The following is a 71,686-nucleotide window of genomic DNA, read 5'->3' as shown; positions in this document are numbered from 1 at the left end:
CAATTTTAGTGTCACCTATAAACTTACTGATAAAATGTACAATATTCATGTCCTAATCATTAATGAATCTATGATTCACAGATGTCCATGACAAACTGCGATGGACCCAGCACCAAATGCTATGGTAAGACACTGGACACAGGTTTTCAGTCACATTAAAAGCCTTTTACCATAATTTTCCGCTTTCTGTCACTAAACCAACTGTGGATTCAATTTGCCAAATTGTGCCAGATTCCCTTGATGGCCAGTCTCCCATGTAGACTACATCCAGTGCGTACCTTGATTCAGCTAGACGCCTCCTCAAAAAATTCAATTAAATTTGACAGATAAGATTTCCATCAGACAAAGCTACGCTATCCTTGATTAATTCTTTCCAAGTGGAGATACAGTCTATCCCTCATAAATTTCTCCAACTATTTGTGGGCGGCACGGTGGCACAGTGGTTAGCACTGCTGCCTCACAGCGCCAGAGACCCGGGTGAATTGGCCATACTAAATTGCCCATAGTGTTAGGTAAGGGGTAAATGTAGGGGTATGGGAGGGTTTCGCTTCGGCGGGTCGGTGTGGACTTGTTGAGCCGAAGGGCCTGTTTCCACACTGTAATCTAATCTAATCTATTTCCCAACTGATGTCAGACTCACTGGCCTCTAGTTTGCTGGTTTATCACTACCGTGTTTGTTATTTTCCCCTGACACCTCTCCTGTATCTAAAGAGTTTTAAAATTAATGTCAAGACTTCTATAATTTCTTCCTTTGCCTCCCACACAGTGATTGCGCTTGACATCAAGAAGCCCTAAGCAAAAGTGGAATCAGTAGGACCTGGGGTAATTATTTCCACTGGTTGGAGTCATGGCTGGCACATGGGAGGATTGTGGCTGTCAGAAGTCAGTCATCTCCAGGGCATCTCTGCAGGAGTTCTTCAGGGTAGTGTCCCAAGCCCAACCATCTTCAGCTGCTTTATTAATGACCTTACCTCCACCAGAAGTGGAGACGTTTCCTCAATGACCAGCAGCAGTCACAACTCTTCAGTCTACAGGTAAACAACACATACGGACCAAATATTGCTTCTGTAGTTCAATCATCCCAACATCCACAAACAAAGCTGCATCAGAACATTATTTCAATGAGCCACCACACACTGCAGCACAGAGGAACTACACAGAGCAGAGGAAAATCACCTGTACAGTGTATTCAAAAAGAACAGGTACCCAATGAACAGTCCGCCAATTTCTCAGCAACAAACTCAAACAAGCAGATAAAACACGTCCAGAAACCCGAGCCACTCTCCCCTACATCAAAGGCATCTCAGAAATGACTGCCAGAATACTCAGACCCCTTGGCATCATGGTAGCCCACAAACCCACCAAAACAGCAGCTAATGAACTTGGAAGACCCTACACAGACAACAAGCAAAACTAATGTCATTTACAAAATACCATGCAAGAACTGTAACAAACACTATATTGGACAAACAGGCAGAAACCTGGCCACCAGGATCCATCAATATCAACTAGCCACAAAACGTCATGAGCCTCTCTCACTAGTATCCTTACATACACATAAGAAAGGACACCACTTTGACTGGGACAACACATCCATCCTAGGACAAGCCAGAAAGAGAAACACACGAGAATTCCTAGAAGCATGACATAACAGGAATTCGAGGAGAAAGTGAGGACTGCAGATGCTGGAGATCAGAGCTGAAAATGTGTTGCTGGAAAAGCGCAGCAGGTCAGGCAGCATCCAAGGAGCAGGAGAATCGACGTTTCGGGCATGAGCCCTTCTTCTGGAATCCTGAAGAAGGGCTCATGCCCGAAACGTCGATTCTCCTGCTCCTTGGATGCTGCCTGACCTCCATAACAGGAATTCTATCAACAAACACATTGACTTGGACCCCATTTACCACCCCCTGAGAAAAAGAATAGGAAATGCCATCATTATAAGAAATGACATCACCAACCCAAAGAAACCCAAACATATAAATAGAAAGCAGGAAACATCAGCAGTGCTTCATCCAGAGGCTCACTGAAAATGTTACCTAGCATAGTAATGGAATGTCTGAAAATGAACCTTCCAGCTCAGTGAGCAAACCTACATCCAGAATTCTTCAACATTGAAGCAGAAAGTCCAAATGTAAGATCTGGACAATATCTTGGTTTAGTGCCAGGGAAAGATCATCTCCAATAAGAGAATCTAACAATCACCCCTTCCACACAATCGTCACCTCTTAGAAGAACAGCAGCAGCAGGTAAATGGGAACATGGGAAATTCTCTTCCAAGCCACTCACTTGGAAATATATCCCCATTCCTCCAGTGTCTCCAGGTCAAAATCTTGGAACTCCCTCCCTAAAAGCCTTCTGCATATCTTTGATTCAAGGAGGAAGCTCACCACAAGCTTTTCCAGGGCAATTGTAAATGGGCAACAAAGATGGCCTCTTTCAAGCATTTCCCACAGACCCCCAAAAACCTATCCCATTGAGTCAATGTTGGAAGTGGGTAAATATCAACTACTGGGTTTGTGCCCTCACGCTAGGCATAACTGGATCGGAATTGTACAGCACTGGTAAATAAGCAACTCATTTGGTGCTTTCCTCTTGCTGCCTGGAAGCCTGCGAGTTCTTTCTTTTGAACTGACTCGCTCTTGAATCCACCTCCATTGAATGAAGGTGATTTGAGTCACGTGGGTGGTATTGACTGGTGCCTGGTCCTCGAAAGATTTAAATTGCTACCAAGTATAGGCACTGCCAATTTTGCCCTGCCATCATCTCCCCAAGTACACACAAAACACATTGCTTTTGTTGTTTTATTTGGGGGGAGGGGGGGTTGGTGGTGGTGGAAGGGGACCCATTCTACAATCCAGAGAGAATGGTGGAATCAAAACAGGTATCTGCTGGTAATTAATTCCAGTCCAACCCCAAGCTTTTTAAAGCACAAGAGCTGTAGTCTGTGGATCAGTGCCCTGCTGTGGTGGCTTTGCTCAGGTTTCTGATTCACTATTTATGGATTGTAGTCTGCAATCAATCAGTGCTGAGTCAATCTATGAGTGGAGGACCGGAAGAGGTTGGGTAAAAGCTAATCCAGGCTTCAGAGACAGCCAAATAAAACTAGACTTCAGACGTTAAGCTTTGCATAAACAAGCCTCGTTTGGATACAGCAATTGTTCCAGTCACCCTGAGGCTTCCACTACAGCAGCTGTTTCAGCAGGAGCCCAGTATGGGGGGGGGGGGGGGGAGAGAGAAGGGGGGAGGACACAGATTACACCCAAAACTGAGGGCAAGTCAGAAACAGCTTCACAGTGACACAAACACAGACAGGCTCCTGAAAAGTCCTTTATTCAATTTCGAAACAAAGAAATAACGACTAAAAATCAAAATACTGCTAACTCCCGGCTGCAGCAAACATGGACAAAAGCCACTGTTCACGGGGGCTCTTTGATAAATATCCCTCCTGTTTCAGATTGAGGTTAGCTTCGAGCTGCCTGCCATCAGGAAGAACAGCAGCTGCTTGAGGTCAAAAGGAGACTCGCACTCACCTGGTAGTCAGAGCAATCCCAGAGCAAAGCTCATTGTAGACCAAGGGTTTTGGGTATGAGGGAATCGCAATCTGAAACAAAACCTCCAAGCAAAGATTGCAAGTGGGACACTGGGACATGCAACCGTTCCCTGCAGACAGTGCAGCCAGAGTCAGATGCCCAGGGTCTACCTCGCTCCCTTTCTCTGCGGGGGGGGGGGGGGGGGGGGGAGAAGAGTGCAGGGGCTATGGTTTTGGACAGTCAGCAGCCAAAGGTGCAGAAACCTGATCCAGGCATCAGGAAAGGCTCCAAAGTTTGCTATTAGAGAGCCAATCACCACATAGCAAAAAGGGACCTTTCACAACGTGCTCTCAAGGAGCTCAATGTTACACATTGAGATCAATTATCCAAATCAGATTGGAGGAACATTGCTCACATTCCAGTTCAGGACACCACTGAATGACTGTCGGCCCAACCCCTCCAGCTCAGAGCCTGGTCAGACATCCCAGGCCAGAAAACCACAACTGCAGATTTCCCTCCCAGAGATGGTGAATCTCCATGGGGTACAGGCTCCCCCACCTCTCCTGAAGAGGCTGACTCACACTGCAATTTTAATCAGTGTGAAGACAAACAGAATGATCAGTCACTCAAGTGGAGAATCAGGATTTAGACTGATCCCGCAATGCAGTTTTAGAAATTCTTCTGAAAATTAATTATGATGGAAATAGTCAGGTCTTAATTCTTCAATTTCCAAGTCAGGAAGTTTGGTGTTTTGGCAACAAGGCCTGTTTTCCGGTTGCACAGGAATCCCTTTCTTCTGTGACGCTGAATTTGAACCTGGAGCCATCATTGTCAGAGGCAAAACAAACCCAAAACTGAATTACTGTGAATTAATTCATCCTCTGGCCTGGGCTGACTCAGGACTGGCACTCTCCCTGTTCCCCCTTGTCAGAGGAATTTATTGAGAGTTGTGGCTCAGAGTTGCTAATATCAGGACAGCGTCAATTAAAGGGCATTGGTTTAACCAAAAAAACCATCCTTTTAAAACTTTCATCTCACAATGTCCCATCATTAATACATCAACTGCAACCTTGTGACAAAATGGCAGCAAAGCTGTCAACACAGCAGCATTATGGGACAGATTGTGCGACAAGATCAGTGTGTGCAGTGTCAGTGGCATGTTGCTGAAGCAGCCCTTAGACTCAGGCCTCCAAAATCAACATGAACCAGCCCCGACAGATTAACAGGTGGGCAGTGGCAGGGAAGCTTCAAGCTGCAGACAGGGCTAGGGTAGGGGGTGCATAGGATCATCCTAGAGAGAAAGGATCTCTATCCTCTGCCACCTGTAATTCATACCCTCCCAAGGAAATGAAACCAGGGCTTGGCGAAAGGTCATTCAACTTCACTCAGGGGCAGAGTTACACGACTGCAGCCGGAGACAGTAACCAACTGAGAGAGAGTGGTACTCAACACAAATAGGATCAGACTGGAAAGCTTCTGGGACAGTGATTTGGCAGCAGCGGCTAGAGTGGACAGTCTCCACTCCAGGACAGACGTGAGGGGAAGAAAGGGCCAGACTATCAGGTAGAAAGTTAGTATCATCAGAGGCAAATCTTTATCAGCAAGTTACATGGAGCGATGCAGCACACCCCCCATAAACCTTTCACCATTGGCTTCAAAAACAGACAGCGCCGGAAACGAGAATACAAACCAGCCCCTCCCTCCCTCCCACCCACCCCTCAACCAAAAATAACCAATCCCCTCTTCTCCCCCTCCCAGCCAGGAAACAGTTTATTTTGGAACAGCAGTGCCGTGACAGACCCCAAATATATATATTGACCGAGGAGAAGGGGTGGGAGGGACAACAAATACTGCAATGCAGCCTGGTCTCAGGCTCAGAGCAAGGGCAGCCATTAAGCCCCTGGAGGGGAGGGGGAGGGGAGGGGGGAGTAGGGAGGAGGGGGTCAGCTGGTCACCTCCCTCCTGCCCGATGATGGTCATGATTCTTCATTTCCTGAGTCGTCATCGTCATCATAGTAATCAGCATCACCATCATCTTCATCATCCATATCATCGTCGTACAGGTCATCATACAGCAAGTCCGAACTATTGTCATGTGGAGGGGCTTTAGTCTTGACACAATATTCCGCCAAAGTGGTTGGTACCTTCACGCCATCTTTATCTGCTTCTGCCTTGGTGGCTAAAACCTGTTTTCTGAGAAAGATTAAAAAAAAGTTTTCCAGGTTCAGTGAAGATTCAGACGAGCGAAGCTTCAACAGAATTTACCAGGAAAGCCATACGCAGGCCTTCAGCCCATAGGCTTCCTCCCACCCCCTTTTCATGTCACCCCATCAGCAGATCCTTCCAATTGACTTTTCCTATGTCAATCCAGCCTCTCCTTAAATTTATTGGCAGCATTCACCTCAGCTAAACCCCATGTGAGTGAATCCCACAATAGCCCACTTGCCAAGTGAAGAGGTTTCTCCTGAATTACATTTCTGACCCTCTAGTTCTGCCTTCCTGCAAAAGTGGCTAATGTGACAGGGCCAATGCCAAAACCTCCACCTGTCACACACCATCCAGAACAAGCTACTTCCATCTGCTCAGTCTCCCCGAGCGGTCAGTCTGGTATCATTGTCAGAAATCCATGTTGATTGAGGAACAGGCACAGGACAGGTCTGAGTACAGTCAGTGGGGCACCATCAAGAAAGGACCATCATTTGAAACAGGCAATTCACAGTTGTCCCTCCTGCTCTCCTGGGTGAACAGAGTTCCGCCACTCAGATCTTTTCGAAAGAAAAACAGGGGCTGGCTCCCTGGTACCTGAACAATGTTTACTCCCCAGTTAATAATAATAATCCATTGGATGGCTCTGATTCATAAGTTTACGTGTCAGAGGTCAACAGCACAGAAAACTGCATTAGGCCCATAGAGCCTGCACTAGTCAAAAGCCACCTATCTATTCTGATCCCATTTTCCAGCACTTGGTCCATAGCCCTGTGCACTTGTACACCTTGGCATAACATCTAAATACTTAGTTCAAGGTTGGTGAGGTCTACATACATCTGTTGGGTGGTCCCTGTCACTCTCAGAAACACATCGGCTGACCGGGCCACTGATACATGATACTGGACAGAGGAGGGAAGTGATGCCAAAAAAGATGACAGAAAAGGTCAAAGGAAACCAAAAGAGAAAAAGTGATCCTCACTCCACCGCAGCTGGAGACAGGGATGGAATCGAGATGACTCAAAGGAAGAGGCAAGATTAAAGTGGTTCACTAGTCAAATAACAGACAAAAACTTCTCTAGAAGGCTTTGTCTCAAGTTAACAGCAGTGCAAACACTTCAAATTCAACCAGAATTCTAATGGTCACACCATCAGAATCAAAAGGAGTAGTTGTTTGAATGTTGCACTGAAACTCAAATGCTAAACAGGGACTACTTTATGGAATAAGATTGATCATTAGGAAATGGTTTTCACTGATGATGGATTCTGAAATTGAGTTGGCAAAATTCAAGGAAACTATTTATTTACTGAACTTGAGTACAAACCTGCCACTCCAACTCAAATTCTCACAGTTAGACTTCCAGTTCTATAAACAATTCACAATGCCAGCTTCCCAACAAAATTTGTAAAGATACACTTGGAAAGATCTCTCACTTTTCCCAGCAAGACAAATTCCTAAAACATTCAGTGAAAGAATAAATGAGTGATCCTGTATTTAAACCCCACCTGACATCAGAGCATTTACATGCTTCTAAAGGGATCACTTGCACACATCTTGCACACATCTTGCACACATCTTGCACACATCTTGCACACATCTTGCACACATCTTGCAAATATACAAAGGGGCAGTAGATGTTTGAAACCAAGGGAAACCAAACATATACTGGCAGGGAAGTTTGCTAGAACTGCTTGGGAGGATTTAAACTAGTAAGGTGCGGGTGGGACCCAGGGAAATAGTGAGGAAAGAGATCGGTCTGAGACAGGTACAGCTGAGAGAAGTGAGTCACAGTCAGGGCAGGCAGAGACAAGGTAGGACTAATAAATTAAACTGCATTTATTTCAATGCAAGGGGCCTAACAGGGAAGGCAGATGAACTCAGGGCATGGTTAGGAACATGGGACTGGGATATCATATAAATTACAGAAAAATGGCTCAGGGATGGGCAGGACTGGCAGCTTAATGTTCCAGGATACAAATGCTCCAGGAAGGACAGAAAGGGAGGCAAGAGAGGAGGGGGCATTTTTGATAAGGGATAGCATTACAGCTGTGCTGAGGGAGGATATTCCCGGAAATACATCCAGGGAAGTGAAGTGGGTGGAACTGAGAAAGGTGATCATCTTTTTGGGATTGTATAATAGACCCCCTCATAGTCAGAGGGAAATTGAGAAATACATTTGTGAGGAGGTTTCAGTTACCTGTAAGAATAATAGGGTGATTATAGTCAGGGATTTTAACTTTCCAAACACAGACTGGGACTGCCATAGTGTTAAGGGTTTAGATGGTCTGGGAGAGTGTGGCTCTGGGGAGAGTAGATGGCGGTGCATGGCTGACAGCGTGAAGCCTAGGATCCGGAAAGAGAATCGTTGCTGAAGGTTTTGGATTCGTAGTGTGTACTGGCTATCCTGTTCAGGTCTAAATGGGGTCCGGAGTCCATGTGGGATTGGTCGGTTCCATAGGCAGTAACTGAGGAAGGAGATGTGGCTGTGGTAGCGAGTCAGCTTGAGGACATGGCTGGAGAGCTTCAGGGCAGAGGTGAGGACCTGAGGGGTACAGTGAGAGAGAGACTCACTGAGGGAGGAGAGAGGAGGACAACTTCTTCAAGGTGGGCATCCTTGGAAGAGGCTTCGCAGTAAGGTTGACATCAACTAAGAGAAAGTGAGGACTGCAGACGCTGGAGGTCAGAGTCATGAATGTGGTGCTGGAAAAATATAGCAAGTCAGACAGCATCTGAGGGGCAGGACAATTGACTTTTCGGGCATGAGCCCTTCATCAGCAATCATCCAAACATTGTGCGATTAGACCATCTCAGTTGTGGGGTGCAGCTCAGTATAAATCACTCTGCTGGCTTGCTCATGGTGCAGACAGGGATTATTATTAATGGATCAGGATGGATTTCTATTGTGTGCACAGACACTGGATTTTCCAGTCTGGGAGAGTGAGGCTGGAGATTGGTAATGGACTAGACGAGAAGTCAGGGGAACCTTTATCCCAAATGTAGCGGTGAGAATGCCAGGTGCAGAAGTGGACTGAGTAATAAGTCGACCTTAGGGCACCAGTAGTATATCCAAATTTTAAAAAGAAAGATGAAAATATTAAGCACTCTCACAGACTCTCCAAGCCCTTCCATACCTACACACACTATATGATGTCTAGCTATGCCTCCATGCCCATGACCCCTTAGACCCTCTGTGCCAACCTTTGCCTTTGGACCACCCCACACACATTACAATCTCCAATTCCAAAATCTGCCTGTCTATAAACTACATAGCCCTTTATAGCTTCAGGGCCAATTAGTGCTAACTAATACCAACCCAAGCCCCAATCCATTCCCCTTTGTTCTTCTGAATTCACCATGTGCAGATCTCAAGATCCATGCAGTGACTTAAATAAAGAACAAAGAACTGTACATCACAGGAACAGATCTTTCAGCCCACCCAGCCTGTGATGACCCATAATGCCTTTCTAAATTAAAAACCCGTTGCCTCTACATGATTATTTCCCGCTATTCCCGACCTATTAAGGTATCTAGGAGAAGTGAGGACCGCAGATGCTGGAGATCAGAATTGAAAAGTGTGGTGATGGGAAAGCACAGCAGGTCAGGCAGCATCTGAGGAGCAGGAGAGTCGACATTTCGAGCATAAGCCCTTCCTGATGAAGAGCTTATGCTCGAAATGTCCACTCAATTGCTCCTCAGATGCTACCTGAGCTGCTGTGCTTTTCCAGCACCATACTTTTCAAATCTCAATGTATCCGTCAAGATGTCCCAGACATGATCTATATGGACTTCAGGAAGGCATTGACAAGGTTCCCCATGGGAGACTGATTAGCAAGGTTAGATCTCATGGAATACAGGGAGAACTAGCCATTTGGATACAGAACTGACTCAAAGGTAGAAGACAGAGGGTGGTGGTAGAGGGTTGTTTGTCAGACTGGAGGCCTGTGACCAGTGGAGTGCCACAAGGATCGGTGCTGGGTCCTCTACTTTTTGTCATTTACATAAATGATTTGGATGAGTGTAAGAGGTACAGTTAGTAAGTTTGCAGATGACACCAAAATTGGAGGTGTAGAGAAGAGGGTTACCTCAGATCACAACAGGATCTGGACCAGATGGACCAATGGGCTGAGAAGTGGCAGATGGAGTTTAATTCAGATAACCGCGAGGTGCTGCATTTTGGGAAAGCAAATCTTAGCAGGACTTATACACTTAATGGTAAGGTCCTAGGGAGTGTTGCTGAACAAAGAGACCTTGGAGTGCAGGTTCATAGCTCCTTGAAAGTGGAGTCGCAGGTAGATAGGATAGTGAAGAAGGTGTTTGGTATGCTTTCCTTTATTGGTCAGAGTATCGAGTACAGGTGTTGGGAGGTCATGCTGCGGCTGTACAGGACATTGGTTAGGCCACTGTTGGAATATTGCATGCAATTCTGGTCTCCTTCCTATCGGAAAGATGTTGTGAAACTTGAAAGGGTTCAGAAAAGATTTACAAGGATGTTGCCAGGGTTGGAGGCTCTGAGCCACAGGGAGAGGCTGTTTTCCCCTGAGCGTCGGAGGCTGAGGGGTGACCTTATAGAGGTTTACAAAATTATGAGGGGCATGGATAGGATAAATAGACAAAGTCTTTTCCCTGGGGTCGCGGAGTCCAGAACTAGAGGGCATAGGTTTAGGATGAGAGGGGAAAGATATAAAAGAGACCTAAGGGGCAACTTATTCGCACAGAGGGTGGTATATGTATGGAATGAGCTTCCAGATGATGTGGTGGAGGCTGGTACAATTGCAACATTTAAGAGGCATTTGGATGGGTATATGAATAGGAAGGGTTTGGAGGGGTATGGGCTGGGTGCTGGCAGGTGGGACTAGATTGGGTTGGGATATCTGGTCGGCATGGACGGGTTGGACCGAAGGATCTGTTTCCGTGCTGTACATCTCTATGACTCTGTATAAATAGAGAGCAGGCTACACCACCAGTGCTTCATTTGAAGGCTCACTGAAGATGTATGGTGACGAAACGTCTGACAACAAACCTTCCAGCTCAGCTAGCAAACCTACATCCAGAACCTCAACCTGAGCTACACATTTTCTCAAAATACGCTAACATTTGGACCAAGGCTGGAATGAGGTTAGCATCTCATGATCTTTAGGGATGGAAATCTGTCATCCTTACCCAAGACACCACACCTACAGCAATTTAATCGATTTGTCAATTGTGAGAGAAACGTCTGTGTCGGACATTTATTTACAAGGCTGTGGCTTGCCATCTTTGCAAGCAACTCCAACTCCATGCCCTGATCAAACAAAACAAAATCTTCCTGCTGCATCTGAATTATTTTATCATGGCATCTACCTTTGTGTCTTTAGCAAACTTGGCCATAAACTCTCCTCCTTCATTCAAGCCATTTATAAAACCACAAAAAGCTAATGCAGGTCCCTGGGAGACACCAATGGTCAGTCATATCCTGATATACCACAGTACACTCAATCACCTGGCTCTGGCTCCTGCCCTTGTCCCAATTTCTTACCGCCAGACTACAACTCATCGCAAGCTCCAGCACAACCTCCATTTCCTTCCAATCCTTCACTGTACCAGTTTGTAGCAGTGATGATAGCCATCTCAGCTGAAGTAGCCGAGACTCTGACTCTGATTTGGTCCAAGTGCAATAGTGAAGCATTTTGGCCAATCTCACCCTTTTTAGCAACTCCACATATCACCAGGCAGAGCTCCAGGTCATCACATTAACCACAACAGCCTGCTACAGCACCAAGTCTTAGCCATAGCACAGAAACTCACACGATCATATCCCATATCGATCAGATTTTAGACAGACTTAGACTCACCTAATAATCTCTGCATACTCTCGATCCTTTCCTTTACTGTCCCGCCACTTCCTGAACATCACTGAAGCATCCACATTAGCAGGAGAAAACGTGTTTGGTTCATTCAACAGTGAAATGACACTTAGGAGAATTGTCCTGTCGTGAATCAGGAAGAGAATGTTAAGTACAGGCAAAAACCAGAGATTAGAGGTAAGACAGGGGAGGGGAGACACAGCACATTCAAGCAGCAACACAAAACATAACTTATAGCAGACTCCTGTGAAAACAATTGCACTGATTTTTGGAGCTTGTACCTGACATTTTGGGTGGGATTCCATCTCTCAGAGGGGAGCTCTCCACTCTGCGGGTCATCAACTGGTGGATGCAGAATTGAAATACACACGTCCCCATTCTGCAGGGAGAGAGAAAGATTTCCTCAGCACCCATTCCCACAGGACAATCTCAAAGCTCCTGACTCTGACCGACTGCCCCCCACACCTCTCCCACCCAGTGGAGGGTCCAAACACTGCTCAGCCCCATGAACTTACTCTTTTGCACCCCACCCAAAAAAAAGAGGCTAAGCTTACCTCATAGATATTGGGATGCCACATCTTAGTGAGGAAGCGGAATGTGGGTGGAGAGTATGGATAATCCATAGGAAATGTCAATTGTGCCTGGGAGAGGAAACAAATAGCAGCATTTAGGCAAGCAAGGGACACCAAATTCCAATATCGATCCCACCCCCCACCAAAAGGGCTGCTCTTCTAATGAAACATTCAAAGACTCATCTGTCACTTTTGGCTGTAAACAATCCTATGTACATTTCTGCAAAACAAATAAGTTCTTTCTAGTGTCCTGGAACCAATATTCATTCTTAAACCAATTTAAAACAGAACACCACCCATATGTTAGCTTGCGAATTTCCTGAGAAAAACTTAGTTACCCCTTATGTGCCGACACCGATGAGTAAATTCACACATGATTGTGGGCTTGACACTGGAAACCAAGCAAAGCAACTTGTATTCTTGTAACATCTTTAACATATCCAAATTATGAAACAAAATTTGACATAAGCCATGATATTAAGGCAGGTGATCAGAAATTTGGTCAAAGAGGAGGGTGCAGGAGAGATAAGGTCAGCTTTAAAGGAGTCTTTCAAGGGGGACAGATGGGAACTCCAGAATTCCACCCAGAATAGTTGGTGATGTAGAGATGGAAATCTGTAATGAACAGGAACAGAAGCAGCACAAACCATATATCAGGAGATTCTGAAGAAAGAGCAATCACAGGCTGCAAAAAGCAGAATCTTGGAAACAAAGACAAAACAACTAGTTAATAGGGGAAATGCTGGAAAATCTCAGCAGGTCTGGCAGCATCTATAGGGAGAGAAAAGAGCTGAACGTTTCGAGTCTAACTGACCCTTTGTCAAAGCTTTGACTGGAACAGACACAATGGACTGAACGGCCTCTCCATGTTATAAAATTCCACCACAGTGTCTCACGAAGGAGATCTCAATCAGCTATAGAAGAGGAGGTGATAGATCCCATAGATCCAGGGATCTCCAGGCCATATGGCGGCTCACACTCGCGGCCCAGAGTTCCAAATGTCTGTACGAAATCAGCACCAAACCCAACCCCCTACATCCTGCACCAAACCGGGCTGGAGAGAGAACAAATACCCCCACCCAGCCCAACACCAGATAAATCTGGGGGAGAATTATCCCCTTAACCCCAGGGACCATTTCACCAACCCCCCCCCCCAAACTGTCACTAAAAACACAGGCCCCTCCCAACAGCCCCCAAACCTCCCTCCCTCCCGCCCGGCCCGGCCCAGCCCGAGGCCTCGGCCTCACCTTGAAGTAGCCGCCCTCGTAGTGAGTGTTGGGCGGCCCGAAGATCGCCACTTCCCAGTTGTAGAGGTCGGACTCGTCGACCAGGGTGATGCGGAAACCCTCCACCGGCTCCTCCTGGAGGCTCTTCAGCTCCAACATCAGCGCCTTCTGGGAGCTGCTGCTCTGCTGGTGAGCCATGGCCGCCGCGGGGCCGGGGCCGGGCCGGGCCGGAGCCGGGACCCCGGGCCGGGCTGCGGCGAGACGGACTGTGGGCTCGGTCCGGAGTTGTCTCCGCTCTGGCTCTTGGGCCTGTCCTGGGGGTGTCCGCTCTAGGTCCGGGGCCTATCCGGGAAGGGTATCCGCTGGGGGTGAGGGGGTGGAGGTGGGGGGTGGGGATCTCCGCTGTGGCTCTGGGTGGGGGGGATGGGGGGGTGGCCCGTGGCCGGAGACTCGGCTCCGAGTCACTGACCCCGCGCTCTGGATACAATCGCCCACGTCACCGGCTCCGACCAATCGCAGCGCGGCCACAAAGTAGCAAATCACAATGTGTCCAATCAAGGACCGGTACCGCTCTCCACCAATCAGCACCCGGAACAACAAGCGCCACCAGTCAACGAGCAGTGGTAGCAAGCTTCACCAATCGGAAGGCAGCCACGCAACGAAAGGAATCACGTGATAATGGAGCACTGGGCATTGTGGGAGATGTAGTCCTCCGCCGCGGCCAGTGGACCATTCCCCCAGCGGCGTTGGACTGAATGGGAACACCCATGGAGCTGACTTATTGGAACTTCCACAAGTTATTCGACAGTGGCTCTAACTAGAGGTTCTCGACTTTACGCAAGCCTTGAATTTATCTCAGCAACAGAATAGAGAGATTAGTTACCAAGCAGGCACTGGAATTGGATGGATAAAACAAGTCTTGTTAAAAGACAAAGTTGGGTACACTCTGAAGGCAGGTAGGTGATCTTAAGGCACAAATAGAGATAAATAAGTACATGGTGACCAGGAGTAGGAATTGAATATTCAAGAACATTTGATGTTTAACAAGCACAGATAAGGGAAAAGGCATTGGAGACACACTGAACAGAACAGGTGGGATCAGTACATTAGTAAGGGAGGATTTCAGATCAGAAGAACAATGTATGGACTCTATTTTAGGAATGGTTATCTAGAGCAGCATGTTGGGGGAGCCAACTGGAGGACAAGCTATTTTATTCCTAACTTTATGTAGCAACAGCTGAAAAATGTGGGAAAGAATGAGGAGTTGAAGGAAATTGGTATTACCAACAAGAATGGGGCTGACGGTTAATAAATCCTCAGGAACTGATGACCTTCACCCCAGTGTATTAAGGAGTTGTTTAGAGAGCTGGCTGACACATTGATTATTTTCAAAATTCTATACATTCTGGAATACTGTAATTCTTGTGGATTGGAAAGCAGCAAACGTTACCCCACTATTTCAGAAGGAACAAAGAAAATTAGAGCACAAGAACAGAAACGGGCCCTTCGGTCCTCCAAGCCTGTGCCGATCCAGATCCACTATCTAAACCTGCCGTCTATTTTCTAAGGATCTGTATCCCTTTTCTCCCTGCCCATTCCTGTATCTGTCTAGATACATATTAAATGAAGCTACCATGCCAGCCTCTACCACCTCCGCTGGCAATGCATTCCAGGCACCCACCACCCTCTGCATAAAGAACTTTTCACACAGATGTCCCTAAAACTTTTCCCCTCTCACTTTGAACTCGTGACCCCTAGTAATTGAGTCCCCCACTCTGGGAAAAAGCATCTTGCTATCCACCCTGTCTATACCTCTCATGATTTTGTACACCTCAATCAGGTCCCCCCCTCAACCTCTGTCTTTCTAATGAAAATAATCATAATCTACTCAACCTCTCTTCATAGCTAGGCCTTCCATATCAGGCAACATCCTCCTGAACCTCCCCTGCACTCTCTCCAAAGCATCCATATTCTTTTCGTAATGTGATGACCAGAACTGTACGCAGTATTCCAAATTGTGGCTGAACCAAAGTCTTACACAGTTGTAACATGACCTGCCAATTCTTATACTCAATACCCCGTCCAGTGAAGGAAAGCATGCCGTATGCCTTCTTGACCACTCTATCGACCTGCATTACCACCTTCAGGGAACAATGGACCTGAACACTCATCTTTCTCTGCATCAATTTTCTCCAGGACTTTTCCATTTACTGTATAGTCGCTCTTGAATTGGATCTTCGCATTTGCCTGGATTGAACTCCATCTGCCATTTCTCTGCCCAACTCTCCAATCTATCTATATTCTGCTGTATTCTCTGTAAGTCCCCTTCTCTATCTGCTACTCCATCAATCTTATTGTCATCTGAAACTTGCTAATCAGACCACCTATACCTTCCTCCACATCATTTATGTTTATCACAAACAACAGTGGTCCCAACACAGATCCCTGTGGAACACCACTGCTCACAGCTCTCCGTTTTGAGGAACTCCCTTCCACTAGTACTTTCACCTGTTGTCCAGCCAGTTCTCTATCCATCTCGCAAATACACCCTGGATCCCATGCAACTTCACATTCTCCATCAGCCTACCATGGGAAACCTCATCAAACACCTTACTGAAGTCCATGTGTATGACATCTACAGCCCTTCCCACAATCAACTTTACCACTTCCTCAAAGAATTCTATTGCGTTGGTAAGACATGACCTTCCCTGCACAAGACCATGCTGCCAATCACCGATACGCCCATTTTCTTCCAAATGTAAATAGATCCTATCTCTAGTATCTTCTCCAGCAGCTTCCCTATCACTGACGTCAGGCTCACCTGTCTATAATTACCTGAATTATCCCTGATACCCTTCTTAAACAAGGGGACAACATTAGCAATCCTCCAGTCCTCTGGGACCTCACCTGTGTTTAAGAATGTTGCAAAGATATCTGCTAAGGCCCTAACTATTTCCTCTCGCGTTCCTCAGTAACCTGGGATAGATCCCATCCGGACCAGGGGACTTGTCCACCTTAATACCTTTTAGATTACTGAACACTTCCTCCTTCCTTATGCCAACTTGAGCTAGAGAAATCAAACATCTATCTGTAACCTCAACATCCATCATGTCCCTCTCCTCAGTTAATACCAATGTAAAGTACTCATTAAGAATCTCACCCATTTAGTCGGCATGGTGGCTCAGTGGTTAGCACTGCTGCCTCACAGCGCCAGGGACCCAGATTCAATCCCAGCCTGGGTGCGACTGTCTGTGTGGAGTTTGCACATCCTCCCTGTGTCAGCGTGGGTGCCTCCCATAGTCCAAAGATGTGCAGATCAGGTGAGCTGGCTGTGCTAAATTGCCCATAATGTTCAGGGATGTGTAGGCTAGGTGCATTAGTCAGGGGAATGTACAGTGATAGGGTAGGGGAATAGGTCTGGGTGGGATACTCTGAGGAGGGTTGGTGTGGACTTGTTGGGCCAAATGGCCTGTTTGCACACTGTAGGGATTCTATAAAAGAAGCAAGAGAGAAAACAGGGAATTACAGACCCAACAACTTTACATTAAGTAGTAGTACTAGAACTTATTATAAAGGATGGGATAAAGAGGTACCTGGTTAATAATGTTCTGATTGGACAGTCAGCATGGATTTGCGAATGGGAAATCATGTTTGACAAACTTGTCGGAGTTTTTTTTAAGACAAAATTGATAGAAAGTCAATGGACATTGCCTGCTTAAGATTATCAAATGTCTTTTGATAACATCCCAAACAGAATGCTGGTTACAAAAATTTAAATTGGCATAGGAGGTAATGTACTGTCATGGATTAATGAATGGCCAAAAACCAGAAAACAAATTAGGAATAAGTAGGTCATTCTCATGTTTGTAGACTGTGACTCGTGAGTTACTACAAGGATCAGTATTTGGGCCTTAGCTGTTCACAATTTATACCACTGATTTGGACATGGGGATTAAAACAATATTTACAAATTTGTGAATGATACAAAGCTAAGTGTGAATATGTATGTTGTGAGGAAGACGTAAAGCAGCTCCAGAAGCTTCCTGAAGAAGGGCTCATGCCCGAAACGCCGATTCTCCTGCTCCTTTGATGCTGCCTGACCTGCTGCGCTTTTCCAGCAACACATTTTCAGCTCTGATCTCCAGCATCTGCAGTCCTCACTTTCTCTCAGAAGAATTTAGACAGGATTAGTCAGTGGGCCACACGATTACAAATCAAATATACTGTGAGAAAATGTGACGTTATCCACTTGGTAGGAAAAACACATGGTAAGAGATTGGAAAGCGTAGATCTACAAAGATGACCTCATGAATAAGTCAGTGAAGGCGAGCATGCAAATGCAGCGAGCAATTAGAAAGTTAACGGAATGTTAGCCTATACTGCAAGAGGATTTGAGTACAAGATGGTGAGGTCTTTTATGAAAGCTTGGTTAGACCGGGAAAACTGAATGCAGATTTAGTCTCCTTATTTCAGGAAACATAATATTGCCATAGACAGTGCAGAGATGGACTTTACTGTGGTGAAAGATGCCTGATATGTGTATGTATTAATATCATTTTGAGTTTGAGATTTAGAATATTGGCATTTTAATGGAATACATTTTTAAAGAGTGACTAGTTCAGACAGTCTTTCCAGACCAGTCACCTAACTCCATATGTGTCAGAGCATAGGGAACCATTGGGAGATTATTTATACTGTCTTGGTTATGATGTGGAGGTATCTGTGTTGGACTGGGGTGGACAAAGTCAGAGGTCTCACAACACCAGGTTATTGTCCAATAGGTTTATTTGAAATCACAAGTTTTCAGAGCACTACCCCTTCATCAGATGAAGTGAGAAAGAAGCACACACACAGAATTTATAGGCAGAGAGATCAAAAGAAATGGTGTGAGTGGAGTTTCGAATAATAAGTCTACAGGTGATCAAAAGTGTCAGACGGTGTGAGTAAAATGTCAACAGCTGAAAGAATGACCTACAATCCGATTAAATAAGACAGAGAGATTATTACAAAAAATTAAAAATAAAGTGGTGCTGGAGACAAACCAAATGATCGGAATAACATGATAGTTATAAGAGTCACTTGCCGAGGATCTAACTAAAGTAGTAATCCAAAACTGTACAAACAAATGAATGTAGAGAGATCATAACACGTTGTCAAGATGACGTCAAAACAGGACAGCAAGGGAGATTTTTCAGATACAGAAGTGTGGAGGGGTCACCATTGTCAACTTGTCTAACCGCACCCTTCACCCAGGGTTCTCAGCCGAGGGCTCAGTTTCTGCCCTACTACCAAAATGGAACCCATTGGTCTCGCAGTAGACACAGAGGAATTCTTCAGGCAAATAAGACTCTGGGAATCCTTCCATGAACCCCAAGATCTTGGCAGCGAGCCCAATGAGACAACCGGAACAGTTGACAGAGATCCTTGGTGCAACGACCAAAGAGTCCTATTAGATGCCTCTGGAAGATGCTGTTCTAGGGTCAACATGTATGCTGGAGCCATCAAGAGATGCATTAACATCCAAATCATCAGCTGCACTCAGAAGGCTGTGCAGAATGTCACCCAAGCACAACGCAACGCCATCCATGCTCAAGACCAATTGCAACATTGTCATCAAACCAGCAACGCAGAAGCCATTGTCATACTGAATAGAACAGACTACTGCAAAGATGCATTCCAACAACTGAAAAACCAGAAACACTACAGACAACAACCTGCCGATCCGACCAAAGAACACAGGCGTCAACTCAACAAGTACTTTGATCGAGACTTTCAGAGTATCCTACGTACTCTCATCCCATGTACTTCTCACACAGGAGAATTCTACTGCCTTCTGAAGATACACAAAGCCAACACACCTGGATGTTCCCTCGTATTTGGCAATGGACCCTGTGTGAGAACCTCTCTGGCTATGTCGAGGGCATCTTGAAACCCATTGTACAAGGAACCCCCAGCTTCTCTTGCGACACTACAGATTTCTTAAGAAACTCAGCACCAAGGACCAGTCAACCAGGAACATTCTTTGTCACAATGGACGTTTCGGCACTCTACACGAGCACCCCACACGATGATGGAATCACTGCATCAGCCTCAGTAGTCAATACCAACAACTGCCAATCTCCAGGCACCATCCTACTACTCATCCACTTCATTCTCGATCACAACATCTTCACCTTCAACAGCTACAAATGGAGCAGTCACGGGGACCAACATTTTGTGCACAAGTTTGCGCAAAACCTCTTTACTGCACAGGACCTCCGACCAATGCTGTACACCAGATACATCAACAACATTTTCTTCCTCTGGACTCATGGCAGGGAATCACTGAAATGACTACATAGCAATATCAACAAGTTGCATCCTACCATCAGACTTACCATGAACTACTCTTCAGAATCAGTCTCATTCTTGGACACACTTATCTCCATCAAGGATGGTCACCTCAGTGCCTCACTCTACCACAAGGCCACGGATAACCTCACATCATGCACTTCTCTAGCTTCCACCCAAAACATATTAAAGAAGCACTCCCTACGGACAGGCCCTGTGTGTACTCAGGATCTGCTCAGGTGAGGGGAAATGGGACGGACACCTAAAGATTTCAAAGGGCGACCTCATAAGAACGGGATACGGCACTCAACTCATTGATTGTGAGTTGCGACGTGCCACAGCGAGAAACTGCAACAACCTCCTCAGACGACAAGAGACAGGATACGACCAATAGAGTACCCTTTGTCATCCAGTACATCCCTGGAGCGGAGGGACAATGCCATTTTCTTTGTAGCCTTTAACATGTTGATGATGATGAGCATCTCACCAAGATCATCCGTACACCTCCACCTCTCACCTTCAAACAACCGCCAAACAGACCATCATTCGCAGCAAACTCCCCAGCCTTCAGGACAGCATCAACCACACCATACAACCCCTGCCTTAGCAACTTCTGCAAGACATGTCAAATCATCGACACAGATACTACTATCACACATGGGAACACCACCCACTGCGTTGATGGTACATACTCATGAGACTCAGCCAATATTGTCTACCTCATATGCTGTAGGCAAGGATGCCCTGAAGCATGGAATACTGGCGAGACCATGCAGATGCTATGATAACAGATGAAAGCACAGTCGCCAGACAGGAGTGTTCCCTCCTAGTCAGGCAACACTTCAGCAGTCAAGGACATTCAGCCTCCGATCTTTGGGTAAGCAACCTCCCAGGCGGCCTTTGAGATACTCAACAATGCAGAATTGCCCAGCAGAAACTGATAGTCAAGTTCCATACCCATGAAGACAGCCTTAATCATGACCTTGGGTACATGTGGGGCGGCACGGTGGCTCAGTGGTTTAGCACTGCTGCCTCCCAACGCCAGGGATCCAGGTTCAATTCCAGCCTCGGATGACTGTCTGGGTGGAGTTTATACATTCTCCCTGTGTCTGCATGGGTTTCCTCCCACAATCCAAAGATGTGCAGGTTAGGGTGAATTGGGCATGTTAAATTACCTGTAGTGTTGGGTGCATCATTCAGAGTGAAATGGGTCTGGGTGGGTTACTGTTCTGAGGGTCGGTCTATACTTGTTGGGCCAAAGGGCCTGTTTCCACACTGTAGGGAATCTAATCAAACATGTTACCCTACCACACTGTTCTGTAAAATCATCCTTGCTGTCCTGTTTTGACACAATCGTCTTGATAACTTGTTAAGATCTCTCTACCATATTAGTTTGTACAGCTTTGGAATAATTACTACTTTGGTTAGACCCTCAGCAAGTGACTCTTATAACTATCATGTTATTCCAGTCATTTGGTTTGTCTCCAGCACCACCTTATTTTTAATTTTTTGTAATCATCTCTCTGCCTCATTTAAACAGTTCATAGGTCATCCCTTTGCTTGTTATTCAGCTGTTGACACTTTACTCACACCATCTGACACTTTTGATCACCTGCAGAGACTTATTATTCGACACTCCATTCACACCATTTGTATGATCTTTTGATCTCTCTGCCCATACATTGTGTGTGTGTGCTTCTCTCTCACTTCACCTGATGAAGGGACAACACTCTGAAAGCTTGTGATTTCAAATAAACCTGTTCGACTATAACCTGGTGTCAAGTGATGTCTGACTGTGTTGGTTATGAGTGAGTCTAAACATTGAGGGTGATTAGCTCATTTTTGATTCAGAATAATCCTAGGGTTGAGTTTATCTTTCTAAAGCAGTTAAGGCAAATGGATGTTTGGCCTTTATTGCTGGGGGCTAGACTTCCAGGAAGACTTGTTTACAACTGTACAAGGTGTTGGTGAGGCTGTATCTGGAACACAGTGTACAGACTTGATCCTTATGATGAAGGAGTTGCCTTAACAAGAACAATTAAAAAGGTGAAGCCATTATTCATCGGAGTTTAGAAGAATGAGGGGTGATCTTATTGAAACATAAGGTTTTGAGGAGGCCTGATAGGGTAGGTATTGAGAAGAGATTCCCACTAGTGAAGGAATCTCAAACTAGAGGACATAGTTCCAAAGTAAGGGGACACTTATTTAAAATTGAGATACAAAGGAATCGATTTGCCTGGATTTAGTGGATGTACCACAGAGTAGTGGAGGCAAGATCACTGAGGTTTAAGGTGGTGGTAGATTTTTGAAACAGGATTTGAAGGCTGAGGAACTGGCATGAAAGAGGAGTTGAGGCCTAGAGCAGATCAGACATGACGCTACTCCTGTCTTATGTTAACCAAGAGATTAAAAGATTTTGGCAATTTGGAGGAGACCTGATGGGGTCACTTTTAAAGAAAAGTGTAAAACAGTTCAGAGAAAGCAGTAAAATAAATCAGAAAATTTAAATTCCAGACCAGGAGTGTTTGGCTAAAAATCTGTAAGCTATTTAAAAATTGAAAAAGTCTAACATGTAAGTTTTAGGAGTATTAATGTTTAAAGAAATGCAGAAACTAGGAACAGGAGTAGGCTATTCAGCTCTCTGAGCCCGCCAATCATCCACCTCAGTCCCCTGTTCCCACTTTCTCCCATATCCTTGATCCCTTTAGCCCTTAGAACTAAACATATCTCCTTCTTAAAAAAATAGTATTTGGTCCCAATGACTTTTGTATGGTTGAGAATTTCACAGGTTCATAATTCTTCAGGTGAAGAAATTTCTCCTCACCTCAGTTTGAACTGGCCTGCCCTGTATCATTAGATCATGACTCCTGGTTCTGGACTGCCCCGTCATTGGGAACATATTTCCTGTGTTGACTCTGTCCAGTCCAGTTAGATTTTATAGATTTCAATGAGATCCCCATCACTCTCCTAAACTCCACTGAATATAATCCAAACTGATCCAGTTTCTCTTATCAGACTTCACAGGTAACAATTGGGGAGAATCAGCCACAACAAAGTGAAAGACAATTCTCGACAGTTAATGTCTCTGGATTTGAATCACTGTAAAGTGATGGTATTGGGGAGTAGATGAGACTTTGTTTTGCTTTGTGTTTTACATTTTAAGTGGTGTCCAATATTTAGATAATAGATTATTTTTTGTTTTCATCTTTTCTGTAATAATAGACTTCTCGTCTGTCTGTTAAAGAAACGTCAGCCTTATCAACCACCACGTCAATAAAAACAAATGATCAGTTATCAGGCCAGGTTTCACTGTGGGATCTGATATGTCTAGTAGTACCATCAGCTAAGATCATTACCATGTCTAACTGGAGCAACTTACAGATGGTAATCTAATATTATGCTCCAGAGAGGTGTTTAAGCCATGGAGTGAGGTGTTTATATGTGGAATAACAAATACCTGGGAGTGAATTACAGACTGGAATCTGAACAAGAGGTTCAAGGAGTTTATACGTAGAATAACAGATACCCAACTGTATGTTACAGACTGCAATCTAATTGAAGGGTTCAGGGTGTTTATATATAGAATAACAAACACCTGGGAGTCAGTTACAGACTGGAACCTATTCAAAGGCTGGTGTAAAATTGTCTGCTTGCCTCCATTTACCCTGCCTATTGTGTACTCCACCTTAGTGACTGGAAGGGATTCCAACCCCGTTGGGAATTTGGGTACAAGTGCCCTCGTGCTACTGCTCTCATTTTCTGAGTTTCTGAAACTTTCTGTTCCCTACATTTTCAAATCAACCTCCAGTTTTTTAATGTTAGTGTTAGCTTCGTAATGTCCTCCCCGCAATGATTTAACGTAGCACGACATCACACTAACATTATGACTGCAGCAAGTGATGGTCATTCACACTTAGCTAATCTCACCTCATTCATGTTAAGTCTTCAGTGAACTTATGATGGAGCACAGCATGTCGCTAGATGGATGAAGAAAGCATAGGATGGCTTTTTGGGAATTAATATCAATATTGTTCCCTGGCTGGAAAATATTTGTTGCTAATTTATTCATGGCTTGGTGGGAATGGGCTGGAGATAGCATCCTGGCTTCACTGGGCCTGGAACTGGATGATACAGACAGTCTTTACAAATATGATTTACATTCATATGCCCAAACACTCCCTGAGCAGGCCATGGAATCAACAGTTCTTCCAATGCATCCGCCAAGTCGCAGAGCCTCTTGGGGAGGGGAATCCATACGAGAGAATACACAAAACATTGAAAACGTTCAGCAAGCATTCAGGAAGGGAATTGTAAAAAATGAAATCCCTCGGGCATCAGTAGCAATGCTGGACAACAGTAGATTAGATTCCAGAGGATCACAACTCTCCAGGGTGCAACAGCTGCGTGAGGGACGACGCAGGAGATCCACAAGGCGATCAGGAAAGAAACGTATACAACACTGGTTTGATGAGATGCTGGATAGACAGAAATAAATCAAATTCAGGGTCAAAGTTGACCACAAGGTCTGCAAATCCACCAACATGATCAGAAAGAGTCAACAAACCTTAAATGCAAATCTTCAGCAAGGCAGGTCGCTGGAGCCTCATATAACTGATCTTTTTATACATATATATAATGTTTGAAATAAAAAATGGACCCTCATTTCTGAGTTCCCTCTCCAGGACAGCAGAATAGTCACCAAACTAACAGCATATCTGTGTTGTGATGTCAGGACTATTGCCAGTGTACATCCTAAATAAATGTCTGCATTATGCCATTGTGTCGTGGATTAAAAATACGCTCTGAATTCTTTAAATCAATTGGAGGGAATGCAACATAGGCTTATCGGAGATTCCTGTCTCCCAGAGTTAAATTACAAGAGGTTCCACTAGGAATTGTATTTCCTGGATCAGGAAGATTAATTTTAAAGATTTTGATTTTAATAGAAATCAAGATAAGGTTGATAGAGAGAGAAAAAGTTTCCAGTGGTTGGGGAGAGCATGACAATGGACAAAGTTTAAATATTCAAGATAGACTGTCCAGGAGTAAAATTAGGAAACACACAAAGGCTAATAGAATTTTCTAACTGTCTGCTGGAAACAGCAAATAAAGCTTGACCTATTGTCAATCTTAAATCTGAGATTAATAGATCTTTAATAGTCCAAAATGTTAAAGGGATTTCGGCGATGGTGATAATATGAAGTTTGGTTACAGATCAACCCTGACCTCAGAATGCCCAAACAACCTGAGGGGCTGAATGGCCACATCTTTTCCTAGTTTAAATGTAGGAGAAAGTGAGGACTGCAGATGCTGGAGATCAAAGTCGAGAATGTGATGCTGGAAAAGCAAAAGTGGTCAGGCAGCATCAGAGGAGCAGGAGAATGGACATTTTGGGCAGATTCCTGATGAAGGGCTTATGCCTGAAACGTTGAATCCCCTGCTCCTCGGATGCTGCCTGACCAGCTGTGCTTTTCCAGCACCCCACTCTCGACTATTTTAAACATAGATCATTCTTCTGGTAGAAGATTGACAAGACAAGCTGTTCTGGAGTAGAGTGGTGCTGGAAAAGCACAGCGTCCGAGGGGCAGGCTGTTCCACAGGAGAACGTTCATTATCAATATTCTATGGTGAAACAGGCCAACTGTCATCATCTGTAGCATGGTTTACACACAATACAGTGGCACAGACTGAAATCATCCAATGTCACCACATTTCAACACCAATACTAATACTATGGATACACAAAGAAATGTGCAGCCACATTATGGCTCTGAATGGATATCCAATGACTGGGCAGAGGAAATTAAGCTGAATGATTACAAGAATGGTGACTGGATTCGGTTATATTTAATTTGACTGTTTGGTGCCATATCCAATTAGAATATGAATGCCAATATTATTACAAACCTTAAATGAACTAGATGTCAACAATGGTCAATAACTTGTAAATACACAAAGAATACCAAGGAGTAGGAGCTCCCTTTCCATGTGGTACAGACTCAGTTTACAATCTCAACACTAACTGAACAAGTAAGAACTGCCCTGCTATGATCAGAAGGAGAATATCAAAACCAGTCAATGTTCCCACTCCCTGTTGAAGCCTTGAGCTGAGGGAGTTGGTGAAGACAATCCCCACAGTTGGATGTGTTGTCTGTTTATGCCTCAAATTGTCAAGACACAAATATTATAAAGTCTGGGACAAGGAGACACCGCTGCACTGACATTAAGACTCAGTCTTTCCCTGGCTGGTGGGAGCTGGGAGAGGAGACAGACCAAGCAGCAATCCAAAATATTCTTCCTGTATAAGAAGCACAATGTAAAGAGATCAATGTGTCAATGGGCACATTGGCTAGGTTGGGGTTTGAGGAAGCTTGGCTAGGTTGGGGTTTGAGGAAGCTTGCCTTCGTGCAGTCAGCATCACTGGACAATGTATCGCTTGTTTAAGTAGGTAACAGTACAACAAGTCACCAAATGAGCAGGAACTTCACGGACCAAGTCAGGTTACATCTGTGCTCAGTGCATCTACTGTCTGTTTTTGTACATAGATAGTCAACTGATGGGTTTTACTTTCTCAATGAAGAGAGGAGCAGTGAGCAGGACAAACTCTTCCTTGCTTATCGATGTGACCGATTCTTTTTTCCGTAGCCTCACCGCTCTTTCCATGGCCAGCCCGAGCTGGTCTGGAGCTAACTTGGAGCCAGCATCCAGGTAACCGGCAGAATTGGAAGAGTCTCCGATGCTAACTGCATCTTTCAAAGCTTCAAGCAGAACGTGACACACAGTCTGATCAGCTTCGTCAGAGTCAGCCACCACATCAAACAATCTGCCAGAAATCTTCACAAACTCCATGAAGATGAGGCAGGTCAATACCCCATGTCTGAAGACGCCAAAAGGAACAGCTTCGTGATCCCAACACTGCAGTTTGTGGATCAGGGAGCAGGCTGAGAGCTGGGCCCCTGCACAGATCTGTCTCAGGAGCTCAGTGTAGGTTCTACCCTTCAGGCCAGGTTTCTTCTTCTTGCCAATGGGGGAGCTCAGGATCTGGAAGGCTGAAGCTAGGTTCCTGCTGAAGGCTGGTCGGCTGTAGTGACAAAGCAGCAGCTGCCTCAAGGCTCTCGAGACCAGCTCCTACAGATAGAGAGCAAAGGAGGTTTATACTGTCATCGAGTTTTACAATGTGAAAAGAGGCCCATTGGCCAAATCATGTCCATGCTGGTCGTCAATCACCTGTCTACTCTAATCCCATTTTCCAGCACTTAGCCCACAGCTTTGTATGCTAAGGTAGTTCAAGTAATTATCTAAATATATCTTAAATGTTACGACAGTTCCTGCCTCTGCTGCACTGTCAGGCAAGGTGTTCCAGATACTCACCATCAGCTCATTCAAAAATTCTCCCTTAAATCCCCTCTAAAGCTCTAGTACTTTAATTTAAATCTGTGCCTCCTGATCTCTTTACCAAGCCTTCAAGCTCTTGTATTTATGGGTTGACTCTTAAAAAGAAGTATGCATATGCCTTCTTAGCCACCTTATCCATCTGTGCTGTTGCCCTCAATAGTCTGCGTGCAAGCACACCAAGGGCCCTCTGATCCTCTTTACTTCCTAGGTTCTACAAATCAGTACATACTCCCCTGCCTCGTTAGTCCTCCCAAAATGTGTCACCTCATAATTTTCAGGATTAATTTCATTTGGAATTGTTCAGTAGCCTATCTATATTATCCTGTAATCTTGGGTTTTCCTCCTTCCTATTTGCCACACCACCAAATTTTGTGACATCTGCAAACTTACTGATGAAATCTCCTATATTCATGCCTAGACCATCAATGTACACTATAAATAGCAAGGGACCCAGCACCAGTCACAAAAACAACCTTTGACCATCTCCATCTGCTACAAAGCCAATTTTGGATCCAGTTTGTTAAATTGCTCTAAATCACATGGGCTCTTACCTTCTTGATAAATCTCTCACATGAAACCATGTCAAGAGACATCCAATGCACTACTCTCATTTAGCTAATCACCTTCTCAAAGATTCAAACCTGTCAGACATGAATTTCCCAAGAGAAAACCATATTGACCATCCTTGATTAATTAGTGCCTCTCAAAGTGGAGATTAATTCTATCCCCCAGAATCTTTTCCAATAGCTTCCCTACTACTGATAGACTCATTGGCATGCAGTTTCCTGGTTTACCCCTACTACTCTTCTTGAATAATACTGTCTTATTAGCTGTCCTCTGTCACTTCTCCACTGACCAGATAAAATGGTAATATTAATATCAAAACCTCTGAAATCTCCTCCCTTGCCTCCAACAAAAGTATGGGATACAGGGACAACACAGTGGTTCAGTGATTAGCACCGCTGCCTCACAGCACCAAGGACCCGGATTCAATTCCACCTTCGGGCACCTGTGTGAAGTTTGCATGTTCTACCCGTGTCTGTGTGGATTTCCTCCAGGTGCTCTGGTTTCCTCCCACAGTCTAAAGATGTGCTGGTTAGGTGGATTGGCCATGCTAAATTACTCCTCCAAGACTTCCGTTTCCCCGGCCCCCAACACCTCATCTTCACCATGGACAACCAGTCCCTCCACACCTCCATCCGCCATGACCAGGGCCCCCAAGCCCTCTGTTTCTTCCTCTCCCGACGTACCCACCAGCACTCTTCCACTGACACACTCATTCATTTGGCTGAACTGGTCCTCATTCTTAACAATTTCTCCTTCGAATCCTCCAGACGAAAGGGGTAGCCATGGGACCCACATGAGCCCCTGCTATGCCTGTCTCTTTGTCAGCTACATAGAACAGTCCATCATCCAGAGTTACACTGTCACCTTTTCCCACTGCTTCCTCCCTGCATCGGCGCCACCTCGTGCTCCAAGGAGGTTGAGCAGTTCATCAACTTCACCAACACATTCCACCCAGAGCTTAAATTTACCTGGACCATCTCTGACAGCTCCCCCCCTTCCTGGACCTCTCCATCTCCATCCACAAGGACCGACTCAACACTGACATTTTTTACAAACCCACCGACTCCCACAACTACCTGGATTACACCACTTCCCACCCTACCTCTTGCAAAAATGCTATACCATAATCCCAATTCCTCCACCTCTGCCGTATCTGCTCCCAGGAGGCCCAGTTCCACCACAGAACATACCAGATGGCCTCCTTCTCTAAAGACTGAAATTTCTCCTCTCAAGTGGAACTGGTCCTCATTCTTAACAATTTCTCCTTCGAATCCTCCCACTTCCTCCAGACGAAAGGGGTAGCCATGGGACCCACATGAGCCCCCGCTATGCCTGTCTCTTTGTCGGCTACATAGAACAGTCCATCATCCAGAGTTACACTGTCACCTTTTCCGACTGCTTCCTCCCTGCATCGGCGCCACCTCGTGCTCCAAGGAGGTTGAGCAGTTCATCAACTTCACCAACACATTCCACCCAGAGCTTAAATTCACCTGGACCATCTCTGACAGCTCCCGCCCCTTCCTGGACCTCTCCATCTCCATCCACAAGGACCGACTCAACACTGACATTTTTTACAAACCCACCGACTCCAACAGCTACCTGGATTACACCTCTTCCCACCCTACCTCTTGCAAAAATGCTATACCATAATCCCAATTCCTCCACCTCTGCCGTATCTGCTCCCAGGAGGCCCAGTTCCACCACAGAACATACCAGATGGCCTCCTTCTCTAAAGACTGAAATTTCTCCTCTCAAGTGGTTAAAGATCCTTTCCAACACATCTCATCCACATCCCGCATCTCCGCCCTCAAAACCCACCCCTCCAACTGCAACAAGGACAGAACGCCCCTGGTCCTCACCTTCCACCCCACCAATCTCCGCATAAATCGCATCATCCTCCACCTACACATGGACCCCACCACCAGAGATATATTTCCCTCCCCACCCCTTTCCGCAAAGACTGTTCACTCCGCGACTACTTGGCCAGATCCACGTCCCCCCAACAACCAACCCTCCAATCCTGGCACCTTCCCCTGCCACTGCAGGAATTGCAAAACCTGCGCCCACACCTGCATCCTTACTTCCATCCAAGGCCCCAAAGGAGCCTTCCACATCCATCAAAGTTTCACCTGCACTTCCACACGTCATTTATTGTATGCATTGGTCCCGATGCAGTCTCCTCTACATTGGGGAGACTGGACGCCTTCTCGCACAGCGCTTTAGAGAACATCTCTGGGACACCTGCACCAACCAACCTAACCACCCCGTGGCTGAACATTTCAACTCCCCCTCCCACTCTGCCAAGGACATGCCAGTCCTGGGCCTCCTCCATCACCACCCGACGCCTGGACCCTTCTTCTTCCTTGGGACCCTCCAACCCCAGGGCATCAATGTGGACTTCACCAGTTTACCAGCCTCATTCCTGGTGACGGGCTCTGGCCTGAAACATCGATTTTCCTGCTCCTTGGATGCTGCCTGGCCTGGCGTGCTTTTCCAGCAACACACTCTCAACTCATGCTAAATTATCCATAGTGTTCAGGGATGTTAGGTGGGTTAGCCATAGTAAATGCAGGGTTATTGCGGTATAAAGTGGAATTGGTCTGGGTGAATGCTCTTGGGAGAGTCAGTGCAGACTCAATAGACTAAATTGCCTGCTTCTGCATGACAGGATTTCTATGATTCTATTTTTTTCTGGACCTGAGGTTCATCTACTTTCAAACTCGATGAAATTGTGAATATCGCATCCCTCCCAATGCTAATTTGGTCAAGTTTATCATAGTTCCTCTCCCTGATTTTTCTGCCTTCTCTCCTGTGAGTAGAGATGCAAAGTACTCATTTAAAACATAAGTGGTGTCTTCCAGCTCCACAAACAGTTTGCCATTTAGGTCCCTCTCTGTCTTCTGGAGATCCTCTGAGAAAGTATAATGAGGGCAATTGGCTGAATCTATCAAGGATGGGCACCAGATCACTGCATCAAGAATCTAGGCACTTAGGTTCACAGTCATAGAAACTGTACAGCACAGAAAAAGGCCTTTTGGCCCATCATTCCTTTGCCATCAAATAATCACTTATTGTCATCCCATTTTTCCAACAGTTATAGAGTCACAGTTATAGAGTCATAGTCATAGAGATGTACAGCATGGAAACAGACCCTTCGGTCCAACCCGTCCATGCCGACCAGATATTCCAACCCAATCTAGTCCCACCTGCCAGCACCTGGCCCATATCCCTCCAAACCCTTCCTATTCATATACTCATCCAAATGCCTCTTAAACATTGTAATTGTAGCAGCCTCCATCTTGGCATCGCAAATGCACATCTAAATATTTATTAAAGGTGATGAGGTTTCTGCCTTTCACCATTCCAGGCGGAGTTCCAGATTCCCACCACCTTCTGGGTGAAAACTATTTCCTCCAACCCTCCTGCTTACCCTGTGGGGGGGTGGGGGGGGGATATTGTTTATCCCTCTCTCCCCGTCAATGCCCTCAGACCATGACCCCCGCCCGCCCGCCGGCTCCAATGTAAACCATCCCTCCCCCTCCCCCACACCCACCACCTCCCCCCCGGGCGGTGAAGGGCCTGGGGCCTGGGGCTCGGCTGCTCCCGCCGCCCGGTACCTGCTGCTGTTTCGGGGCGGGTTTCTCGGTCGCTCCCTCCGAGGCCGCCGACAGGTTCCCGAAGTATTCGCTCAGGAAACAGACGGGATCCTCGGGCCTGTTCTCCAGGACCTTGAGCAGCGCCTCCCGGAGCGTGGATGTGAGAGCGGCCGGGACGGGAGGCCTCGAATGCGGCCCCGAACGACCGGAAACCGCGGCCGCCGCCATCTTGGTCCCAGGTTCACCAGGAAAGGCGCCCCCCCCCGGAAACTGGGAGCGGGGGTTTCGTTCCGGAACCGCCGTTATTGGAGCTTTCGTTCCGGTCTTCACCACCTTCAACAAAAATCCTGAGAAAATAAACAACTTACATTTAGATAGAACCTAATTCAAGGTAATATGTTCCAGACTGTTTCTGAGGCGCGTTATCGAATTCAGTTGGAATCCTAGCCAGGTTAAGGACCCAATGTGGTAAAATAGAGTTATATTTGTGATCTTATAAATGTGAAAAGTTACACTACTGCTCTAAAATCAAGATTTAAATTCCTGTCACAACAGCCGGTGAATTTAAACAAATTGGATTTTTTAAAATCGTATTAAAATCATTGACGGTAATGACGAAATTACCGGTTTGTTTTAGAAAATATCTTCCTGGTCTTTAACGTCCTTACCCAGTCTGGGCCTACATGTGACCCCAAACCCACTGCAAAGTGGTCAAGTCCCTAAGCAAGACATTTCAACGTTATATTCAAGGGCAGTGAGGCAATGAGCAATCCACAGTGGCCTCACCAACCTTGTCAATGTAAACAAATTAAAAAAAAATGACATTGACCAAAGCAATGGATTTAAGGATGTCCTTAAAGGAGGACAGAGATGGAAATGTGTTGCTGGAGAAGCGCAGCAGGTCAGGCAGCATCTAGGGAACAGGAGAATCGACGTTTCGGGCATTAGCCCTTCTTCAGGAATTCCTGAAGAAGGGCCTATGCCCGAAACGTCGATTCTCCTGTTCCCTAGATGCTGCCTGACCTGCTGCGCTTTTCCAGCAACACATTTCCATCTCTGATCTCCAGCATCTGCAGACCTCATTTTCTCTTAAAGGAGGACAACAAGGTCAAGAGGATTTGGTTGGAAAATTTCAGTTTTGGAATGAGCATGGCCACAAATGGTGGAGCTATTAAGATTGGGGATGGTCAAGGGATCAGAACTGAAGAGCATTGAGATCTTGAGGAGTATGGAAGGAGAAGAGATAGGAAGGGCTAAGGTCAAGGAAAGATTTTAAAGTCAAAATGAGAATTGTGGAATTGCCAGATTGGGAGCCATTGTAGGTTAGCAAACATTGGGAGTGATTAGTAAGTAGGACTTAGTGTCAGGTTGGGGCATGTGCAATAGGAAGTTTGAAATGGTCTCAAGTTTAACAAGGGTAAAAGGTAGGACAGTAGCCAAGTTTATATTGGAAGAGTCATATCCTGAGGTTTAAAAAGAGGCATGAGTGAGGGTTTCGACAGCAGATAGGAGGTAAGTTTGTAAATGACACCAAAATTGGAGGTGTAGTAGATAGCAAAGAAGGTTACTTCAGAGTACAGCGGGACCTTGATCAGAGTGGCAGATAGACATTGCCAGGGTGGAGGGTTTGAGTATAGGGAGAAGCTGAGGCTATTTTCCCTAGAGCGTCAGAGGATGTGAGGTGACCTTATAGAAGTTTATAAAATCATGAGGGCATGGATAGGGTAATAACAAGGACTTTTCCCCAGGATGAGAGAGCCCAAAACTGGTGGGCATAGATTTAAGCTAAGATGGGAAAGATTTAAAAGGGGCCTAAAGGGCAATCTTTCCACACATAGGCTGGTGCATATATGGAATGAAATGGTGGAGGATATGGCCTAGTGGTATTTTTGCTGGACTCAACCCAGCATCCAGGTAATGTTCCAGGAACCTGCCACAACAGATGGTAGGATCTGAATTTAATAAATATCTGGAATCAAGCGTCTGTGATGGCCAGGGAACCATTGTTGGGAAAACCCATCTGGTTCATTAATGTCCATTAGGGAAGGAAACTGCTGTCCTTACCTGGTCTGGTCAACATGTGACTCCAGATGCACAGCAATGTGGTTGACTCTTAACTGCTCACTGGGATGGGCAATAAATGCTGGTTACCCAGTGACACCCTCATCACATCAGTGAGTTTAAAAAAAAGGCTAGTTCAATTACAACATTTAAAAGATATAAGAAAGGTTTAGAGGGATATGGGCGAAATGCTGGAAAATGGGACGAGATTAGGTTAGATTATCTGGTCAGTATGGATCGAAGGGTCTATTGCTACGCTGTACATCTCTCTGATTCAATGACCTAAGCTGAAAGCGGCCAAATTGGACAATATGATATGAAAGTGGACAATAATAATAACAAAGATACGGTTGAATGACCATCTCAGGGTCAAATAACAGATCAATATTGCAAACAAATTGATTCCGTTGTAGACAGTTACCATGGAGAGGGTAACCAAGGAGCAGGATTTGTATTGAGGACTGAAAAAAAAAATGGCTTCAGTTTTCCCAATTTATGATTGGGACAAATTTCTGCTTATCTATCACTGGATGTTGGATCCTAGTCTGACCATTTAGAGAGAGTGGAGGAATTGAGAGGGTGGTGGTGAGAGAGAGAACTCCACAGCATACATGAAAGCCAACCCTGTACCTTTGGATGATGTAGAGGAGAATTTGGAGAGGCCAAGGACCAGGTCCATGATGACACCAAAGACTTAAGGAAGAAAATTTCAGACTTTTATTTTAAATCTATATCCATTGGCTTTACCTTTTGGTTTAAAACTGTTTTTATAAACAACAATGAGAGCAGCCAAGGAGTTGGAAATTGGGATTAGAATTATTGCCAACTTTCAAAAAAATGGTGGAGCTCTACAGTGAGAACCAGCTGAAGATATTTTTGTGTCACTACCTTTTGCAGCTTGTCTTGTCATGACTGAGTAGGCAACACTCACATCTCAGAGGTTATGATACTGAGGGAGAGACTCCAGTAGCATATGCTTCCTCAGCCCTGACCCTCCAATTGTGTAGCATTCCCTTAGAACTGATCTCCAACAGTGTAGCACTCCCTCAGCAGTGACCCCCTGATACTGCAGCATTGTGGTATTTGTCCAGATTTCCAGTTCTAGCTTATGGACTCTGCCACTCTGTCAGGATGTGTCACAAGGAATGGCTTGTTTTAGTAGATCACTGCTGTAAATCCTTTGTCTGCTGCCTTTCTATCTCTCAGTGGGATGTCTAAATAGATGAGGCATTTGTCCGAGACAACAAGATGGTTTCTTGCATGATAGCAATAAATGCAATTCACATTACTAGTCTCAGTAATTAGTAAGGAATCTCAGCAGCTGGAGAGAGTGTGTATGCACCCTGCGAAGCTCATGTCAAATTTCACTCTCCACCCAAGGACTGTATGACATCATCAGATTGGAACAGCACATCCAGTTTTTTTCCAATTAACCAGTTAATTCACTGCACAATCATATCCAATATATTACCTTGTAACTTCCCCACTCCTCCTCAAAGTCTTCCAACATCAGAAATTTTCCCAGAATGCATTCTTCAGGCTCAGGAGAACAATAGATTTTTCACTTTGGAATTGTTGATCTTCTGATCATTTGTGGATCATTTCTCCAGCAGGGAGCTTTTAATTTCTTGATATCCTTTGCAAAAGACTTTGTTTCTTGTGGACCTCATCATTGGTCTTTTTTAAAATTCTGAGAACTCTTAATCTTTGAATTTCCTTTCTGGGGAGCACTTCCCTACTAACACTGGTAGCTACATAACATCATCTGGGAGCGCCTTTAATCTTGGGAACGTCCATCATGGAAGATGGCTGCTCTGTTGAAACAAGGACTTTCTTTCTTGCAGTCACCTGGATTGTAGGATCAGGCAATATCTTTCCGATTGGGTGAAGAAGAATTACATGGTTTGAACAGCCAGAACACTGAAGAATTCTTCTTCTTGATTGTGTCCTGTGTCTGTGAACATTGGTCTAGTTCCCATTCGAATAGAATGCAGCTAATCTCCTCAGTTTCTTGACCAGGTTGAATGTCTTCATTAACCCTCTGAAGCACTTTAAACAGTGAAGGAGACTTTTACAGATGCTCAGTTGTGATATTGCAGGATTGCTGTTCACTCATCACCATCTCAGTCACTGGCATTGACTGTTTTGTTTTAGAGGATTGAAGAGAATTTGTGTAGCCACATAAAAACAGTGCTACAAGAGCAGGTCAGAGGCTAGGAATACTGCAGCAAGTAACTCACCTCCTGACTCCCCAAAGCCTGTCCATCATCTACAAGGCATAAGTCAGGAGTGTGATGGAATACTCCCCAGTTGAATGGATGAGTGTATCTCAAGAAGCTAGACACCATCCATGGCAAAGCAGCCCACTTGATTGGCACCACATCCACTAGCGTCCACTTCCTCCACCATTGACGCTCAGTAGCAGCAGTGTGTACTATCTGCAAGATGCACTGCAGAAATTCACCAAAGATCCTCAGACAGCACCTTCCAAACACACTACCACTTCCATCTAGAAGGATAAGGGCAGCAGATACATGGGAACACCACTCCCTGTAACTTACCCTCCAAAACAGTCACCACCCTGACTTGGAAATATATTGCCGTTCCTACACTGTCACTAAATCAGAATCCTGGAACTCGCTCCCTAAGGGCATTGTGGGTCAACCCACAGCAGGTCGACTGCAGCTGTTCAAGAAGGCTGCTTCCCCCCCCCGCCATCTTCGCAAGGGGCAACGAGGGACAGGCAATAAATAAATGCTGGCTAGCCAGAGACATCCACATCCCACAAATGAATAAATAAGAAAAAGAAACACTTCCGCCTGTCGTTTCGTGATTCTGATTTCCTGTGTCGACAGCATTAACTGACTGTCAGATGCCAAGGTGAGTGATCTTACTGGATTCTTTCTTCTGTCAGGGTTCTGCCAAGTGTCTGGGAGCTCAACAGTCTCACACTGTCGTTACTTGATTGGTTCAGTAATGGTTTCCTGAAGAAGGGCTTATGCCCGAAATGTCGATTCTCCTGCTCCTTGGATGCTGCATGACCTGCTGCGCTTTTCCAGCAACACATTTTCCAGCTCAGTAATGGTTTGTTCCTGCAATGGTTGTTTTTAGGAGGTTGTCAATTTCCTTTGGCTCTTCTGATGAAGTTGGGGTCAAGACATGCATGCAGGCTCAAAGTGAAGACAATCTTTTCTACCTCCTTACGTGCATTGTGTTGCAGTATAACATGGAGCATTCCTATACTTTTAACAGTTATCCCACCTGCATCATTTAGTCTCCTTTCTGGAAATAGCAACGTCTGCTTCTTCAGCAATGGTAACTGGTCTGACAGAACAGTAACACTCGCTCCATATCTTTGGGCCAGCATAATTACCAGCACCTTAAGGATTTGGTACATGTCTACCTGCTCCCTCCGAAATCAAGGGTAGGAGTTCTCCTGTCTTCCCACAGGCTGGTTATCCAATATATACAAGCTCCAATATTATTGTGTGTGGAAAACAGATCCCTGCAGATAATCCTCAGGAGTACCCTGTCATGGGAGTAAGGGAAGGGGAGGGGTGCTGGGTTAGGACCCAGCAGTGCCTTTTGGGAATGTGTCCATTCCTCGGGATGGTGGGTGCTGCTGCTGACCCTCTCCCTTTGTAGGGAGATGGGGTTTTGGAGAGGGAGGGTTTTAATGAAAACATTTTGCAGTCACTCCTTGATTCAGAAGTTCAGACTGAACAGAGCTTCAACAGGGCTTCTAAGGTGAAGCCTCTCTGAAACTACACAGGGTCCCACTCTTAAACCCCATTCCATGGATAGCCTTGTAGTTCCAGCATGAACAGAACATTCCGAACAAACTGGCAGGCTTTGGGATGACACAAACAGAGCAGCAGCCTGTGGCTGATTGTGGGGTGGGAAAAGCTGGGGAGCACAGAGGCAGGGGAAGGCCAAGGAGTTGATGAACAAAATCATCCCTCCTTTGCTATGTTACAGTTCCAAATAAACCAGATGTTTAAACTCCTAGGCAGAGGCAGCAGGTCCAACCGGCTTTATTCACCACAAAAAGCAGTAAGACCAAAACAAAATCTATCCCAACCATCACTTTTATTTCAAAGATTGAGAAAAGAACTTTAATCACAAAATCAAAAATCGACAAATTTCACCAGCAGCAATACAGTGAGAGGAGGAGACAGAAAAAGGGAAGGTGGGGGGATGTGGTGGAGAGAGAGAGGTGGGGAGAAAGAGGGACAGAGAGAGAGAGAGAGAGAGAAGGGAGTGGAAGAGAGAGAGAGAGAGAGGAGGGGCTGAGGGCGTCAGAGAGAGAGAGACCCCTCACCACTATCTGTCCCCCTGGGCTCCAGGTTAGTTTTGCTGAAATGTTTGTGGATTGAGTTTTAGAGGCTGTAGACAGTAAAGCCCAGACAGAATCATGATTTTTCTGACAGCATCTCAGAAATACAATGTCAGTTGAATCTTTCCCTGGCACTCACCTCACAGCCCTACTCACTCAGATCGTGGGTTCAGTTGTCCTCTCCCCTAAGAATTTTATATTTACATATAACACAGGGACCATTGGGCTGTACAATACCAGTCAGGAGTGAGCCATCCCTTTACCCAATGTGTGCATGGGAGTTGCCATGCCATTGAGCTACACACCAGGGCAGTAGAGTCCAACAGTTCCCTCATACAGTCCATTCTTTGTCATCACAAGATGTCTTGCACGTATCCTCTCATAGTAACAATTAGTTTTCAAGTTCAGTTGAATCCGGTTTCTGAAGTGCTGCCATTTTGGTGATTTCTCTGACTGCGACAAGCAACACACTCAGTAAAGCAGCTGGAGTGGACAGAGAGCTGGCTGTAGGAGTCAGGAATTTCAATCACTTCCCCAAACACCACGACTCCAATCTGAAACTGAAGTAATACGTCTGCTCATAAATATCCATTCCTGAAAGTAAATCTCTGGATATCTTTGGAATTCAGGAACATGTTCAAATCATATCAGCCACTGCCTAGGAGCAGGAGAAACACAAAGTTTATTAAAGCTGGCTTGAATTGCGACAATAGTAATATTGATAGTGTTATGAAAATGTATCTAAAGTTATTAATTTATAATATAATCAGCTGGACACAGAGAACACATTGCGACAGCAAAAATGTTGCATTTGCAAAGAACAAGCTGATAGAATGAAGATACCAAGTTTGCAACACTTTCAGAGAAAGGATCATTTGACTCTTTGTGGATGGAAAGCTGCCGTAGACAGTACCCAGTCAGGATGTATCACAGCAACTGCTCTCTCCAAGACCACAAGAAATTACAGAGAATTGTGAACACAGCCCAGTCTATCACACAAACCAGCCTCCCATCCAATAACTCTGTCTACCCTTCCCACTGCCTCGGGGAAGCAGCCAACATCATCACAGACCCCTCCCACTCTGGTTATACTCTCTTACAGCCTCTTCCATTGGACAGAAAATACAAAAGTTAGAAAACACACATCAACAGAATCAAGAACAGTTCTCCGCTATTACCAGACTTTATAAATATACCTCTCATATTAAGTTGATCTTTCTCTGCACCTTCTCTGTAGCTGTAACACTTTATTCTGCATTTTGTTCTATTACTCTGATATACTAATGGAAGGTATGATTTGTCTGCTGAGCACACAAAACAATACTTTTCACTGTGTATGAGTGACAATATTAAATCAAATCAAACTAAATATTGGCTTTGAACATTGGTGAAACAGTCTTTTCCTACTCTCGTTTTATACTTTACCTGAGATGCCTCACATCAAAGTGAGAGAGTTGAAAACCCAATTATCGTGGTTGCAACAAGGTCTACTAGGTGAACCTCATAGATAGCAGTTCCCTGATTGGGTCTGTTAATCTGCTGCAATCAGGGAGCCCTGATTGACAGATAAAAACAGGAGTTTTGAGAAGATTTGTAGCTCAGGTTGAGTTTCTGGATGAAGGTTTGCTCGCTGAGCTGGAAGGTTCATTTTCAGATGTTTCATCACTTTACTAGGTAACATCTTCAGTGAGCCTCCAGATGAAGCACTGCTGATGTTTCCTGCTTTCTATTTATATGTTTGGGTTTCCTTGGGTTGGTGATGTCATTTCCTGTTCTTTTTCTCAAGGGTGGGAAATGGGGCCCAAGTCAATGTGTTTGTTGATAGAGTTCCAGTTGGAATGCCATGCTTCTAGGAATTCTTGTCTGTCTCTGTTTGGCTTATCCTGGGATGGTTGTGTTGTCACAGTCGAAGTGACATCCTTCCTTACCTTTATGTAAGGGACTAGTGAGAGAGGATCGTGTCGTTTTGTGGCTTGTTGATGATGGCTCAAAATGTCTGAAAATGAACAGCTCAGCGAGCAAACCTGCATCCAAGAACAGGAGTGTCAGAGGTTCTGTACACTCGAGAGCTGACTCTAAGGAAGCTGGCCCAGTGACAAGGACTTGACATGTGTAAACAAAGGGTGATTTATGTGCATTTGGAAAAGCATGGGCTAAGTCAGCATGGCTTTGTGTGGGTTAGGTCATGCCTCACTAACTTGATTGAATTTTTTGAGGTGACAAAAGTGACTGATAAGGGTAGGGATGTTGTTTAGATGGATTTTAGTTCGGCTTTTGACAAGTTCCCTCATGGTAGCCTCATCCAGAAGATTAAGATGCATGAGACCCATGGTGACTTGGCCACTTAGATTCAGAATTGACTTGCCCATATAAGGCAGAGGGTAGTAATCGAAGGGTGTTTGCCAGGCTGGAGGTCTGTAACCAGTAGTGTCCCGCAGGGATTCATGCCGGGACCTCTGCTGTTTGTCATATATATGATTTTAGATGAAAAGTTAGATGGTTGGGTTCGCAAGTTTACAGTCAATACAAAGGTGACAGGAATTGTGGGTAGTGTAGGAGGTTGTCAAAGGATGTAGCAGCATGAAAATCAGTTACAGATGTGGATGGAGAAATGGCAGATGGAGTTTAATCCAGGTAAATGTGAGGTGCTGCACTTGGGAGATCAAATGTTAAGGAAAAATATACAGATAATGGTGGAACCCTGAACAGCATTGATGAACCCCAAGATACCTCTTACAAGTCTATAGATCCCTGAAAGTGGCCACACATGTAGATGGTTGGTAAAGAAGGTATATGGCACACTTGCCTATATTTGTTGGGCAATTGAGTATAAGAGTCAGGATGTCATGTTGCAGCTTTATAAGACTTTAGTTAGATCACAAAGTATTGTGCTGAATTCTTATCGCCACATTACAGGAAGGATTTGGAGAGGCTGCAGAAGAGGTTTACCAGGATGCTGCCTGAATTAGAGGGTATGGGCTATAAGGAGAGACTCGAGAAACTCATGTTTTCTCTGGAGTGGCAGAGGCTGAGGGGAGATTTGATAGAAATCTACAAAGTTGTAAGATTCAGAGCTAGGTTTGAGGGTCAGAATCTTTTCCCCAGAGTTGAAATGCCTAATACAAGGGAGCATGCATTTAAGGTGAAAGGGGAAAAGTTCAAAGGAGATGTGAGGGGAAGTTATCTTTTTAAAATAGTGTTAGGAGTCTGGAAGGTACTGCCGGGGTGGTGTGGTGGTGGTGGAGGCAGGTATGATAAAGACGTTTAAGGGACTTTTAGATAAGCGCATGAATATGCGAGGCATGGAGAGATATGGACCAAGAGCAGGTAGAAGGGTTTAGTTTAATTTGGCGTCATGTTCGGCACAACATCGTGGGCCGAAGGGCCTGTTCCTGTGCTGCACTGTTCCATGTTCTAAACGCTGTCCTGGCTTGTGATGACAACGTCTCTTGAAGGGACTTCTTAAAAATTGGCCATTTTTGTAATTGAATTACCACATTTACACTTACAGTACAGATGGAGGAATAGTGACAGCGCGTTCCTCCCTTCGTTGTCATAACGATTTGTTAAAGAACCTGGCTGACTGGTGTCTGATACTAGCATACTAGCTGCATGGCCTAACCAAAGTCTTCTAAAGCTGCAACTTGACATTCTGACTGTTGTACTCAATTCCCCACCAATACGGGAAAACATGCCATACCATATCATCCTCAGCAATAGCTCTTCCCTTTATACATTCAAACTGAGAGACCAGTCAAGGAATGAGTCAGGGAAAGGAGCCAGTTCTTCTCCTAAATAAAGTTGTATCAAACATTTGAGAGCTTACAAGCAGCAAAGAACCACAGACAAACGAGTGTAATTGGAAATGGGGACATCGTTTTAGAAACACCAATACAGCTTTGTGTACTGGAGTAATATTTATTATCCAAATGGTCCTGTGTGAGGTTAGTACATTTTTACAGGTGAATGTAATAAATTGGAACAGTTTTAAAAATAATGGCTGGACCGGGCGCTTGTGGCACAATGGTAGTGTTCCTACCCCTGAACTGGGAGGACTGGGTTCAAGTCCATCTGCTCCAGAGATGTGCAACACCATCTCTGAACTGGTTCCATAGAAAATATCTAAAGGCATTGCCCTGAAGGATTCTTGAGGTGCAGTGTAATTAAGCAGAGTCTACATGGTTTTAGCAAAGGGAAATCATGTTTAACTAATTTATTGGAGCTCTTTCAAGAAGTAAGTTGTGCTGTAGATACAGGGGAAACAGTGGAGGTACTGTGTTTAGATTTTTGATAGGCATTTGATAAGGTGCTGCAAAGGTTTTTGTGAATAATAAAATCTCATGACATGGAGTAAGATATTGCAATGGATATGATGATTAGCTGGTAACAGCAAGTAGACAGTCAGAATAAATGGACATTTTTTAGGCTGGCAGGATGTCATGAGTGATGTGCCAAAGGGGTCAGTTCTGGGGCCTCAACTCTTCACAATTTATAGAAATTATCTGTGAGAAGGGACTGAAGGTATCGAAGCTACATTTGCTGATGACACAAAAATAGGTAAGAAACAAACTTAGGAGGAGAACATAAGGATCTTACAAAGGGATGTAGATTGTTTATAAAATGACGGCAAAGATCTAGCAATGTGAGAAATTGTGAAATTGTCCATTTTGGTGGAAATAAATTCAAAGCAGCAGATTATCTAAATGGTGAGAGGTTGGAGAGCTCTGAGATGCAGTGTGATCTGGGGATCCTAGTGCATGAATCACAAGGTTAGTACTCTTGTACAGCAAGTAATGAGGAAAGCTAAGAGAATGTCATATTTTATTGCGAGGGGAATGAAATGCAAGAATAGGGAGGTAATAATTCAGTTATAGAGGTTATTCGTGAGACAGCAACTGGTGTAGTGTATACCAATACGGGTCACAGTACTTACAGAATGATGTTGGTACTTCAAAAGGAGTTCAGAGAAGATGTATTAGACTAATACCTTGATTAAGCGGATTGCCTTGAGAGGAACGGCTAGACAGGCTAAGCCTGAATTTAGAAGATTCAAAAGTGATTTAATCAAAACAAAAGATCCTGAGGGGGTTTGACCAGGTGGATGCCAGGGTGGAGGCAGGAATGTAGAGTTGAAGTTAAAATCATTTAACCTCAATTTATTGACTCATGGAGCAGACACAAAAGGTTGAGTGGCCTACTCCTGTTCCATGTTCCCATGGTAATGTCCCGATATCTAGGCCAGGAGGCCTGTGCACAAGTCCCACATGTTCCAGAGGTGTGTCCTAACATCTGAGTGGTTGATTAAAAAATGTCAAAGCATTATCCATGGTTGCAATGAAAATTTCAGCTTTTGCCATCAATGGTAGAATTTTAGATACAAAGCTAAGAAAGAAACTAGTGGCCAACAATCTCAGCATTGAACTGGGAGAGACCAGATCCCTGGCAACGTTTCAGTGGGAAAAGTGAGGAAAAGGAAAAGAGCATTTGAGGGAGGAATTACAGGAGAACCAAGATAACAAAATCTCAATTAAAACATTTCGAATAAAGAAGGGATGATCCTCCAAAACCAGTGAAGCCACTGCTAGGGAGAAAACTGTCCCAACTCGAGGATAAGTGCAAGGTGTTTACACTGACCTTGACAACCTCAAAAAGTGAGAGCAGGGGATTGAGAGACATTTTTCACTTAATTTGAGAAGATTACAAAGCAAATTAAACGGCCCCCAGAAGCTGCAAATGCAAATCAGGTTCACATGCAAAGCCCATGAGGTTTAAGCCGTGCTTTGAGACTTGTGCAGATTGAGATAGCTTTAAACAACATGATCCTCAACCCTTATGAGCTAATGTCAGAAGCTCACGGGCACAAATGTTTCAATCCCCAATAACATTCTGAGGATGACTTAGAGCTTGAGGGGGTCTGGTATCCTGCCATTTCTTGATGAATGCGGGCACTTAAACAGAGGCAGTCTTCGAAAGCAAAGAATTTAAAAACTCTCTCCCTACCCTTATAAAGGACACATGTAGAGAACATGCACCAGCAGCTGAGGTAGTTGATGATTACAATCTTGTCCATATGCCCCGACTCCAAGAGAAACCCAATTTGTGTGTCACACACACCAACACCCCCATTCCCATATGCCTGAGAAGGATAGAATGAAGGAAAATGAAAGAAAGGCAACAGCTGGGATAAGAAAAGAAAGCTGGAGTGCAAGAACATCCCTTAAATCGGGCCAAGGATGAAGGTCCTGTGGGTCAGAGTGGTGCCCAAAGGTCCACCGACTTGCACAACATCACAACTGAACCTCTTTGCATTGACTGTTGGAAACAGAACAGTAAACCAGTGGAAATCTTAGGAAATGCTTCAGGAAAGGCTGTATCAGAATTGGAAGTCAATGTTATGACAGTAGTGATGGAAGAACTGAAATTTATTCCCTCATGACATACCAGAATGGAATGCAGCTTAGGTTAATCAAGGGAATTCTTCCTTGAATACAGAGTCTTTAGTAAAGCCTTTGATAAGGTTCCGCATGGTAGACTAATTGGTAAAGTTAGATCACATGGGATTCAGGGTGAGCTCACTATTGGGTTAAAAAGTTGGCTTTACAGTAGGAGATAAAGGGTGGTGGTGGAGAGCTGTTTTTCACACTGGATGCCTGTGACCAGTGGTGTTCCACAGCAATCAGGACTGGGTCGGCTTTCGTTTGTCATTTATATAAACAATTTGATGAGAATACACGAGACTTGATTATAAAGTTTACAGATAACACCAAAATTGGTAATTCAGTGGACAGTGAAGAAGGTTATCTCAGAATACAAAGAGATCTTGATCAATTGGGTCAATGGGCAGTGGCAGATGGAGTTAAATTTGGATAAATGCAATGTATTGCATTTTGGTAAAACAAACAAAGGACAGACTTATACAACGATTGGTAGGGCCTTTGGTAATGTTGTAGAACAGAGACATCTGGGGATTCAGATACATAAATTTCAAAGAATTGTGTAACAGGTAGACAGGGTGGTTAAGGCGACGTTTAGCACACTTGCCATCATTGCTCAGACCTTTGAGTATAAAAGTTGGGACATCATATTGAGATTGTACAGGACTTTGGTGAGGCCTGTTCTGGATTTGTGTGCGCAGTTCTGGTGACCCTACTATAGGAAGAATATTATTAAATTGGAGAAGGTTTACCAGGATGTCGCTAGAAATGGAGGGTTTGAGTTATATGCTGCGACCTTTTTCATTGGAGCATAGGAGATTGAGGGGTCACCTTACAATGGTTTATAAAATCATGAGGGGCATAGATAAGATAAATAGCAAATGTCTCTTCCCTAAGGTGGGGAAGTTTAAAACTAGGGGTCATATTTTTTAGGTGAAAGGAGAAAGATTTTAAAAAGACATGAGGGGCAATTTTCTTTTATATACAACGTTTGTGGAGTAAACCTCCAGAGGAAACGGTGGATGCGTACTGTTACAATGTTTAAAAGACGTTTGGACAAGTACATGAATAGGAAATGTTTGGAGGGATATGGGCCAAGTGCAGGACGAGGTGGGACGAGTTTAGTTTGGGATTATAATCGGCATGGACTGGTTGGACCGAAAGGTCTGTTTCTGTGCTGCATGACTCTGAGTCAGGGTAGTGGAGGTTACAGAGGCTTTGTTTCCAAGGGGGATGTATTTCATTACTCCTCAAAGAAAACAAGTATTAATTTAATATTTCGAGGGATACTGGGGCACTTAGAAAGTGAGTTAGTGAGCAGAGATGTTGCTGTGGCAATTGTCCCTCATTAACTGGTGAAGGAGTTGATTTTCTATTTGGTAACTATTTGACCTGTATAGGCCAGTAACATGGCGATGACTGTGTTACAGCATTTGCTTGATTCTGATGTTGCTAAACTCCCCACAATTACTGCTGTGGCCAAATACAGGCTTGTTGCTGAGAATGAGCAGTTAATTAATGTGGAGAATCAACTTCCAAGTGCAAAAGGCGACTTTACTAAAGAAATAAATCGTGAGCTGGTGATAACAGTTGAACATCAGACACAGGATGTAAAACATCTAAATGATAAACTTGTAGAAATATGTTCTTTAAAAGGTCAGTCTTAAATCAAAAATTGATGAACTTGGTTGTGAAAAGAGCAATTAATACTGTGAACTCAGAATATGAAAAACAAATCAGATATGGAATGCAGAAGCAAAGATTCAGACTTTAAAAGCGGTAGGAATTCACGCAAGTGAGTGGTTGATAGAAGACTCGGAAGGATATGGTTTGGGAAGTGTGTGGGAGAGTAAAATGTTGGAAAGGAAAGTAGAAGTCAAGATTGAGGAAACAGTGGGAATGAATTAAATAAGACACATTTGCAACGGGATCAGGAGCAAATGAAAAATCTCAAATGTTCAGAGATCAAATCCACTATAGAACTCAAATCCACAAAAATAGAAATTGCTGGCAAAACTTAGCAGGTCTGGCTGCATCTGTGGAGAGAAGACAAACAGTTAATGTTTCAAATCCAGTGACCCTTCTTCAGAAGATGAGTCGGACCTCCTGACTTTCTCCAGCAATTTGTTTGTTTCACATCTTCAGTATTTGCATTGTTTTGTTTTGTTTTAGGAATATGCCTTTCATGTAAATATAAAAAGACTTTTCAATAACATTCTTGAAACTGCCAATAGTTTACAGAATTTAAAGGAAAAGCAGAAGGTGACACCTGGTACTGAGTTACGTTAGTCTGTGATGTTCAAATCCAGATAACCCGATTGGTTAGACTGGAAGGCCAACATCGATTTTATTCAACACATAAACTAGAAAACGGAAATTTGAACTGCTGTGTTTCAGAGAATGAACAAGTTTTGTATACAACTCAAAGTGGAACTGTGCAGTCACCAATTGGTTACACAAAGTGATCTTTTTTGAGAAATGGGTTTCATACTTTTGGAGACAAACTGGCACCAGGTGTCTTTGTGTTGGAAACAAAAACTGCCCAGCAACAACTCTTGGGTTAGTTCTTAGTAGCCGTTTATCACAAAACTGAGGTGAGCACACAATTTGGATTCAGACCTTCGAAAGCCTGTAAGCCAAGCCAGAGTCTCACCCCACTGCCCTCAGAAGAAGAAAATGAGCACTAAACAAAACGTTGCAAAGAGAAAACATTCTAAACTCAAGCCAAGATCTACATCCACCTAATCAGCTACACATGGAGGACTGCCATCGTGAACAACAGCAACATCATAGCTATCTGGGTATCCTGGTGCATGAATTGCAAAAAGTTAACGTGCAGCTACAGCAAATAATTAGGAAAGCTAACAGAATGGTATCATTTATTGAGTACAGAAGTAGGGAGGTTATATTACTCACACAGAGCACTGGTGTGTCCACAGTACTGTGTGGAGTATTGGTCACCTTATTTAAGGAAGGATATAAATGCATTGGAGCTGGAAATGTGTTGCTGGAAAAGCGCAGCAGGTCAGGCAGCATCCAGGGAACAGGAGAATCGACGTTTCGGGCATAAGCCCTTCTTCCTGAAGAAGGGCTTATGCCCGAAACGTCGATTCTCCTGTTCCCTGGATGCTGCCTGACCTGCTGCGCTTTTCCAGCATCACATTTCCAGCTCTGATCTCCAGCATCTGCAGACCTCACTTTCTCCTATAAATGCATTGGAGGCATTTAGAGAAGGTTTAATCAGATTAATGTCTGGAATGGGTGGGTTGTCTCAGGAGGAAAGGAAAAGCTGATAATGCAGGCAGACACTCCAGTGCGGTACTGAGGGAGTACGACATTGCCAGAGGTGTGTCTTGTGACTAAGACAGTAAACAGAGGTCCTGTTTGCCCTCTGGTGGATATAAAACAAAAATCACATGGTCAGTATTTTGCAAAAGGACTCATACCTGCTGTTCTGAACAATATTTATCCCTTAAAAAAACATCACAAAAATATGTTATTCAGCCATTCTCAGCAAGTGGCTGTGTATGGGATCTTGCTATGCATTCCGAGGGTGCTGCATGTGCACCGTTCCAGTGGATGTGAAAGGCCCATCCTTCCCAATTGGCTTTCTACCCAAGCATTAGTGACACTTACAGCAGCTCAGGGCTTCCTCTTGGCGACCATCTGTTTCAGACAAACCTCACTCTCTGCTGCTACAATAGGTACTTCACTCTCAAGGTGGTAATTGATGAGGTGTGTGATGTTTTCAAAGAGTAAATCCTTGGTCCGCACCTGGAAGGAAGCAAGAGTCAGAACCACAATGTAGAAGGTGGGGCTAGGGGGCATGCAATGGGGACGGTGTAGGGTGGGGAGGCGGGGGGGGGGGGGGCATTGGGGAGGGAGCAGGGTGGCGCATCAAGAGGGTGGGGCTGATATGGGGGAACAAGAGGCACCCTGAATGGGAAGCTCTTCTTTCTGGCTGCATCTGGAGATGAACAAAAGGAGATGTTCGACCACAGAGGCATAATTGCCTAAAGCCCTCCCAGCCCCCACCCTCAGGAACATTATAGCAGCAGACAATGCACAGGCACTAGGAAGAGGAACCATTGTGAACCCACAGCTACCCGCTGGTCCCAGAGCCCTCATGCTAGCTCACCACTCCTTCTGGGTCCACCAAGAGAAGGTGCTTGGCCTGGCCATTGTGCATTCCAGTCAGAACGTACTGTCCACGGTTCGTCATGCTCTCCCGAACCAGGAAGTCTCCATCCAACACCAGGAGCTTCTCGGCCACTTTCCGACTAATCTTCCCATGATACCAGGACTCCCGCTTTAACTGTTCCTCCTCCATGGCTCTGGCTGAGCTGGAGTTTAAGCACGACATTCTTGTTCCTTTACATTTGCTGGATTTGACATCGTGCAGCTTTAAGGCGTCGTCAAATGGTCCTTCAGCAGAAAGAGACACAGCACTGACTGTCTAAAAATGCACCCCCCACCCCCGACGCTGCAGTGGTACACCCAAACATCCCCTGCCCTGACCCTGCAGTGGTACACCCCCACATCCCCTGCCCTGACTCTGCAGTGGTACACCCCAATACCCTCAGCCCTGACCCTGCAGTGATACACCCGAATCCTGCTCCTGCAATGATACATCCCCACACCCAGTGCTGACCCTGAGACATGCAGCACCCTCACCAGCTCCAAACATGGAACAGTGCAGCACTCCCCTCCATATTGCAGGGCAAACATTGACTTGAAAAATAATTCCAAACAGCTGGAAAGAGAGTTTTGTGCACGCTGGAGGGAGGAGAGAAAGGGAAACAGTTTGCCAGGGCTTTGAAATAGGAAGCAGATCGAACCCAATCTCGGAGTAACCGTTCCTTTTTGGATTTTTGGTAAAATAGCCTCATATTCTGATCCTGGTCGTTAGTGCTAACAGATTTCAGGTGCCTAAAGGAACCCATTCAGTCCCTGTACCTTCTTCCAGTGTTGGACGGTGATGGAGAACACTTACTCATATCAAACAAGTCTTTCTCAGGACTCTCCATCCTGTCTGCCACTGCTCCATTCACGGTTATGCTTCTCTCTCTGCTGGTCCAGTCCTGCTGATCGAGAGCCTGTGTGTTAACGTACATATGCTCCTCACAAGTGGATCTTCCATATGGCCGGAGATAGCCATCACTCAGCACACCTGCAATGTACAATTCCAAGGATTGCAGTCAGGGCCCCGTGCAGCAGCTATACACTGTGTACAGGTCTCAGTTGCTCAGCTTCTGTGTTGGCACAATGGGAGGTTGCTATTGATTAAGGTTATGATCACCATGAATGTCAAAGACATTGTTCAAAATCCCTTTCTTGATCAGAGTCGCTGTCTCAGGGATAAATGCGTAACATGATGTGGCTCTGTGCTTCCCTCACAGTATCCCAGAATCAACTCTCACTTTGCACCTAGGATTGGGGTGAGGGGGTTTAAAAAAAAAATCTGTCTGTCGCACCCTGCCAACAAAATAGGAATCACTCCCAACATGCGTTACTAAGTGAATTCTCCAACAGAAGAAATGGCTTCTTGGTTGAAGTGTTTCGCCAGACTGTGTTTGGCCTCAGTGGGAGAGTGAGGGAGGGGCTGGACTGTCTCTGTGAATGGGAAATGAGTGACAACATGAGATCCACTCCCTCTGAAACATCACTCAAGCCTGTGCATGTGTCTTCATTTAGGCTACCAGGAGAAGTGGATCATGACTGACATACCTGCCACGGATTGTCCCAGATCTTGACAGTGACCAACCATGTTGTCTTCACCATGCTTATCCGTCTCACTGAGCTGTAATAAAGATATCTCAATTAGGGACAGTGGTGGAGTTGGCAATGATGCCCAGTGCAGGAACATTTGACAGATTCAGAACAGACTGATGTCTGTGTCTATAGGTGACTGCAGGAATTCAGACTGGAAATGTGTCCCTGCATCAAGACAATGATCAGCTCAGCTTTTACATTTTTTATACAGTACGTGGGCATCGTGAACAAGACTGACACGTTGCTGTCCGCAGTTGTCCTTGAGGCCGGGTACTAGGGAAGGCAAATAGAAATTTGGCATTTATTGCTAAAGAAATATAGTATAAAAGTAAAGTGTTTTGCAACTATACAAGGCATTGGTGAGACTTCATCTGGAGTACTGTGTACAGTTTGGGTCCTCCAACTTGAGGATGGATTTAATTGTATTGGAGGAGAAAGTGAGGTCTGCAGATGCTGGAGATCAAAGTTGAAACTTTATTGCTGGAACAGCACAGCAGGTCAGGCAGCATCCAGGGAACAGGAGATTGTATTGGAGGCAATTGAGAGATGGTTCATTCGATTAATTCCTGAGACAAAAGGCTTATTTTATGAAGACAAATTGAGTGGTTTAGGCTTATACTCACTATAATTTAGAGGAATGAGGGGAGATCTAATTGAGGTATAAAAGATGCTGAAGGGATTGACAGTGTAGAAAAAGCGCGGCTGTTTCCCGCAATCTAGAAGAAGGGATCATGGTTTTAGGATAAGGTGCAAGATTTAAAACAGAAATGGAGGAGGAATTACTTTCCTCAAAGGCGTGTGAATCTCTGCAGTTCCCTAACCCAAAGTACTATGGACACTGGGACATTTGAATAAATTTGAGGAGGAGATTGACAGGATTTTAATGATGAACAGGTTGAAGGGTTACAGGGAGCGGGCAGGAAAGTGAACTATGAGATCAGCCATGATCGTATTAAATGGCAGAGCAGGCTCGAGGGACTGAATTGTCTGCTCCTGATCCTAGTTGTTATGTAGAAGATTCCAGAAACTGAAGTTGTTTTGAATGTCATTTGCATTTCAAATTTACTTGCATCAACCCTTGGAAGAATTGCTAAACCAGCCAGTTACGACAGGACAACCTCCAGGGATTAGGTGAGAGACGGACGATGCTGGTTGTAATATCTCTCCAGGCCAACTCTCTAACTGTCAGAACCTCGTGAGCAGTCTGTACTAACTCAACAGAGAAGGAAACATGATGATACAAAACGAGAATGATGTAACTTTGGACATGAAGTCTGTCACATGCAAAATGGAGACAGACCTTTTTTTAAATCAGGAAGGGAATCAAAGGTTATGAGGAAAAAGGCAGGAAACGAGTTCAGGATTATCAAAATCAACTAAGATCTCATTCAATGGCACTGCAGACTTAGTGGGCTGAATGGTCAACCCCTGCTGCTACATCTTACGCTCTGCAAAGTAGATGATCAGGAGAGGACACTGACCTGCACAGTACCAGCTGGGCAAGGGGGCTGTGCCTGAATGTTCATCTGTCTGCTCCTGATGTCCACAACCCCTCCCAGAGGTGGCTGTTTTCCTGGAATACTGTTATAGTAATTATGTTCTGACATCTCCTCCTCCTCCTCCTCACCCCAGGCAGACTCCTCACTGCCATTCATCCTACATCCATCCAGCGGAGAAATACATATTACAATCAAAGCAGCAGATAGTCAGTCAAATCTTTGATCATGTGCAAAACTAGAGGGCATAGGTTAAAGGTGAGAGGGAAAAGATTTAAAACGGACCTGAAGGGCAACTTTTTCACACAGAGGGTGGTGCGTATATGAATAAGCTACCAGAGGAAGTGGTGGAGGTGGGTACAATTACAACATTTAAAAGGCATCTAGAATGGGTATATGAATACAAAGGATTTAGAGGGAATATGGGCTAATTGCTGGCAAATGGGACCAGGTCACATTGGGATGTCTGGTTGCATGGATGAGTTGGACTGAAGGATCTGTTTCCGTGCTGTATAACTATGTGTCAGGACTCCTGCTCTTGTTAAGGTATATTAATTTACAGTTAACTCAAACTGGGAGCACAAGTCAACTAGGAGGAGGTTAGTGATAGACTTGAAAAAGGACACAGACAACTGGAGGAATGGGCAAACAAGTGGCAGATGAAACAGAGAAATATGAAGTCATTCAATTTCTTAGGAAGATCATGGGGAGATAATGCAAACCATAAGAGCTTAATTCGAAAGGAACAGAGGGACTTCGGGGCAGAGGTTATTGAAGGTGGCCATACAGATTGACAGAATGGTTCATAAAGCAAACAATAGCCACAGCTTTATCAATGTGGACATTGAGTGAATGAACCAGATGGTGATGTAAAAAACGCTCACTCGTTCAGCCACAGTTAGAGGATTATGTCTGGATCTGGGCACCAAACCTTAGGAATCACACTAAGATATTGGAGAGTGCGCAGACAAGATTTGCAACACCAGTTAAAATGAGAGTCAGCCCCTTCAGGAGAGGGAGGGGGACCCCATAGCCCAGTGAGAGTCAGCACCTTTAGGAGGGAAGGCAGGAAGTGTGACAGGCCTAGCAACTACAACGTGATGAGGTTCATTTTATTTGATTTCCCCAAAGAGATTGAAGAACTCACAACGACACCATTTTGTTTCACACAGACTCAGTCGTCTTACCTGTCAAGAGGAGCAACCACTTTCGGGGGACTGTGCAAATACTGTTTGAACCTCAGTTCAAAGGCCTGTCCAATTGTGCTGATGACAGTCTGTGCTAACCCCTCACAACACTCCAGGATATGACAGGCTGTGGAATGTTAACAGGAGACTCCATTACCGAGTGTGGTATCTCATTGACTACCTGCAATTACAACACAATCCCAAGACCATTTCCTGGCCAATTTCCCTAATTTGATCTACAACAAACTACATGTGACAATATATTGATTTGAAATGGAGAAATGGCCAGTTGCAGTCTTCCTGTTTCTATTCAATTCATCCAAATGTCACTTCATAATCCCAAAATCAATTCTGCAACCCTGCCCCTCCCACAAACTCCCAATCCCTCTCCCAGTTCTGACAGCAACCCACCTGACCTTCCCCTGACCCCAACCTCAGAGAGACTTGGATTTAAAGAGACTACAGCCATATTTGAATGTCAAGTCTATTTGTCTCACGCTGTTCAGTGGTTTGAAAACCACAAACAGTGCTAGAAATGACTCTGAGAAATCATTTCACATGAAATAACTTAAGTATCTTCAGATCAGAGTGTTTACCCATTTACACGTCTGGAATGCTCTTTCTTTTCTTAATTTTTTTTATTATTCATTCACAGGATGTGGGTGTCACTGGCTGGGCCCAGCATTTATTGCCTGTCCCTAGTTGCCCCTTGAGAAGGTGGGGGTGAGCTGCCTTCTGTAAACTGCTGCAGTCCAGAAGCTCTAGGTGGACCCACAATGCCCTTAGGGAAGATATTCCAGAACTTTGACCATAGAACATGAAGGAACAGCAATATATTTCCAAGTCAGGACAGCGAGTGGCTTGGAAGGGAACTTGCAGGAGGTGTTGTTCCTACGTATCTGTTGCCCTTGACCTTCTAGATGAGAATAGTTTGGAAGATGCTGTCTGAGGATCTTTGGAGAGTTTCTGCAGTGCATCTTCTAGATAATACCCACAGCAGCTACTGAGCATCAGTAGTGGAAGGAGTGGATGTTTGTGGATGTGGTGCTAATCAAGTGGTTGCTTTGTCCTGGATGGTGCCAGGCTTCTTGTGTGCTGTTGGAGCTGCAAGGGGGGAGTATTCCATAACACTCCTGACTTGTGCCTTGTAGACGGTGGACAGACTTTGGGGAGTCAGGGGATGAGTTACCTGCTTTTGTATTCACTGTGTTTACATGGCTAGTCTAGGTCATTTTCTGATCAATGGTGTGGATAGTGGTGGACTCAGTGATAGTAACACTGAAATATTAAGGGCCGATATTGGATTCTGTCTTGTTGGAGATGGTCATTGCCTGGTATTTGTGCAACATGAATGTTATTTACCTCTTGTCAGCCCTGGATACTGTCCAGGTCTTGCTGCATTTTGATGTAGAGTGCTTCAGAATCTGACGAGTCACAAACAACGCTGAACATTGAGATAGGTTGATTGATAGTATCATAACCAAATTAAGGGAAAATTACATTTTTGAGAAAGCTTTGTTCACTCAAACAAAGTCTTCCTCCTGTTTCACCTGCTGTGGCCATTTACCTACATTGGCTCCTGGTCCTGCAACATTTAAACCTCCCATCCCATTTCCAAATGCCTCACAGCACCAGGGACCCAGTTCAATTCCCACCTCAGGCGACTGTCTGTGTGGAGTTTGCACATTCTGCATTGGTTTCCTCCGGGTGCTCCGATTTCCTCCTACAGTCCAAAGATGTGCAGGTAAGGTGAATTGGCCATGCTCAATTGCCCGTAGTGTTAGGTGCATTAGTCAGAGGTAAATATTGGGTAGGGGAATGGGTCTGGGTGGGCTACTCTTCAGAGGGTCGGTATGGACTTGTTTGGCCGATGGGCCTGTTTCCATAGTGTAGGGATCTAATCTAATCACACAACCATCCCAAGACAATTGGTGCATCTCCAGCTCTGCCTTCTGGCATTTCCCCAAGTTTCATTGGTCTGCTATTGGTGACCATACCTTCAGCTACTTGACTATAAACCTCTGGCATTTCTTTTTAAGATGTTCCTTAAAAACCATCTGTAACTAAACTATGAGTAAGTGTCAGTCGAGCTGCTTGAGTGGCTTAGTTTTAAATTTTATTTGATAATACTCCACTGAAGAAAGGCCCCATCTGTAGTTGCAAATACTCACCTCTCTGATTTACAGGGTCTTTTGCTACGTAGGCAACATAATCAGCAGTGTCCTGTAGAAGACATGAATTATTTACCGCTTTCTAATAACACTTCACATTAAAGAGTAACATCAGCCTGTCTGTGCATTTCAGGGACTGGAATGATGGGAGAATATGCTGAACTACATCCTGAATCTGAACAGGAGAGATTCAGTCGCTCTGTCAGATATCATAATTCCTCTTTGGTATTTTGATATAGGAACAAACCTACTTAAAATTACACAATAATGAGCAAATACTGGCATTAAAATAGCCATCTGAGGAATTTGAAACTGCAGGTTAAGGTTTCCTGAAATTATGTTTATAGAAATTGGTAATCTGGATACAAGGGATCAGGAGACCCTGTTCATAATGTGTCCTTTCTTCAGCCAGTGGTCTGAGAGCTGGTCAACTAATTCAGGAAACCTGATCATCTGTTAGGGTTGCTGCTCCTGAGTAAAAGTCATTACATGATGCTCATCTGGATCTTGCAGTTGAATCCTCACAATGATCAACTAAGCTGCAATCGATCACTGCCTTCAACTGAAGGAGGGAGTCACCAAACACAAATACTGAACACTGTCTACATCACAAAGTAAAGATAGACCCACTGACAAAAACCCAGCAACTAGTCACTGAGCAGTTCCTCCACACCCGGTGATCCTTAGAGCTGCCCAGTGGGACAATTTAGAAAGGAGCTGTGGTGACAGTGATGTTGTCAGGTCAGGTAACTCCTTACTGTGTCCCCACCAGAAGCGAAGGAGATGGACTGCATGTGATGGTTCGCGATGATCTGGGAACAAAACACACAAAACATTTCACTCATACTCTCAGCCCCAGGCAGAGAAGAACAGCAGTAACCCTCACTCCACAAGTCCCAGGGCCCACAGACACCAGCAGAAACTGCACGTTTGAGGGGAATTGTTTATGTTGTTCTCTCTTTTGTCAAAACTCCAGGACCCAACACAATATCCTGCCATCCCATATCCTGAAACTGCCCTGACTGTGGGGGTCTGTGGGTGGGTGTGGCTATGCACGTGTTGGGTGGAGAGGTTTGGGGATAAGAGAGAGGAGGAGGAGGAGAGTGTGGGCTTGCTGCTGAGTGATTCCCCAATCTCTAGGTAGTATCAGCCTCATGCTTACACCCCATCCTGTTATCCCCTGTTCACCCTCCCTCCATTCCACATTTAACCCCACTCCCTGTCCCCAGTTTATCCCCCCCCGACCACACCCAATGTGTGGGTACCTGTCGGGTGGTGGGCAGTGCCAGGTTTAACCCTTCAATGGAGATGTTGATGGTGATGTTCATCCCAGCAAACCGCAGGTTACTTCTCCCGAGAATGGATTGCAGGGATTGGTTCGAAGGCTAAAGGAGGTAAAGGTGCAAAGCAAACAGGCACAGAATAGACATCAACAAGAACTAAACGGTCAGCAGTTAGTGAGTCTTAGTCCCGAACCCCCAACCAGTCCAGCAGGGCCTGTGAAACCTGTCCCCCAGGGAAAGTGAGCATGTGTATGCACGCGCACACGTCCAATGGGATCAGAGCCGGGGTTTTGGAGGGAGACTGCCTCACTTGTAGCAATGGGAATTGTGGACTTGCAATGTCCAAGGAGGCACAGGGCTGTGGGCAGCTAGCAGGTGGAATGAGACACTTGACTTTGCAAGGACATTGAACCTATGGTGGCAGGGCAGGGGCAGTTCAGTCTGAGATAAGTAAATCAGTCACAATCCAAGCTCAGCCTGTCATCGTTCGTACCTTCCTTTTCCAAGCCCCTTTCACTCCTGGAACTGTTTCGTGCAGCCGATTAATGGCTTCCCTGCAAAATGAGGTTAACTTGGTGAGAGAAGATTCAGTTTAGAATAACAGGCACTGCCCATCTCTGGACATATAGAGGCCCATCTTTACCTGTACGAAACACCTTCCATTAACACAGTGCATCCCAAAGCTCTTTACAGTCAATAACACATTTCTAAAGCACAGGCCAAATTGGACCTTGTCTAACCAATTGGCACACAAAGAGATCACGGGGTTCTGTCTGCATTGCATTGGGAACTTCAGGCTATACCACAGTCAGAAGCAGCAGCTTTTTAGCCCTTTTTACATACTTTTTAACAGTGACTTTCTCCACTGCAAAACTACTGGCAGCAGTTGCCTCAGGGAAATCAAAGTTATCACATGGTCCAGGAGGCTGAGTGAGCATCTCGGGATGACCATCATCATTGTTGCCCCAAGTATTTACAGATGGAAGTATTGAATATATAAGAATTTTTTTGAATTTTTTTTTAAGAATTAGGAGAAAGGTATAAAGGAGAAGTCAGAGGTAGTTTCTTTACGCAGAGAGTTGTGAATGCATGGAATGTGTTGCCAGCTGTGGTGGTGGAAGCAGAGTCATTGGGGACATTTAAGTGACTGCTGGACATGCAGATGGATAGCAGTGAGTTGAGGGGTGTGTAGGTTAAGTTGCTATATTTTACATTAGGATTAAACCTCGACACAACATTGTGGGCCTAAGGGCCTGTTCTGTTCTGTACTTTTCTACGTTCTAAAACAATTTCAGCTGCATTGAGAAGCTGCTTCACATTCAATGTTAATTTCAGATGTGGAAAATTATGTTTCCAACTTGTTCTTTACTAAGAACATATTGGGTACAATTTTACAACAAGGAGTTCCAATTTTCCAATCAAGAATTTGAGAGATAATTTTATTCATTGTTTGTGGCGCTGTGCTGACGTTCAGAACAAGCTGGCTCTTTAAGAAACATCATCAATATTAGATTAGCACTGCAGTCAGCTCTCACTTTGCCCTATCGATTGGTGCTGCTATTTCTACCCCACTCTCATCACTGCACTGATTATGGTGCTGATCATTGCAGAGGAACTGTTCACATCAATATAAAATTGTCAATCCCATTCTACAAGCCTCTGTGCAAAGAGATCCAAATTACAGTCACTTACGAAGTTAAAAATCACACAACACCAGGTTATAGTCCAACAGGTTTAACTGGAAGCACACTAGCTTTCGGAGCGACGCTCCTTCATCAGGTGATTGTCACTCCGAAAGCTAGTGTGCTTCCAATTAAACCTGTTGGACTCTAACCTGGTGTTGTGTGATTTTTAACTTTGTACACCCCAGTCCAACACCAGCATCTCCGAATCACAGTCACTTACAACACACATTGTTCAGGGGGCAAGGCAGAGAAACAGATACAGACTCCAAAAGGAAGGAAGTGAGAGAAAAACAGAGAGGGGGAGAAAGGGAGATAAGGAGGAGTACCATAAAAAGGAGAATCCATAACCTCTCAATTTGGATGTCATATTGGGAAGGTGTCAATGTTTATGGGACTGATTCCCAAAAAGAAAGCAGTCTAATCAAATAAGCAAGCGCTACCTTTGAGAAACACCATGTTTGAGAGTGAAACTGAATATTGATTGCATTTACATTTCGACTCCTTTGGCTTCTAATCATCTTCACTTCAGTAGCAGTCAATGACCATAACTAGATTCAATCCTATGGCGATTCTGTCAATAATATACAACACCATCTTACCTTGTGACCTGTGTTCTCGTGTTGAAGTCAAGGGATCTCATTGATTTGACCACTTCAATACATCCCATATACTGTAACAGGAAGATACAGGGTCAAACATAAATACACCAGAGATCAATCTTCAAATTTCATTTTATAAATAGACCACTCAGCCCATTGTGCTTGTGCCAGCTCTTTGAAAGAGGTCTCCAATGAGGCCACTTCCCTGCTCATTCAAATGCCTTTTTGAAAGTTCCTATTGAATCGGTTTCTACTGCCATTTTAGAAAGTCACAGAGATCCTCAGCACAGTAAAAAGGCCTTGGGGCCCATCAAGTCCATACCAATCAGAAACAGCTACCTAACTATTCTAACCCCATTTTCCAGCACTTGACCAAAAGCACTGCCTGCCTGGATATCAGAGGTGCACATCTAAATCCTTGTTCAATGTTGTAAAGGTTTCCGACTTTCCCAACCTTACAGTCAGAGAGTTCCAGATTCCCACCACCCTCTGGGTGAAAACATTTTTCCACACAATTCCTCCAAACCTCCAATCCCTTCCCTTAAATCTCAGTCATTGACCCCTGCATTGAGGAGAAACGTTTCTTCTGTTTACTCTATCCATGCTCCTCAATTTTGTTTAATTTTAATTCTGTCATAGGATATGGGTGTTGCCCTTGAAAAGGTGGTGGTGAGCTGCCTTCTTGAACTGCTGCAACTCCTCAGGAGCAGGAGATGGCTTAGTGGCATTGTCACAGGACTGTTAATCCAGAGATCCAAGTAATGTTCTGTCCAGATTTTAAAAAAACTAGAATTGTGGGACTAACTTGAGGGGCCAAATTGACTACTCACTCTAAATACTTACACTCATACATTCTGAAAGTTCAGTTCAAGATCCTTCCTTTGTACTCAAGCCCACTTTTCTCTCCACGTTTTTGACAGAAATGTCTTCCCCCTGTATTCACACAGAACAGCCCTTACCATACGGGAACAAATAGCCAGGATTCCTGCCTAGTCACTGAAGGGTCTGTGGAAGGGTCACTCAATCCAAAATGTGAACTGTTTTCTCTGCACAGTCAAGGCTGAGGGTGACCTTATAGAGGTTTATAAATTCATGATGTCATGGATAGGATAAATAGATAAGGTCTTTTGCCTGGGTTGGGGGAGTCCAGAACTATAGGGCATAGGTTTAAGGTGAGAGGGGAAAGATGTAAAAGGGACTTAAGGGACATCTTTTCTATGCAGAGGGTGGTGTGTGTATGGAATGAGCTGCCAGAGGAAGTGGTGGAGGCTGGTACAATTAAAACATTTAAAAAGGCATCTGGATGGGTACATGGTATAGGAAGGGTTTAGAGGGATATGAGCTAAATACTGGCAAATAGGACTAGATTAATTTAGGATATCTGGTTGGTATGGACGAGTTGGACCGAAGGGTCTATTTCCGTGTGCATGTGTATGACTATGCTGCCAAAACTGCCGAGTGTAGTGACTGCTTGAGGGGATTGAGTTAACAGGTCTTCAGAAGAGAAAATCTTTAAGAAGCATGTCCACACACAGACAAATATAATCAGGTTTGGAACCCAAGAAAATACATTCATACTGAGGGCTGTGCCTGAGAGATGCATGTGTTCATACAGAGAAGAGCTGGCGGTATTTCCCTAGAGGCTGCTCAGATACTATGGGCTGGAGGAGGGGTTGCATATAGGAATTCACAGCTGCTCAAATTACATTTTGGTCTCTTAAGTAGCTCATCACAGCTCATACTGCATTAAACGAGGAGGCAAGGTCAGACAGGGCACCAATAATGCCAGGAAAGGATAAAATGCTGAATCATTTTAGATTCTGCCCACTGTGTCTCTCTCACAAACCAATATGCAAGAGAATGATCTCACTCTCAGAAGAAACCAATGTAGAATGGGAACTCTCACTGACCCAACAACACGTCTAAGGAGGGGAAAATGGGGTGACCTAGATTGAGGCTGATATTAATGCACTGCAACAAGAAACAGAGAGAATGGCAGAACTAGTAATAGTGACAGATGGAACTTAATACATAAAAGTAAGAGGTAATATCTTTTGAAAGAAGGGATAAGGAGCGGAAATATATACAGTTAATGGCACAGTTCTAAAGTATGTACAGAGACAGAGACCTGAGGTTCACATGCACAGAGCACAAAAGATGACAGGTACATCAAGAGAGAAATTTAATAAACAAATAGGATCCCGGACTTCATAAATCAAGGCACTGAGAACAAAAACAGCAAGTGACGCTAAGTCTTTGTAAAATTCTGGTCAGGCCACAGCTAGAGAATGGTGTGTAGCCCTGGACGCCATCCTTTAGGAAGGATGTGAGGGTCCTTGGGAAGAGGAGATTTGTCAGAATGGTCTTGGGGTGGGGATTCAGTTGTAACATTAGAAGAGAAAGACTATTGTGTTCTCCTCAGAGAAGAAGGGAGATTTGCTGATGATAGACCAGATTCAGACATATTTAGATAAAGTAGAGAAAAAACAGTTCCTATTGGCCGATAGTACAAGGAGCAGGGACCCCTGGTTAAGGTTTTGTTACCCCAGGTGCTGGAGCGAAGCTTCCTCTCCCTTTCTATACTGGGCCTCGAAAGGCAAACATTCCATTGGCTTTTTCAATTATTTGCAGAATCTCACTATTCCACTTTAATGATCAATCGGTGTACATGGATCCCCAAATCTCTGAACTTCCACGGTTTCTAAACTTTGCTGTATTTAAATAATTCTGGGATCTTACCCCCTTTATTGGTTCCATGAGCTGACATTTTCCTTTCCTGAAATCTACTCGCCACAGTCTTATTCATTCACTCACTTTATCAATGTGTCTCTGTAAATTTATATTCCTGTCAACACTACTCACTGTTCCATCAATCTCAGTGATTGGTAAACCCATTAAACAGCTGTTGATTGTGTTACTTAAGTTTAGTAATGCAGAGACTAGTAAGAGCCCCAACACTGATCCTTATCGGACACCAGTCATTACCTTCTTTCAGGTCGAATACATACCAATGGTCACGAGCCCTGTCCTCAGCATCTAACCGTCTCTTAACCAGATCTATATTTGTCTTTAATTTCACAAAGTTTAATTTGAGTCAATGGTCTCATATGCAGAAACACATCAGGAGAGAGGAAAGACAAACAAAGCCAGAACTCCCCAAACAACAAAAGACAGCAAGATGAAGCAGAAAAGGTGTCAGGTTATTAATACAACTGAGAGTCAGGCTAAACATAGAGCACTAAAAGAGGAATTGGAAAGAAAAGAATCAAAGAGTATGAGAAGAGACCGGCAACTAACACAAAAGGAAATCCATAGAACATAGATACATTTAGAAATATACTTGAAATTAGACAGGGCAAAATTAAGAGCTATCCGAACAGATGTGGTTGATTAAGGAAAGTCAGCAGAGATTTGTTAATAATATGTCGTGTCCAGTTAATTTGACTGAGCTTTGAATGATGATGATGATGTTAACTGCAGCTGATGGGATGTAGATAGACTTTGAAAAGATACTTCATAAAGTGACATGCAACAGATTTGTCAATAAAGTTAAAGGGCTTGGAATCAAAGGGACAAACGCAGCATGGATATGAAGGTGGCTGAATAATCGGAAACAGAGGGTAGTGGTTAACTGTTCTTATTGGTAGCAACCTAAAATCAAAAATCATTAGCAGTTGGGTAAGACAAACATAGAAAATTTGAGGAGTAGGCCTTTTGGCCCTTTGAGCCTGCTCCACCATCCAACACAGTCATGGCTGATCATCTAACTCAGTACCAGGTTCCAGCTTTCCCCCATTCTATTTGATCCCTTTAGCCCAAGGACTATTTCTAACTCCATGAAAATGTTCAATGTTTTTGCACCAACTATTTTCTGTGGCACAGAATTCTGCAGGCTCACCACTCTCTGGGTGAAGACATTCTGCAGGCTCACCACGCTCTGGGTGAAGACATTTCTCCTCATTGGTTCTAAATGGATTATCCTGTGTCCTTAGACTGCAACCACTGGTTCTGGACACCCTGGTCATTGCATTTATCCTGTCTAAACTGGTTAGCTTGTCATTTCAGAGGCTAGGTATAAGTCAACTACTAGCTGTGGGTCTGGAGTTACATGGTGAGCAGATCAGGACAGCACATACCTCTCTGTGAAAGGACTTCAGTTATAAACCCATCTTTCACAACAATTACTGATGGGATCATGGTCATCGATTGACTTATTTCCAGATTTTGTTTAAAATTCAAATTCCACAATCTGTCACAGAGGAATTTGAAATCAGATCCCAATAACATTGCTTAGGTCTCTGGATTACCAATCCACAATCAATACCACTACATTACTTCACTAGTACATAGAAAAATGGTTGTGGTTGTTGGAGGTCAGTCATTTCAGCTCCAGTCTCTGCAGGAGTCCCTCAGGATAGCATTCTTGGCCCAGCCATCCTCAGCTGCTTTATCAATGACCTTCCCTCCATCATAAGGTCAGAAGTGGGGATGTTCACCGATGATTGGGCAATATTCAGCACCATTCGCAGCTCCTCGAGTACTGAAGCAGATTGTGTCCAAATGCAACAACAACTGGACAAAATCTGGAAGAATCTGAAGAAGGGTCACTGGACCTAAACCGTTAACTGTTTTCACTCCACAAGTGCTGCCTGACCTACTGAGTTTTTCCAGCAATTTCAGTTTATGGACAATATCCAGCTTGGGCTGAGAAGTAGCAAATAGTATTCATGCCATAAATGCCAGTCAAAGACTATTTATAAAAAGAGACAATTGAACCATTGTCCCTTGACACTGCTAAATCCTCCATTATCAAAATTCTGGGGGATACATCTGACATTCAACTGGACAAGTGTCAAAACGTACAGCGCTGGAAAAGCACAGACAGTCTGGCAGCATCCGAGGAGCAGGAGAGTCAACATTTCAAGCATAAACTCTTCATCAGGAATGTGTCAGGGGGGTGGTGTGGCAAGGGGGCTGAGAGATAAATAGGAGGGGATTGGGGCTGGGTGAAATTGGCTAGAATTGCAATAGATGGGTGAAGGTGGAGATGATTGTGATAGGTTGGAGTGAAGGATGGAGTGGATAGGGTGGGAAGGAAGATGGACAGGTAGGACAGTTCAAGAGGGTGGTGCCGAGTTGGAGGGTTGGATCTCAGATAAGGTGGGGGGAGGGGAGATGAGGAAACTGGTGAAATCCACATTGATTCCTTCGGTTGGAGGGTGCCAAGGTGGAAGATGAGGCCTTCTGCCTCCAGTTGTCGGGTGGCTAGGATTTGGGTTGGAAGGTCCCAACTGGACTAGCCATATAAATGCAATAGCTACAATAGCAGGTCAGAGGCTACAAGTATTTCAGCAAATAACTGACTTCCTGACCCTTCAAAGCCTATCCAACAGCACAGGGAGTGTGAGGGAATACTCCCCATTGGCCTGGACGGGTGCAGCTCCAACAACACTCAAGAAGCTTGACACCATGGCTTAAAAATGTGTTGCTGGAAAAGCGCAGCAGGTCAGGCAGCATCAAAGGAACAGGAGAATCGACGTTTCGGGCTTATTCTCGACGATTCTCCTGCTCCTTTGATGCTGCCTGACCTGCTGCACTTTTCCAGCAACACATTTTTAAGCTCTGATCTCCAGCATCTGCAGACCTCACTTTCTCCAAGCTTGAGACCATCCAAGATAAAGCAGCCCATTTGATTGGCACCACCCTCACAAGTATATACTCTCTCCACTACCGACGCTCAGTAGCAGTGGTTTGTTTTGTCTACGAGATGTACTGCAGAAATTCACGAAAGTTCCCTAGACAGCAACTTTTCCAGACCCACAGCCACTTCCATCTAGAAGGACAAGGGCAGCAGATACAGGGGAACACCCACCCCCTGCAAGTTCCCCTCCAAGCCACTCACCTTCCTAACTTGAAATATATTGCCGTTCCTTCACTGTCACTAGGGTTAAAATCCTGGCATTCTCTCCCTAAGGGTATTGTGGGTGTACCTAGAGCACAAGCAGTTTGGGAAGGCAGTTCACCAGCACCTTCTCAAGGGCAAGCCATGTCAAGGATGGGCACTTGGTGATGGGCACTAAATGCTAGCCCAGACAATGACAGCCACAATCCATGAACACATTTTTAAAAATTGATGTGCAAGGGACAATTTCAAAATTCCACAAAACTTGGAAATATTGTGAATATTGTGAATGAGGTGATAGACTCGAAGAGGACACGAGCTGGTTGGTGAAATGGACAGGGAGTTGGCAGAGATAAAATTTAACACCAAGACTCATGAAGTAATTCAGTTTGGTCAGAAGATTAAAGAGAGACAACACAAACTGAAAGGAAACTATTCTAAAGTGGGTGCAGCAGCAGAACAAGCTCGGGTGCAGGCACACAAATTACAGAGTGGCAGAACACATCGAGAAGGTGGTTAATATGGTCTATAGGATCCTGGGATTTATCAATAGTGGCTTATAGGACACAAGCAACAAATTTGTGACCTGGTGGTATTACCATTAGATTATTAATCCAGAAACTCAGCTAATATTCTGGGGACCCAGAAATCCTACCAATGAGAGATGTTGGAATTTGAAACCAATATTAAAAAAACTGTGAGTAAGAATCAACTGATGATCATGAAACCATTGCCAATTGTCAGAAAAACCCATCAGGATTTCTAAGGTCCTTCAGGGAAGGAAATCTGCCGTCCTCACCTGGTCTGGCCTACATATGACTCCAGAACCCCAGCAATTTGGTCGAATATCATTTGTCCTCTGAAATGGCCTAGAAAGCCATACAGATGTACCAATTTCTACAAATTCTCAAAGAAATGAAAACAGGTGAATCACCTGGCATTGACTTGGCACCAGAAAAGACATAGGCAGAAACAGCCCTATCAACCCTGCAAAGTCCTCCTTCCTAACATCTGGGGACTAGTGCCAAAATTGGGAGAGCTGTCTCACAGACTGGTCAAGCAACAGCCTGACATAGTTATACTCACGGAATCATACCTTACAGACAGGGTCCCGGATCCCACCATCACCATCCCTGGATATATCCTGTCCCACTGGCAGGGCAGACCCAGCCGGGGGGAGGGGAGGGGTTGTTACAGTAAGGAGGGAGTTGCCCTGGAATGCTCAACATTGGCTCCAGACCCCACGGTGGTCTCACTGCTTCAGGTTAAACATGGGCAAGAAAACCTCCTGCTGATTAGATTAGATTAGATTACTTACAGTGTGGAAACAGGCCCTTCGGCCCAGACACGGGGAGAATGTGCAAACTCCACACAGTCAGTCGCCTGAGGCGGGAACTGAACCCAGGTATCTACCACGTACCATCCTCCTTCAGCTGATGAATCCGTACTCCTCCATGTTGAACAACACTTGGAGGAAGCACGGAGGGTGGAAACGGCACAGAATGCATCTGGGTGGGAGATTTCACTGTCCACCACCAAGAGTGGCTCAGCAGCAGCAATACTGATCGAGCTGGTCGGGTCCTAATGGCCAGAGCTTTTAGACTGGGTCTGCAGTGGGTGGTGGGGGAACATACAAGAGGGAAAAACATACTTGACCTCATCCTTCCCAATCTGCCAGCTGTAGATGCATCTGTTCATGACAGTATTGGTGAGAGTAACTATCGCACAGTGTCTGTGGAGACAAAATCCTGTCTTCATGTTGAGAATAACCTCCATCATGTTGTGTGGTATCTTCACCACAGACATACTTCAAACAGATCAGGCAATTAAAGACTGAGCACCCATGAGGTGCTGTGTGCCATCTATAGCAGCAGAACTGTACTCCAGCACAATCTGTAACTTCATGGCCCGGCATATCCCCCAGTCAACCATTACCATCAAGCCAGAGAGGGCAGGAGGGTATGCCAGGGGCAGCACTGGGTGCACCTGAAAATGAGATGTCATTCTGGTGAAGGAGGACTACTTGTATGTCAAACATCATAAACAGCAAGTGTTAGACAGATCTAATTGATCCCATAACCAACAGATCTACTCTCTGCTAGTCCCCATAGTTCCAGAGACCTCTATGGGAAGGAACATCCCTACAAGCATCTACTCCATGGTATGGGCTGAATTGCCTGTTTCTCTGCTGTACACATTCAACATTATTGAATTAAATGCTTTCTTGACGTTCATACAAACTGCATCCAGCAATATTTACCTGAACACTCCACCTGTTGCTTCCTGCAAAACTTCAATCAAGTTTGGGAGAGACCTAACCTTTACAAACTCCCTCTTTCTCAAAACTGCAGCAGCTTCTGTCAGTGATCAACATCTCTCTCCTATATTATAGATGCTAATAACATTCTCATAAAGTAATTCAGTTATAGATTCTAATAGCATGACCACAGCAGATGTCAGGGTCTAACGAGTCTATTACTTCCTCTTTCTCAATGATACGCCCCTGTCTGACACATTCCAACAATGACTGAGTTCCCAACAACACAACTGGTTTGAGACCTGCCCTGTGCCCCTGGCCTCCCCTGTGCAGGGACCCGGCTATAGTCCACCCCAGCTTGTTGTGGGCAGTGAATGGACAGGAGACTGGGTAGGGCTTGAGAGTAGCCCCCGTCCTCCGACCCCAGCAGCTGCATGGGGGCTGAGTGTAGCATCCAGTGCCCACAGCCCAGTGCCCACAGCCCAGTGCCATGCCTAGTGCCCACAGCTCAGTGCCATGCCCAGAGCCATACCCACAGCCCAGAGCCCACTGCCCAGAGCCCAGTGCCATGCCCACTGCCCAGAGCCCACAGCCCAGAGCCCACTGCCCAGAGCTGCCCACTGCCCAGAGCCATACCCAGAGCCCACTGCCCAGAGCCCACTGCCCAGAGCCCACTGCCCAGTGCCATGCCCAGTGCCCACAGCCCAGTGCCCACAGCCCAGAGCCATGCCTAGTGCCCACTGCCCAGAGCCCACTGCCCAGAGCCATGCCCAGAGACCACAGCCCACTGCCCAGAGCCCACTGCCCGTGTTACTCACGCGGACGATGTAGGAGACCCCCGGGCCCAGGATCCTGGTGTCTGGGTGCAGCCAGCCTCCTGATGGTTTGTTGATGAAGCTGCCTTTGCGATTGCATTCCCCTCCGGCCAAGCGGACTCCTTCCACCCGGAGCCTCCTCCCTCCGGCCGGCGGCCGGCCCGTAGCCTGCACCGAGCAGGGAGGGGGGCACAGCGAGTCACAGGATCCCAGGACAGCGGGCAGAGCGGGAGCCGGACCCCCGGGGGCTGCCCCGGGGGCTGCCCCGAGACCCCCAGCGCGGCCGGGAGGCTGACCCTTGGCTGGGCTCCTGCCTCCCAAAAACCCCGAGCCCGGAGACGCCGAGAACTTCCAGTGCGGGATCCTGGGAATGAGGGTGCAGAAGGTGGTGGAATCCTCCGGCTCTTCGGCCACAGAAGCGGCACCGAGCTGGCCGCTCATGGCCAGGCCGTGCAGAAAGCCGCTCCCCGAGCTGGTCACCGACTCACTCCGAAAGCGACCATACTTGGGCTTCATCAGCGGAGCTGTCCCTCAGTGAAAGCTCTCAGCTCTGTGACTGATCAGCTCCACACTCCCCAGCACAGCCGCTGATGTCATTTGGCGAATTAATCACCCATTACCCGACAGCCAAACAGGAGAGAGAGGGAGAGACACTCTCACAGACACACAGTCAGGAGAGAGAGGGAGAGACACTCTCACAGACACACAGTCAGGGGGGAGAGAGGGAGAGACACTCTCACAGACACACAGTCAGGAGAGAGAGGGAGAGACACTCTCACAGACACAGTCAGGAGAGAGAGGGAGAGACACTCACAGACACACAGTCAGGAGAGAGAGAGATACTCTCACAGACACAGTCAGGAGAGAGAGGGAAAGACTCTCTCACAGACACACAGTCAGGAGAGAGAGGGAGAGACACTCACAGACACACAGTCAGGAGAGAGAGGGAAAGACTCTCACAGACACACAGTCAGGAGAGAGAGGGAGAGACTCTCTCACAGACTCACAGTCAGGAGAGAGAGGGAGAGATACTCTCACAGACACACAGTCAGGGGAGAGAGGGAGAGACTCTCTCACATACACACAGTCAGGAGAGAGAGGGAGAGACACTCTCACAGACACACAGTCAGGAGAGAGACGGAGAGACACTCTCACAGACACACAGTCAGGAGAGAGAGAGAGAGACACTCACAGACACACAGTCAGGAGAGAGAGGGAGAGATACTCTCACAGACACACAGTCAGGGGAGAGAGGGAGAGACACTCTCACAGACACACAGTCAGGAGAGAGAGGGAGAGACACTCTCACAGACACACAGTCAGGGGAGAGAGGGAGAGACTCTCTCACATACACACAGTCAGGAGAGAGAGGGAGAGACACTCTCACAGACACACAGTCAGGAGAGAGACGGAGAGACACTCTCACAGACACACAGTCAGGAGAGAGAGAGAGAGACACTCACAGACACACAGTCAGGAGAGAGAGGGAGAGATACTCTCACAGACACAGTCAGGGGAGAGAGGGAGAGACACTCTCACAGACACACAGTCAGGAGAGAGAGGGAGAGACACTCTCACAGACACACAGTCAGGAGAGAGAGAGAGAGACACTCACAGACACACAGTCAGGAGAGAGAGGGAGAGATACTCTCACAGACACACAGTCAGGAGAGAGAGGGAGAGACACTCTCACAGACACACAGTCAGGGGAGAGAGGGAGAGACACTCTCACAGACACACAGTCAGGAGAGAGAGGGAGAGACACTCTCACAGACACACAGTCAGGAGAGAGAGGGAGAGACACTCTCACAGACACACAGTCTGGAGAGAGGGAGAGACACTCTCACAGACACACAGTCAGGAGAGAGAGGGAGAGATACTCTCACAGACACACAGTCAGGAGAGAGAGAGAGAGATACTCTCACAGACACACAGTCATGAGAGAGAGGGAGAGATACTCTCACAGACACACAGTCAGGGGAGAGAGGGAGAGACACTCTCACAGACACACAGTCAGGAGAGAGAGGGAGAGACACTCTCACAGACACACAGTCAGGGGAGAGAGGGAGAGACACTCTCACAGACACACAGTCACGAGAGAGAGGGAGAGACACTCTCAGAGGCACACGGTCAGGAGAGAGAGGGAGAGACACTCTCACAGACACACAGACAGGGGAGAGAGGGAGAGACACTCTCACAGACACACAGTCAGGAGAGGGAGAGACACTCTCACAGACACACAGTCAGGAGAGATAGGGAGAGACACTCTCACAGGCACACGGTCAGGAGAGAGAGGGAGAGACTCTCACAGACACACAGTCAGGAGAGAGAGGGAGAGACACTCTCACAGACACACAGTTAGGAGAGAGAGGGAGAGACACTCTCACAGACACACAGTCAGGAGAGAGAGGGAGAGACACTCACAGACACACAGTCAGGAGAGAGAAAGACACTCTCACAGACACACAGGAGAGAGAGAGAGATACTCTCACAGGCACACAGTCAGGAGAGAGAGGGAGAGACACTCTCACAGACACACGGTCAGGAGGGAGAGGGAGAGACACTCTCACAGACACACAGTCAGGAGAGAGAGGGAGAGACACTCTCACAGACAAACAGTTAGGAGACAGAGGGAGAGACACTCTCACAGACACACAGTCAGGAGAGAGAGGGAGAGACACTCTCACAGACACACAGTCAGGAGAGAGAGGGAGAGATATCTCACATACGTCAGGAGAGAGAGGGAGAGATATCTCACATACACACAGTCAGGAGGGAGAGGGAGAGACACTCTCACAGACAGTCAGGAGAGAGAGGGAGAGACACTCTCACAGACACACAGGAGAGAGAGGGAGGGAGAGACACTCTCACAGACACACAGTCAGGAGAGAGAGGGAGAGACACTCCCACAGACACAGTCAGGAGACAGTGGGAGAGCTACTCTCACAGACACACAGTCGGGAGAGAGGGGGAGAGACACTCCCACAGACACACAGTCGGGAGAGAGAGGGAGAGATACTCTCACAGACACACAGTCAGGAGAGCTACTCTCACAGACACACAGTCAGGAGAGAGAGAGGGAGAGACACTCTCACAGGCACACGGTCAGGAGAGATACTCTCACAGACACACGGTCAGTAGAGAGAGGGAGAGATACTCTCACAGACACACAGTCAGGAGAGATAATCTCACAGACACACAGTCAGGAGAGACAGGGAGAGATACTCACAGACACACGGTCAGGAGAGGGAGGGAGAGATACTCTCACAGACACACAGTCAGGAGAGGGAGGGAGAGACACTTTCACAGACACACAGTCAGGAGAGATAATCTCACAGACACACAGTCAGGAGAGACAGGGAGAGATACTCACAGACACACGGTCAGGAGAGATTCTCACAGACACATGGTCAGGAGAGATACTCTCAGACACACAGTCAGGAGAGACACTCTCACAGACACACAGTCAGGAGAGAGAGGGAGAGACACTCTCACAGACACAGTCAGGAGAGGGAGGGAGAGACACTTTCACACACAGTCAGGAGAGAGTGCGAGGCAGTTTCAGGAGAGAGAGACACTCTCACAGACAGACACACACTCAGGCGAGAGGGCGACATTCTCACAGACACAAACAAACAACCAGGAGAGAGAGACACACACACAGTCAGGAGAGAGAGAGAGGCAGCGGCTCCCAGCTCTCTCTCACACACACACACACAGACACACACAGTTTGAGAGAAAGAAGCAGAGACAGTGGGGTCTTGGCTCTCTCACACACAGGAAGAGTCTGAGAACCCCCCCCTCTCTCTCACACACACACACACACACAGAGCGGGACCGGAGTCTCTCTTAGACACTCAGACAGAGTCGGGAGAGAGAGAGGTCCAGGCTCTCTCTCTCACAGTCAGGGCAGAGTCTTAGCTCTCTCTCTGACACACACAGAGTCAGAGTGAGAGTCTGAGAACCCTCTCTCTCACATTCACACACACATTCAGGAATGCGAGAAGGAGGCGGCTGAACATGGTCTGGGCTGAACATTTCCCGCATTATTTTTCCTGTTACATGTATCAACATCTCTGCCTCGGACGTTTTTTTTGCTAACTTTATTTGCTCGCCCTGATTGATTTCAGAATCCTCTGTCAGTGAAACTGAGAATGCAAAACCGGGCCACCCTCACTGGGTCCGTCTGTGCTGTTCCCAGGAACAGATCATACTTGGGTCACCGCTTTCACTGCTCGCTGTGTGCCTGGGGATATAGAGGACTGCGGGTACTGGAGACCTGATAGCAAAACAGCCAGTCTGGCAGTGTCTGTGGAGAGAAACCCGTTAGCGCCATCAGTCACTGAATTAGAAACAACGAGGTATGAACAATGACTACAGATGCTGGAAACCAGATTCTGGATTAGTGGTACTAGAAGAGCAC

At 45.4% G+C, this 71,686-nt stretch overlaps 3 protein-coding genes and 1 long non-coding RNA gene across 5 annotated transcripts in view; 1 reads left to right on the top strand and 3 right to left on the bottom strand.

Moving 5' to 3' along the window:
* Positions 1 to 1,110, top strand: part of LOC122565511 — a 6,290-nt gene extending 5,180 nt beyond the window's left edge. Inside the window, exons 2-3 of the long non-coding RNA XR_006316194.1 lie at positions 82 to 124; positions 767 to 1,110. This is a non-coding gene — a long non-coding RNA (uncharacterized LOC122565511). The remainder of the gene's footprint in view (positions 1 to 81; positions 125 to 766) is intronic.
* A 2,204-nt stretch (positions 1,111 to 3,314) lies between these two features.
* Positions 3,315 to 13,896, bottom strand: LOC122565509 (ubiquitin-conjugating enzyme E2 R2-like). Its single transcript, XM_043721553.1, has 5 exons — positions 13,399 to 13,896; positions 12,134 to 12,220; positions 11,861 to 11,958; positions 11,568 to 11,702; positions 3,315 to 5,723 (listed from the first exon to the last, which is right to left on the bottom strand). Exons 1-5 carry the CDS (start codon positions 13,573 to 13,575, stop codon positions 5,507 to 5,509), a joined length of 714 nt encoding a protein of 237 aa, XP_043577488.1. The 5' UTR covers positions 13,576 to 13,896; the 3' UTR covers positions 3,315 to 5,506.
* An 11,639-nt stretch (positions 13,897 to 25,535) lies between these two features.
* Positions 25,536 to 31,604, bottom strand: tpgs1 (tubulin polyglutamylase complex subunit 1). Its single transcript, XM_043721552.1, has 2 exons — positions 31,287 to 31,604; positions 25,536 to 26,835 (listed from the first exon to the last, which is right to left on the bottom strand). Exons 1-2 carry the CDS (start codon positions 31,491 to 31,493, stop codon positions 26,257 to 26,259), a joined length of 786 nt encoding a protein of 261 aa, XP_043577487.1. The 5' UTR covers positions 31,494 to 31,604; the 3' UTR covers positions 25,536 to 26,256.
* Positions 31,605 to 37,732: 6,128 nt separating this feature from the next.
* On the bottom strand, positions 37,733 to 67,915 carry shc2 (SHC (Src homology 2 domain containing) transforming protein 2). 2 transcript variants are annotated; one of them, XM_043721549.1, is made up of 13 exons: positions 67,267 to 67,915; positions 58,290 to 58,360; positions 56,499 to 56,559; positions 55,988 to 56,107; positions 55,481 to 55,534; positions 54,723 to 54,774; positions 52,552 to 52,678; positions 51,350 to 51,524; positions 49,824 to 49,896; positions 49,090 to 49,266; positions 48,235 to 48,521; positions 47,733 to 47,870; positions 37,733 to 38,320 (listed from the first exon to the last, which is right to left on the bottom strand). In XM_043721549.1, the coding sequence occupies exons 1-12, from the start codon at positions 67,777 to 67,779 to the stop codon at positions 47,739 to 47,741; spliced, it is 1,842 nt and encodes a 613-aa protein (XP_043577484.1). In that variant the 5' UTR covers positions 67,780 to 67,915; the 3' UTR covers positions 37,733 to 38,320; positions 47,733 to 47,738. The 2 variants fall into 2 exon arrangements, with proteins under 2 accessions (XP_043577484.1, XP_043577485.1); XM_043721550.1 differs by having other exon boundaries at positions 37,733 to 38,316.
* Between the last annotated feature and the right edge of the window lie 3,771 nt (positions 67,916 to 71,686).

Source organism: Chiloscyllium plagiosum, chromosome 31 (genome assembly GCF_004010195.1).
Source record: "Chiloscyllium plagiosum isolate BGI_BamShark_2017 chromosome 31, ASM401019v2, whole genome shotgun sequence".
Classification (NCBI taxonomy): domain Eukaryota; kingdom Metazoa; phylum Chordata; class Chondrichthyes; order Orectolobiformes; family Hemiscylliidae; genus Chiloscyllium; species Chiloscyllium plagiosum.
This window is presented reverse-complemented; position numbering and strand designations above follow the sequence as displayed.

Coding starts and splice junctions, on each gene's coding strand:
- shc2 (XM_043721549.1), bottom strand. CDS start 67,779: ATGAAGCCCAAGTATGGTCGCTTTCGGAGTGAGTCGGTGACCAGCTCG. Junction 56,560..58,289: donor ACGAGAACACAGGTCACAAG/GTAAGATGGTGT, acceptor CTCATTTTGCAG/GGAAGCCATTAATCGGCTGC. Junction 55,535..55,987: donor CACTGCCCACCACCCGACAG/GTACCCACACAT, acceptor TTTTGTTCCCAG/ATCATCGCGAACCATCACAT.
- tpgs1 (XM_043721552.1), bottom strand. CDS start 31,493: ATGGCGGCGGCCGCGGTTTCCGGTCGTTCGGGGCCGCATTCGAGGCCT. Junction 26,836..31,286: donor CCGCCCCGAAACAGCAGCAG/GTACCGGGCGGC, acceptor CTCTATCTGTAG/GAGCTGGTCTCGAGAGCCTT.
- LOC122565509 (XM_043721553.1), bottom strand. CDS start 13,575: ATGGCTCACCAGCAGAGCAGCAGCTCCCAGAAGGCGCTGATGTTGGAG. Junction 12,221..13,398: donor ACGAGGGCGGCTACTTCAAG/GTGAGGCCGAGG, acceptor TTCCTCTCCCAG/GCACAATTGACATTTCCTAT. Junction 11,959..12,133: donor GGCATCCCAATATCTATGAG/GTAAGCTTAGCC, acceptor CTCTCCCTGCAG/AATGGGGACGTGTGTATTTC.